Genomic DNA, 72,089 nt, shown 5'->3' on the forward strand with positions numbered 1-72,089 from the left:
AAGAAAAAATTTATTTAATAATTTTGTTTATTTAAAAATGAATGTATAAATTTTATTGTTATTTAATTATTTTATAAATTAATTTTTAATAGTTTTATATATTAAAATAGTTATCTATAAAATAGTTAAATAAAAAATTCCAAATTTTTATAATGTATATATTTTAAATTTTATTAAACAAAAATAGGTAATATTGTATAATAAATTTTTTTATTAATATATTTGTATAAATATTATTACATTAAAACTATTAAATGTTTATATAAATAGTGATTTGAAGTATAAAAAATTTAAAAAAATGAATTTCTACATTCATTTATAAATATATAAAAGTATTAAAATAGTTATTTATAAAATAATGAAATAGTCATTTATTAAAAATTAAAAATAAAATTATACTTTGATTTTGATAATATATATTAGTTAGCTAGAAATAGTGATTTGAAGTACAAAAATTTAAAAAATGAATTTTTAAATTAATTTATGAATACATAAAAGTATTAAAATAGTTATTTATAAAATAAATAAATAATTACTTATGAATTATTAAATAGTAATTTATAAAATATTTAAAATAAAATTGTAGTTTGATTTTGATGATATGTTTTAGTTTCTAGATTAATAATTTAATGTCAATTTAAATTTTATTTATTACATTTGTTAAAATATACTATATTTAATAATATAGTAGAGTTTTCGATGATTTATTAGTTACTTTGTTAGTTAGTTTTTGAGTAATAGAATGAAAATATTTTTGTTATGAAATATAAAACTCAACTATTATTTGAACGATGACATTAATTGATATTAATGTGCAAATTTGTAGACTATTGGTTAGAACTAGAGGATTGTGTCGAGCTTTAGGTCGAGTTTTATGAAGAGCCTTAGGCAAATAGGTTATTGGTGATGAGGAAGAAGCCCCTCAACATTGAAGGCCAACAGCATCGACACATAAACAACCGACAATTGTAGCTGTTGCCGAGGATATTGAGCATGTGGATCATGTTGCAGACAAGGTTCATGAGGAGCCTCACGAGCCAGTTACGGATCATGTAGTTGTTGATATAGAGGGTTTTCTAGACGGACCCCAAGATACATAAGTGTTAACGTCATATGCTGATCATGTGGCAACCAAAGTTTGGACATGAGAGGCAATTATTTTGTTTAATTAAAACATATTTAAATAACTATTTGTCATTTTAATTTACCTAATTAATTTTAATTATTTGCAGGAACGTATTGAGTTGAAGTTGGCCTCTCATGGGAGGAAGGTGGAGAAATTTGGAAGGCCTACACATGAGATTGAAGGCATAGTGGCTGCTACATGATTAAGTTCTCTAATTACATGTTTATTGGAGACAGGTGACAAGGAACTTTTATTTGCCTTTATGGAGAGGTGGCATAAGGAAACTAGCAGTTTCCATCTATAGATAGAAGAGTTGACTATAACCCTTGATGATGTGAAATCCTTATTACATCTGCCCATTATAGGTTCCTTCCATACCTTTGAGGCTATTGATGTACAGGAAGTTGTTGACTTGTTAGTTGAGTTGCTTGAAGTCAGTAGATAAGATGCAAAAAATGAGACTGAGCAATGTAGGGGGGCATATGTTTTTCTAGCTTGGCTGCAAGACGTTTATCGAAGCAAATGTGACACAAGACAATGGACCCTAGCAACTCGAGCATATTTATTGCATCTAGTAAGTTGTACACTATTTGCTAACAAGAGTGCCACACATATTAGTGTGGTATTCTTGGATGCATTTCATGACCTCAGCTTACCTGGAGGTTATTCATAGGAAATGACTGCAGTAGTCCATATGTATGACAATCTGAATGTTGCATCCAAGCATACCACAAAGCATCTTACAAGATATATCACTTTGTTGCAGGTAATTATAATGATTTTTATCATTGTTATATGTTTTAAACTTTATATGTACTATTGATTAGAATTGTTATTTGTATTTTTTAATATGTGCAGTCTTGGATCTACGAGCATTTCCTTATAATTGCGTCCATTATTGCTGATGAGGATTATCATGAGAGGAAATCATGTGTTTGTCGCTAGAAGTGTGGGAAGGCATTACCAGTGATGACCTATTGTAAGCACTTAGATAGGTTGATGTCAGATGTTGTGTGCTGGATACCTTATGGTGATCATCGTGCTTTTAGAGAATTCGAGCTCATTTCACTATTTTCTGGACTTATCAGGTGAGGTTCATCAATTGATAGACACCAACCAGAGAGGGTAATACGACAGTTTGGTTATATTCAGACCATTCTTCTACTCCCTATTGCTCCATCTCTATACACATAGGAGATTGACGATAGATGACTTCAGTTTTCTCAACACCTTGCACAGTTTTGTAGTTCTCATAGTTAGTGTGAAACAAACTACATGGAGTGATTTTATAGGATACCTCACCCATTCATGAGTCTGCCACAACTTGGGGAGCCTCCTATACATCCGCCCATGGTGCATGATGATACATATATTATACTAGATCCACCTATGTTGCCCATTCACTCAATAGCTATGCCACAACCAATTGCACCTGCAGTTGCTGATGCAGACATACCTCGACATGCAGTGGTATAATATATTCTCAATTCACTATTATTGATTTTTTTCTTACATGCTTCCAATATTTATTATTGGTGTTGTTTTCAACATCATAGGCCGCTTGTCAAAAGATAGTGCAAAATTTGGAACACATGATCAACATGAGGATGATCACTACTAGAACTGATGCATACACTCTGATTGAGCACTATCTAAGATTAGCTAGGTGTCATTGAGCAAAGAAATGTTTATGTTCACTACAGATGAAGGAGGCATACATATGACAAAGATGGTGGTGGAGCTAGATGATGATAGTTGGGATTGACTGAGTATTACAAGATATTTGTATACAATATGACTTGAACTATTTAATATTTTTATTATTTGATTGACGACAATGGTTCACATTTGCACTTGTATAGTATTTGACTATTATGCTCTTAAACCCTAAACCGTAAACCCTAAACCATAAATCTTGAACACTAAACCCTAAATCCTACACCCAAAACATAGATTTTATAACTTTATAAAATTAACCTAATATCATCATTATTTTTTTTATATAAATTTTGTTGTTTACCATTAATATGATAGGAGATATAAGTAAAATAAGTAGTTAAAATGTTAAATGTAACACATAAAATGAAAATTATTTTTAAATAATCTTTTTTCCTCTTACACGATTTGTATACAATGGGACGAAAAAAGTAATATCATCATTCAAATGATAATAAAACTTATTTATGTCCTCTATCTATGAGTCTTTAGTCAGGTAGGTATATAGATGGAAACCTCATTAACCTCGTCTAATTAGTATGCTGGTGCATTCGGTTAACATAAGGAGTAGGTCATTGTCTTGCTTAATAATGACAATATGTTGACCATAACAAAGTTGTTGGCGGCAAGAGACAACCATCTCTTAGAAATACTTGTTACAAAGAAAAATACACATTCAAATGTTCATAACACATGTTATAATAAAAAAAATTAAAAAAGGATGGTCATTGCTATACTTAAACAAAATGATTGTCACTTTGTCACATACATCGAGCTCTTCAAACTACTTGGATATGGCTTTCATCTCTTCTATTATGCAGACTTCGAGCTCAGATAAACCTTGATTTTGGTGTTAAGTTGTAACTTAACCATTGACTTGAAATTTTGAAAACAGAAATGGTTTCAGCCTCAGACTTTATGGAAAATATCCATGTGTACCTAGAGAAAGCATCAATGAAGGAAACAAAATACGTATAACCAGCATATGAGGTAACATGGGAGGGTCCCCACAAGTCAGTGAAAATTAGTTCCAAAGGTGAATAAATAGAAGTAGAGTTGTGAGTAGGTATTAGGTAACCTATGAGCTTTATCCATGCAACAAGAAGAACAAAACTTTGTGATGTTTTTATTCAATAGAGAAATATTACACCGTTTGAGAACAATTTTCATTACATGATCATTAGGGTCCCCTAACCTAGCATGCCAAAGATTAGCACTATTGGAATGGTTAACAACAAAATTTGAAACAACATTAGAGGTATTATTGACAATAGCAGTTGAAATAGAAAATTCAGCATTTGGAACAAAGGCAGAAGTTGACATCAACCGAGAAGGATTGCCTTGAAGCTGGAGGTTGTGAAAAGAATAGAGTTCATCAGAACCAACCAGTCCTTGTAGGAGGACCTTATTGGTCTCCTGAGATTTCACAAGACATAAACGAGGATGAAACTCAAAGAAAACAAAATTATCTTTGGCAAATTGACTCACACTTAACAGTTTTTTCGAAATTAAATGAACATGTAACAATTTATGAAGTTTAAAAAGGTTATGCTAGTATCATTAGGAGAAAGGAAAGTTGAGGAACCAGTGTTGCAGAAACTTAAACCTTCACCATTGCCTATGAAAATTTGCTCAAGTCCATCAAAATTAGTAAACTGTTTAATGTTTTGAGAATCACCAGTAACATGAAAATTGGCTCCAGAATCTGGTATCCATGTGGAGCCAGGTGCACCATTACCATGAGAGGATGAGTTTGTGAGAATGGTAATGGGTTGACTAAGTCCAGGAACAATGGACTTAGCATTGGGATTAACCCATGTGTTGGAGTTTCTAGTTGAACCAGTAGAACAAGGGATAGGTTATAGCATGGTAGGATAAAAAAAATTTAAGGACTCATGTGGCTAAAAATTGATTAGTGCTAAAATGACAAACATTAGCCGTGCACCCATAATTAAGACATATTTGGCACTAAAAATTAGCAAACCTTCCACCTCCATGACGTCTGCCGGAACCATTGCCACCATGTCCTAGATATCAATTAGAAAAGGCACTGTGACCACCTCCATGGCCATATGAGCCTTGAGAACCGCCAGAGTGACTATTTTTGTAAGTGTTTGGTTGCACATAACCTTGAGCGTAGTTTAATGATGCAAAACTGATTATTTGAGCATCTCGATTATATCGTGTGAGCCTAGTCTCATGACCTTAGAGTAGAGCTTCAATTTTTCCAATTGATGGAGTGCACTTCTTACTCTCGATGGCAGAGATCACCGACGCATAATCAAATGGTAATCCTTTGAGGAATGCATCAACATGCTCCTCATGACGAACAAGAACACCCATGCTAGCCATCTCATCAATGTATCCTTTGATCTTGTGCAAGTATTCATCAATCGACTTTCCATTAAGGGTGATTGCGCACATCATAATGCGAAGTTGTTGTGCACGAGATTTAGTATGAAGACTAAAGTATTCATGGATTTTGTCCCAAACCTAATACGAATGATTGGAACCTAGCACTCTTGACAACACGGACTTCAAAAGTGTAAACTGCAACCAAACAAGAAGTGTTTGGTCTTGAACTTCTCAGGTTTCATACTCTAGGTTGACACGATCAGCAATGCAATCATCCTCGGTTAGAAAACAAGGTGGAACAATCAAATTAACAACAAATTGTTGCAACTTGTGTGATTTGATCACTGGTTTGACATGTTGTTGTTAGTGAAGATAATTTGAATCATCAAGCTTCTCTACAATAGAGAGGAAATGACTGAGAAATGAGGTTTAAAGGATTGGAAACCATGAAAGCACTCAACATGACCTTGCAAAAACACAATGATTACGGAAAAATGGCTCTAGATACCATTTTCGATAAACTGAGAGAGAATAGAAGAGAAAAAGAAGAAGAAAAAAAATCTAATATTATTGATATGAAAAGTTAGTTGGAGTTAGTTATAATTGAGGTATTTATAGACCTCTACATAGTTGAACTAACCATAACTGATTCTAACTAATCCTAACTGACTTCTAACTAACTAATCCTATTGAGATGCAAATAGAAAAGTCCTTACACTCCTTAAATTACTAACTAACACTAGATGGGTATTGTTAGCAAAAGCTAACAACCCTTACAATAGTTATTTATCACTTAATGGGTGATGTTAGCAAAAGCTAACAAGCCTTACAATTAATATACAAAATTGTTTTCACAGTTATACATTTACATACACTAATAAAAGTCGAATCCATATTCTAAGAACATTTAAAAAGTCAACGATGAATAAGGAGGTGGTATTTAATTTTGATTGCACCTAAGTTTTGTCCATTGAGTAATAACCATGCTCTATTCCTTTCAATTATTTTTTTTATCCATTTTTATGTGTTCTGATTTTGATTTGTTTGTTGTGAATGGGCATTCACAACAATAAAAATATTTATTTCCGATGGACTTTTTCTCACAGAAAAAGTTCCATTGGAAATTTTGAATTTTCTTACAAAATTTATTGAAGGAAAAATTTATGTCCAAAATTTTCAAAAGAATGATGGATCTTACATATGGTCAATTATTCCATCAGAAAGTTCACAATTCTGATGGATTATACCAATGGAATGAGGATCTGTTGGAAACCAAAATTTCCCAAAACATAAAACGACAACAGTCGCTGTTTGAATCACTTGATTTTTTCGCGTTCTTCTCCCCGGTTAATTGACGCTAGGGGTTTCATTTACAAACTTATTTTCTAAATTGGTCTGTTCTGAAATTTATTCTCGAGGGATCTCTCTCTACAAGCATTCCACCATTGCTAGGAGTGAAATATCTGCATGGATGACATGTGTACGTATTTCGCGATGTGTACTGGCAAAACAGAAGTGGTTTCGCCAATGGTACAAGTGAAATAGTTTATCTAAGGACTCGCCATTCCTATCAGCGAAATAGGTGCAGCTATGACATAGGGGTCTTTCGCTGAAGGTGGGGTTACGTCCTAAAACATGTGACAGCTGGCATATAGAGAGAGAACGATGAAAAGCCCTCTCTATAGTTTTTCACGAGTTTTGAAATCTCCTTCTTTGCCTTTCGCCTTCTCCAACCTCTTTTCTTTCTCCCTTACTACCTTTCTCCTCACTTTTTGTTTTCCTCCTTCTCGTTTTTTTCTTACTATTATATTTTTAATTTCGCCAGTGAATAAATCTTTCTTTAATATAGTTAATTAGATGATAATCACTTGCTAGGTTGGCAGACAAAAAATCATCATTGGTTAATTAGAATGATTTTATTTGAGATATTACACTATTCATTCACGCTGTAGCAAACCTGGCCCCTTTCTGATAATGTGTACTATTCCCGGTTCATATATTCTTACACCAATCAAATTCGACACTACAAATGTAAACTTATACTATTTTAAATAATATAATTAGGTATATATTTTTTATTTTATAACACACTTTTTACAAAAATTAATTATCCATTTAATTCCTATAATTTTTAAATTTATCTTAATTTTTTAGTTAAATGATTTTAAAGATAGACATTTTTTATAATTAAGATGTAAAGTTCACAGATAAAAAATTTATTTATTAAATTTCAGGAATTAAAATAATTACTTAACTATAGAAATTATAAGGGATAAAATTAGAAATTACAGGAAAAAAATTAAACTTAAAAAAATGCATTAGATACAAATAATACTTTCAAATTCTTTTTGAATAATTATCAAATAAACTCAATTTTTACTTTCTTTGGTTATTTAATTAAAATTTATCTTTTTACTAATATTAAATATGATAAACAAATACATGTTAGTATTAAAATGAAATTTTTATTATTTTTAATTAATTCCTAAATTGTATAATCAACATTCAGTATAAAATATTTATAAATTATTATTACATTGATATTTTATTAATTAAGCAACTTTGTAAGATTTTCTAAAATCAGAGTTTTGAATCTATTTTATTTTTATATTTTTAATTCTCAATATAAAATTTTCGTGAATGTTTTAAATTTATATTTCACAAATTTACAAACTCATGCATACTTCAAAAAATGTGCATGACACGAGATTTTTACCAGTCCGATTTTCTCATAAATTATAAATAAGTTTAATTAATCATCTTAGTTCTATATTTTAATTAATTTTTGGTTTAGACCCGTCTGTTCCACTCGTGCAGTACCGCTCCCTATTTGCTTATCACTTCTACTCTCAGTATCTAGGACGTAACCCCACATTCAACTAAAGACCCCTATGTCATAGTTGCACCTATTTCGCCAGTACTAATGACAGTCCTTAGGTTGTTTCGCTTGTACCATTGGCAAAATCACTTTTATTTTGCTTGTATCATTTGCAAAATCACTGCAAAATACTAAATCTGTTGTAAATAAGGCTTTTATGTTTAGGAAAAGTGTTTAGGAATATTGGAGACTTTGAATAGAAACTTGATAGGAAGGAGAATTCTTTATGGAGGAGAGAACTTTGTATTTTTGCTTGATACAAATGTGTAAGATTACATCTCTATTTATACTACTCTAAGGAGAACTCTAGACACACTAATTCTAGAGAGTTCTCAACTCTAGAGATCCAACGAGTATTCTAGAGAATATTAAAACCATAAGAAATATCTAGACACTCCAAACACTACAAGAATTCTCTAGAAACATGACCCATAATTACTTAAGCCCAAAATAATTAAGTCCAAAGAATCAAATAATTAATTTAAGCCAAAATCAAGTTTATATTTCAACAAATCCCTTAGGTTGTTTCGCTTGTACCATTGGCGAAACTACTTCTTGGTTGTTTGGCTTGGACCATTGGCGAAACCACTTCTTGCTTGAACCATTGGCGAAACCATTGCAAAATACGTACATGTAACCACTGCAAAATACGTACATGTGTCATCCATGCAGGTATTTTGCTCCTGAAATGCTTGTAGGAAGAGACTCCCTCCAGAATAATTTCAAAACAGATCCAGTTAGGGAATAAGTTTGTAAATGAAACCCCCTGGGGCCAATTAGCCTCTTCTCCCCCTCTTCCCCTATTTGTGCCATTGACGGATACCACACCACAAGACCTTCACAGATACCCAACTGGTGAAGTCAAAGTCGCCGTCATGGCCTCTTCCATTGTCGTTCATGATGACAAAGTCACTGTGTGGCATCCATTTCGGCTGCACAAAGTCGCTTCCTTTCCATTCCAACGTTCGTTCGTTCACAGCCTTCTCCTTATGCTTACGTTGGTTGTCGTCCAGAAAGGTTTTTCTTTCTTTCTTTCTCTCTCTTTGTTTGTATATATCCTTTTCCCTCTTTCTATCTGTTTCTTTCCAAAACAATCAAATGCACTACTACTGAATTCACTTTTGGGTTTCTGAACAACTGATGGTTTCGTGCGTGAAGAGTTTGTGTATTGTTTCCCCTTTTCTTCTGTTTTATTCTTATAAGAAAAGATCTTAACGCCCACTGTAACCATTCCACTCCCATTGAATAATGGTGAGGCTGAGAGCATGGGGAAGGGCTTTTTTCACCCTTCAATCTTGTATGGTTTATCAAGATTATTTGGTTTTGCTAAAATCATTCTTGACCCTCCATTAACGATGCATCTTCTTTCTTTCACACATTCACTAAAAAATTTGTGTACTCCACTTGTTTGTGGTAAAGAGTTAGTGGTATTTTAACATATTTTGTTCTATAGTTGTAACTTTTTAAAATAGTTCTTTTAGAAAACAAATTGGTGTATATCAGCAGTTTCTATGTACAAAAATGATTGTGGACACCCTCGAACTATTTCAAACCTAGTGAGAAAGAGACAGAGAAGTTTGTGGTTAAGTTTTATCTATTTGTAGTATAAAAATATTAAATTGAATACTATGATATATTTAAAGTTATTTTTTATTGTCTCAATACAAATTATGATTCACAGTTTAAAAATTAGATTGGTGATTTACGACTTGATAACCATGTGTGTGATTGATTGATAACTATGCTCAACACCACAAGTCTTTTGTTTTGTAACATTTTAAATTTAAGCCTTATATATATATATATATATATATGATTAAGAAAATATTCCACTAAAAAATAATTAATTAATTTCGGTCAAAAATTAGTAATTAGTAATATGAACAAATATATTTGTCTATGTACCTAAATATAAGACTATTTATTCAATAAATGTGCAAAGAAAAAAATACATATATCTACTATTAGGAGATAACTAATATAATAATCTAAAATATAAAATAAAATTATTATAATCATTTTAAATATTATTTTCAAATTTTATTTAGTATATGAATATTATAATTTAAAATAAAAATTCCGTTATATTAAAATTTAGAGAAAAAAGTTAGTTTGTAGAATTTTTATTTTCAAAAATACAATTGTCATATTTAGGAAAAAATTGGCAGAGAACTAAGTATATTTCATAAATGACAAAAATATTTAAGGTAATTTTTTATACATTTAAAGCATTATTATATATTTAAAATTATTTATTAAATAGTAGAATTTGTGTTAATTTTTTTCATACAAAATTTTCTTTCAGTAGAATTTGTACTCACCGACATGGAGGGCTTGGATCATGCCTTGCCTCGTTGACTCAATGCTTTGATGGGGGATAGTGGTATGCGACACTGTGTCCGGGTTCCCTTGTGACTCCTCGTGTCACATCAATATTCTTCTCTTTGGAAACACATCAATCATATTTTCTTTTCTCTTTGTATTCATTTTTTTTCACCCTCACAATTTTAATTTTTTTTATCCAAACATAAAATTTTGAAAATAAAAGAATTTCAATTGAATAATTTGAAATTCTTAGAATTTAAAATTTTTCAGAATTTAAAATTTCCTTATCTAAACACACTCTAAGAGAAATTTGGGATAGTTTCTTGAATTTCCCAGCATCTTTTTAAGAATTGGATGCATTTTAGTTTTCTAGGGTTGTTGGTGGAATTTACTTATTGAATTGAGTTTGCAACCTGTGAAAATGAAATGTTTATGTAATAAATGTTTGTAAAGTTTTATGATTGTAAGTACAAATCTATGAGGCATGCAATTCTCTTTACTGATTGGAAATTGCAATCAGCTAACTCCAAGGATCAAGCTGTTAGATTTTAAAGTTGATATGGGATTTTTCTGATTGAAACATGTTGATACTTGATAGCTTGCCTGAACAATTTTCTTTGTTGAATTACTGTAGTGTGCAGAACTTTTAATGTCTAACTATTATTATGCATTATAAATGTTACTTGATTTTAATGGTCATTGGTTTATACGTTTTGGAGGATGAAGGGGGTGTCGGTACAATTGAAGTTCCACCAAATGTTGGCCCTACTATTAAGGCAATAATGTTGTCTCGCAGATGGAGGCTGCAATGGCTGCATTGGCAATTCCATCTGAGCAAGCAGCTACGTACAGGAAGGGCATCCCCAGGTATATTCATGCGTGTCACAATTGTTTATAGATCATCTGTGTCTCTTGATAGTTATTGATCGAGCGCAATAATGATGAGCATGTCTCTACAGGAATGCTCGATCATATCATTGTTGAAACAAGTGGTTTGAAGATGCCTTTGAATTGGCTTGTTGTTGTTTCAGTCTTAGATCAAAAAACCTTGCAGAGGTACTTTGCCTTAGGAGTTGCAGTTTGTTATTACTTACTTGTAGATTGCTTAGTACTAAACTAGTATTACTTTTGCATTTGATATGCCTAACTTCTGCAGACACTTAAACAATTAGAGAATGCCATTGTTTCATCTCCATTGGGCTAAATCCTAAATCAGATGGTGAAAGATTGATTGCTGTTATTCAGCCGTAAGCACACATGCTATTGACATTCAGTTACATGCCTGTCTGAGTGAATTTGGCCTGATATAGTAGCTATATAAGAACTTGACTTTCAAGCTCAATATTAATCAACTAATTTACTGCTTCTTCACCATGAAAATGACCAGATTGACCAAAGAGCATATTCAGGTAAACTCATTACACTCCATTTAATCATTGTTTATCCTTTAAACACCTCTTTTCATATATCATGCCGGTATATCCTTTTTTTGACATTTATTTCAGGCTATGACTAAGTTGGTTGCTAAATCATGTGAAGATGCTAGTCAAAGTATTAGAAGAGCCCAGCAAAAGGTTTGGTGTGGCCTAGGTTTTCCCTAACTTTTTTTGTAAGGTTTGCCATTTAGCAATGTAAGTAAAGGGAATAAGAATAGTGGAGTTGTGGAAAGAATGAAATTCTCCCACGCTCTGATTATTATCACCAACTTGAATTATTTTTGGTCAGGCATTGATTAACACTATTTTTTATGCTTAAGCATTCTTATGAGTTTTCAAATATGGAATTGGTGTTTTTCCTTTCACTCCATTCACCCTTGAAGAAGTAGCTGCTTATGTCCTGTTCTAAAATGCATTTTTTAATCATTAGAGCATATAAAATATTTCGAAATTTCAAAAAATGCAATACAGGAGAGCCTGGTCAATGGTTCGGGTTATCTTTATATTTTCAAATTAAAAAGGGTGGTCCTGTAGTCATTATTATTTTTTCCCAGCATACCATAATTTTCTGCAGACTCTGATTAAAGTTGTTAATTTTACAGGCAATGGATGCAATAAAGAAGTTGTATTCAAGTCTCCCCAAAGATGACATAAAAAGACTGGAGAAAGAAGTAACTTATATATGCTTATTGCAACTGAATAGATTACCGTGTTCCATAGCTTTGGTAGTTTGATTTCTTATATTTCCTTCTTACAGGTTGATGATTTGACAAAAAAAAAAAATATCAAGACTGCAGAAGATGTATGCAAGGTGAAATAGAAGGAAATTAGTCAAGGTTGAGATAAGGCATTGTTGTCATTTTTTCTTGGAGGATTAACTGCTTCGTTTCTCCTTTGAATTTGCTAGGACCTGAAATTTGTCTGGTCTTAGCTGAGTGTCAGTCAAATCAGTCATATTATATCTATCAGTAGTACTATTCTAGTGTTCTGGTAATTTTTTTATTACATTGGTGCAGGCTGATGTGCATTGTGGTTGATCAACATCTTATGCTTATCGTAACTCCCTTGGTCCAAATTTGTGAATGTTCTGTTCTCATCATGGAGGGTGTGTATAAATTCAAGGAGGGGATATATAAACTAGTCGAAGCTGGCATTCAATTAACAAGAGTTAATGATAGGGTTTGTTGGCATCAAGTTCATTGTATCACATGTTTTGTAGACTTGATATTATCATTGCTTGATGCTGTTCATACTTTCTGGAATGTTACTTTTTTCATTAGTTTATAATGTTTGTTACTAATTCATGTAGTTCTTTTTACCCCCGATTTTATTAACAATTAATATATTCATTCAATTTTTATGTGGTAATTGCTGTCTTTCGATAACATCAAGAATCAATTTTATCCCACAAAATCATGGTGATCCCATAAAAAAATGAAATGATTATTGCTTTATCTTAAATAAAAAGTATTTGATTATTTCTCAATCGTGAAGCTAATCCAAATGCATTATTAATTTGCTTGGCTAATTAAGCTTAAAAGATTTTTTAAAAGCTTAATATAATATTTGATTACTATTATTATTATTTTGTGTAAATAAGTCTTAAATACTGGTAGAACAAAATCTTGGAAAAGTTAGCGGTGAGAAATTTTAATTGTGATTAAGTTTCAAATTAAGGGTTAGTCTTTTAGTAGTCTAAAGAACCAAAACTTCTAGAGATATCTAGAGTTTTATGTTAAAGTCAAAAGTCTTGATTACTGTAGTTTAAAAAAGAAAAGAAGTAGAACAAATAGGAACAATTAAAACTATAGAAAATTAAAATGTGTTTTTTACTTTATTATGAGTGTGCATTGCATGGATCAATTTAATATATTTCAACTTGTTAATATATATAATTAAGTTATTTATAATTAAGTTATTTTGGAATATATGTAAAAATCAATATGATCCGTGCAATGGCTTGGATCGATACTAATGAAGATTAAGAAAGTACAAGAAGTATGAATTGAGAGAAATGCTCTATTTTTTTAAAAAAGAAAAATGTATTTCCTCCTAACGAAAGAAGCCAAATTTTCTTCTGCCACTCATTTACTTTAAAATATTAATTTATCTTTAATTTTTTTTACTCACCCCTCATAGAGCATAAACCAAAAAGACATTCCTATCTTTTATTTTCTCGTAAAAAAAATTTAGTGAGAACAAACTTATCAACAAGTTTGAGTAACTTTGACGTTAGATAAAATAGTTATATTCGATTTTACTTCTAAATTAATTATATAATTACAATATTAAAACATAAATTATATCATTTCAAAATTAATTTCACAAAATCATGCTTATTCAAACACGCACTTGATGGCTAGAGGAATAATACAGGGTTGTGGAAAAGAATTGGGTTTGGATCCCTAACAGTGAATTTTTCACTACAGAGACTGCAGTGTTAAATTTAACCAAACTTTATTTTGTTTTATATTAATAAATAATAAAATAAAAAAGTTTTAGTTAAATTAAACCCTGCACTCCCCGCAGGAAAATGAATCCGAATCCGAACTTGAGCAGTGCAATATGCAGATAAACCTACACCTAATAAACCTTGTTGCATTTGCAATTTGCTGTATTCTCTTTCATTTTGCACTACTAATAAACCTTTTTGCATTTGCAATCTGCTATAATTTGCGAATGTATGAACTTCTATGGGTTGATCAAGGAAAAACTCAAGCTGCACAATATGTAATTAGTTAAAGAACTTACTACCTGCACATTTGAGTATTTCTTATATTTCTTTCTTATAGGACCCAAATTTAAAATAATATTTATTATTTTTTATAAAATTTAATTCATAATATTTTTTTATTAATTATTTTTAATCTAAAAATTTTCCTAATTAAAAGAAGAGAAAAAATATATTTGACAAATAATTAAAAAAATATTAATAACAAAAATAATTTTAAAAAACTTATAAATTTAAAACATATTTAATCATAAAATATAAATTAAATTAATTATTTCTGTTAATCGCGTGATGAATTAAAATTCAGTCTTATAAGTATATTTTGTAAATACTTCATTCTTTTGATTGCAATAGGAATAAATAGTTTTTGACAATCACATGCCAATCTACTTAAACTATAAACAAAGATCACATATCATCAATCCAAGCAAAAGACCACAATATTGTGTGCAATGAATCAAGATGATGTCTTCATAACTCAAGCAAATATTAATGTGCACAAAAAAGCTGGTGAGAGAGTCCTTACTCCTTACTCCTTACTCGCACCACAGAGTGGTGGGGTTGTGTGGGACAAGGGGCAATTTGGATTAAGAAGAAATTTAAAAGATTAAGGTGAATAAATATTTTACAAACAAATCAGTATACAGTTGTCAACTTTTAATAGTTTGATGCTCATTTTGGCTTCTTTCGTTCGGTGGAAAGAGATTTACTCATGAATTAAACTTTACTGAACAATTTAATAAACTTCATGACAGTAACATCTTGCAGCTTTCTACCCATCAAAGAAGACTGTTGTAAACAAAGGAACACAACTTCTTCACTGTACCTATCTGTGTAAACGAACAGACTAATAAAAATTGATGATAGATTAACAAAATAAAGGTGACACACACCACACAATACAATTGTTGAAGTTTGTGTTATCGGAAAGACTCAACAGTTATTGGTTGACTGAGCATCAAAGAAAAAGATCACCATTCATAAAATAGCTTATTACTACTCATTTCATCAGAATATTAACCCTGCACTTCAAATTAATCATTTTCATTCATCCACTCTACTAATTTTCCTACCATGGCACTAGAATTGCCGAATTGGTAGGTGGTGCTCTTCTTTCTGCTTTCCTTCGGGTTGCATTTGAGAAACTTGCTTCTCCTCAAATCCTGGACTTCTTTCGTGGAAGAAAGCTTGATCAAAAGCTGCTCAACAACTTGGAAATCATGCTGAACTCCATCCAGGTTTTGGCTGATGATGCAGAACTAAAGCAGTTCAGAGATCCACATCTCAGAAACTGGCTTCTTAAGGTCAAAGATGCTGTACTTGACACAGAGGATCTCTTGGATGAAATACAATATGAAATCTCCAAATGCCAAGTTGAAGCTGAATCTCAAACCTGCACTGGCTGCACTTGCAAGGTACCAAATTTCTTCAAATCTTCTCTTGTTAGTTCCTTTAACAAGGAAATTAAATCAAGTATGGAACAAGTGCTTGAGGACCTTGAAAATCTTGATGATTCAACAATAGAAAGGGATGGAATTTTAACTGAGAATCTACATCCTTCCAAACACTTTCCAAGGTGATTATTCAATAATTCATTATTGAATGTGGTGTCCTTAACCATGGAGAACTGTCAATCATGGCAACGTTTGCCTCCCCTTGGACTTTTGTCATGTCTCAAGTACCTGAGGATTGATGGACTTAATGGGATATTGCTTATTGATGCTGAATTTTATGGGAATAACTCTTCTTCATTTACATCCTTAGAAACACTGGAGTTCTGCCAAATGGAAGAATGGGAAAAATGGGAATGCCAGGCTGTGACAGGTTTTTTTCATGTCTTCAACATCTTTGTATAAAGGAATGCCCCAAGCTGAAAGGGCACCTGCCAGAGCAACTTCTTTGTCCTCAATTTGAATCAGAGAGTGCCCTAAATTTGAATCATTGCCTGAACACATGCATATCCTCCTTCAATCTTTTTGTTACTTATTTATAGATGATTGTCCAAATTCCAAAAGTTGAATCATTAGAAGGAGGTTTGCCATCAAATTTAAAACATATGTCTCTTTGTAATTGCTTGAAACTCATCGCCTCACTGAAAAGGGCCTGGGGAGCCAATCCCTCTCTAGAATTCTTATTTATTGGAAGACTGGATGTGGAGTATCATCCTGAGGAAGATTTACTGCCACAAGCTCTTATTTCTCTGGAAATCAGTGATTGTCCAAATGTTAAAAGACTGGACTAGAAGGGTCTTTGCCACCTCTCCTCTTTCAAGAATTTGTTTCTTGATGACTGCCCCAGCCTCCAATGCTTACCAGAGGAGGTTCTGCCCAAATCCATTTCATCTTTGGAAATTTGGAGCTGTCCATTCCTCACACAGTGCTGCCAGAAACCTTATTAATCAAATGTGCAATTTATTTTTTGCTAAGCAAATGAAAGTTGTATTATTAAAAGGCAAATTTGGCACAAGATGTGACAAATTCGGACACCACAAATAAATGGAAACATGGGCAGAGATGTACAATTACTTCCCCCCTCCGACATAGCCATGCGGTCACATATAAATCAAATGTGCAATGCATATAAAACAATGGCCAGTGATTACAAAAGCAAATTGCTTCTCTGCTCAATATGTCTTTATGCCAGTGAAACAAGTCCTTAGAGTCATATGCCACCATTTTGGAAAAAGGGAAACAAATTTTAGACAATATCATGAAGGATCTTGAGAAGAGGAGGAAGAACAGTTTTATTATGACAATTGATATTCAAATTCCATAGGATTATAAATCATTCTTCCATCATTTGAGGCTGCAGGTTGTATTTCTTGCATGCCACACTCCTATTCCATTGTATACAAACTAACTAACTTAAGTAAATAAAAATCACTTTTACAGACTTACAACATTACAGGAAATATATCAAGATGAATGATGAAAAAGCAATTCATCCATATAGTTCCTACAGTATTTTGTTCCAATTAATTCCACCAAATTGCAAATCATGCTTCAATCATTTGAGGCAGGCTGGATTTCTTGTATGCCATACTCCTGTTAAATTGTATACAAAGTCAAAAAAAAAAAAAAACAAGGTCAATTACTTCATTTGTTATAGAAGATATATCTAGGTGATAAATGAAAACCAAACCATTCATATCAATCTTACCGTACTTTCTCCCAATTCCATCTGTTGAAATGCTTCCATCATTCGAGGCAGGTTGGATTTCTTGCTTCAATTGCTTGACATGCTCCTATTTCATTTTTTACAAAGTAACATCAATAAACGATGAAACTCCATTGATAAAGGAGATGTATCAAAGTAAAAGATTACAAAAACAACCATCTATATCAGTCTTACAGTTTTTTCTCCAAACAATTGTGACAGATAGACCTTGTTTGAAATGATATTATGGTTTAGGCATTATCTCCAACCATGTTCTGTGTCAAGTTGTAATGTCACCATTATCTTTAACCATGTTTTGTGTCAAGTTGTAATGTCACCATTATCTTTAACCATGTTTTGTGTCAAGTCATGCATTATCACCCGACCATGCTCATTAATCTTTATAAGAGATTTATCAAGCAACACTTTAATACCATCTTTTGGACTGACACGAAACTGCCTATAAAGTTTTTCTTCAACCACTTGCAAATCTTGTCTATTGAGGTAAAAGGCAATGCAAGACAACATTTTCTGATGACATTTCTCCAAAGCATCAAAGCTTATTTGAACTATCCTTTGTTTCTCTTTATTTGGAATTTTTTCATATTGATCTAATGCAGATACACATTCCTCTACGCTTTTTCCGCGCAAGTAGGAACCCATCACTTCTAGAATGAATGGATTCCCTGAAGCATAAGTTTCTGCTCGTTCTAAAATGCTCAAATACATAGATTTCAAATTCTTAGAATTAAAAGCTTTCAAACTAAGCAATTGAAAAGCTTCTTTTGTTTTGAACCTCTCTACCTCGTACAATCTAATCTCATGACGGTGTAGCAAAGAGTTGTCCTTAGTTGTAATGACGACTTTGCTGTTAGAACTAAAGCAGTTAGTTAGCCTAACAATGTCTTGCAATTGCTTTTCATCATAAATGTCTTCAAGAACTAAAAAAAGTTTCTTTTCTTCTTTCAAGAATTTTCGCTTTAATATTGACATTCCTTTGTTTGTATTTCCAAATTTCATGATATCACTGTTGTTGTTGCTGTCACCAATCATTCCAGAGAGAAGCATACCTATGAGACCTATAAATCCGTGATTCCTTAAACATTCTCCCACCTTATCAAGAAAGCAAAAATAGTCAAACCTGTTTCCAGCAGCATTGGAGTAATAAACTCCACAAGCTACTGTTGTTTTACCTGTTCCATCTTCTCCACATATCCCAACCATCTTGACTCCACCATCATCAGATTCAGAATACAGAAGTTCATTAACTTTCTGCACTCGAGAATGCAGTTCAACAGAGCAAGCAACATGTTCAGAGACCTTCCTACCAATCTCCTCGATATACTGGTATTCATATGTCTTCCCAGTCCTGCACAATCAAAGGAACATAGGTGAAGTCCTACTAAATGCACTCTGTCCATGTCTTGATATTTATAACAGGTTCACTTAAATTGTGTTTGATATTAAACGATTTAACTAGTTCAGGGTCAATACACAACAAACATTTCTTTCATATTTTTTTTCCCACCATGACATTAATGAAGAGTATCTATCAATTATGATTAATTTCCATCCAGGAACACCACCTTACCTGATTAACTACCTTTAGTGTATCTTTCTTCCTAAACATGTTTTAGAAAAATATTGAAGGCTTTTTTTTTCTTCTTATATTCAAGAGACCATACAAGAGGGTATCAGACAGATTAAAAAAAGGAACACATTAAAGCAAGAGCAAGAATAAGAAATTGGTGAAAAGAATCGGATACCGTTGGAGGGGCCAGCCGCCAAAGCCAGCAACTTTTTCCAAAGTGTTCTTCCATTTCTCCAACCTCTCACGTTCAACATAGTACTCATGAACACCCAATGCTACTTCATAGCTACCAGTCTGATACCGCACATCAGACGTGGGCACATAGTAGAACACCGGGAGAACCCGCTGCCGGGCACCTAACCCATCCACGATCTCGGCCAGCTTATCCAACCGAAACGGACAAATTGCATAGTGTTCGGACAACACAACGATGAACACCCTCACTGTCTCAATCTCCGCTTTCTTCAGGTCGCGGTGGTCCACGAGCACTCTCGCCGGGAATCCCTGGTCTTCCAGGGACTTGGCGAGAGTGCTCGTGAAACCAGCGACAGTATCGTCGGCGGAGCTTATCAACACGTAGTGTGTGATGGTTTTTGGCTTGTCCATGCGACTAAGGTTTTGCATGATGATGATTTTGTTGGACACTGTAAATATTCTGGATGTGGTCGGATACTGGACACCAAAATAGATGTAGGTATACGACTTCGTCTACTACAAGTCAACTTCCAGCTAAATCACAACCTTTCATTAGTTGTTGTTACCTACTATAATACTGTCTTATTGTTTAGATCCATTTTTAGTATTATTAAAATTGAACTGATCATCAACTTCGTCACTGTGGATAAATTAATTAGCCACTGATTGAGATTAATGAACTAGTATATATTAAAAATAATTCTGTAACACATGCTCAATATGTTAAAAATAATTCTGTAACACAGGTTCAATCAGTAAATATTTGTTTTATAATTTATAATTTATAAAAATATATTACTTATATTAATTTTATTTTTATAAAATAAAATATTTGTTTTATAATTCTCTAACACATGTTGAATATGTTATGTTTGCTCTTTTTCTGTATGTTGGATTTCAATGTTTATTAGGTGTGGTAGTTTTATTTTGAATTTTGTGTGTTGTATAAGAGGATCTATGTCTATATATATTCTTCGTCTTCTATAATCAATTGACATGAGTAGAAAAACATTTTTTCTAGGCACTACAAACAACAATTTTTTCTCTAAATTTCTTCTTTTCTTGTTCTTATAAAAAATTACTTTTTGAGATGCTACACATGATTTGAAATCAACGGGTTGTCGTATCTTTGGAGAGAAGCGCAATCAGATCCTCCTACTAGTGTAGTGAGGATGTTTTCTATGTAAAGATAGTATTTGTGAGCTTCAACCGGGTTATTTAAAACTTCTTTAAAATTATTTTCCTTTATACTTAGTGTATGTTATATTGCATTGTCAATCCATGTTTTGTCATATATGAAGTTGTATTGTTACTATTGTTCTTTTATTTAGTTTGAGGCTTTGCATCTTCAATTCTTCTCATTTATTATGTTATTTTATTTTCTTGTAGTCGTAGAGAGAAAAATCTACTTTCTTCTTGCATAGTCTTTTTTGCAATAGCATTTTATTTTATCAAGATGTCTGACATAGATATGATTAGGTCCCTTTCTAGTAAGCCTGAAAAATTTACGGGTGAAAACTTTTTCTGTTGGCAACAACAAATGAAATTCTGGATTACTAAATTTGATTTATACTCTGTGGTTTCTAAAAGAGAAATAAAAACTTCAATTTCCTCTATTGATATAGTTCAAACTACTGTTACCAAATCTTCCACCACTAAGCATGATGTTTCTGATAAAAATATTTTATCATGAACACATTTTAAGTGATTTGGCTGATAACACTTATAAGATTTTTTTGCCATACTAAAACTTTTGTTGAGTTATGGGAAGCACTTGAATTGAAATATGGATCTACTGAAAAAGGTTTAAGTCTATACTCTTGTAAAAAAATGATTGAGTTTTAAATGGTTGATGGTAAATCTATTTCAGATCAGATCCATGAAATTGAAAACATTGTTTATGACATGAAATTGAAAGGAATTGTTTTGCCTGACATTATGTTTGTGGTTTCATGATTTCAAAATTGTCTCCTTCGTGGACTGCTTTTGCTCAAAGTCTAAACTAAAACATGAAGGTTTCACCTTTGATGATTTGCTTGTTTGTCTCCGCATTGAGGATAAACATCATTTTTCTAAAAAATATTTGCAAAAATATGATTCTCATTCTAAGACCTATCTTTTTGAGAGCTCTAGTAAGCCTTTCTCTAAGTCCTTCAAGAAGCATGGGTTTAACAAAAATAAGTTTGGTAGAAAGCCTTCTTATTCTAAAAATAAGAACAATGCTTTTAATAACAAAAATAAGCCTAAGGATAAAAATTTGGGGAATGAAGTTTTTTGCTTTGTTTGTGGGCAAGCTAATCATTTGACGAAGAACTGTTTTCAATGCCATCGCCAACCTATACCTCTTTCCCTTAACCTTAGGTACCATGTCACTAGCCCTAAGTTAAATTATATTTTTAACTCAAATGATTGGTTTATAGACTCTGGGGCTAATGTTCATATGTGTGCTGATAAAAAATTATTTTCTTTATATCAGGAATCAAGCACACGTACTATGAGAATGAGGAATGAGAGTATGGCATATGTGTTAGGAGAAGGTCAAGTGAAGCTAGAGCTATCTTCAGGGAATTTTCTTGTTTTAGATGAAGTCTATCATATTTTTTATATTAGAAAAAATTTAATAAGTACTTCTTTGTTAGTCCAACAAGGGTACAAGGTTGTTTTTCAGTCCAATAGAGTTGTTATTACTAGACATGGTGTTTTTATTGGTAAAGACTACATTTGTGATTATATGTTTAAGTTAAGTCTTATGCCTCTTTCTATTAATAAAATATCTAGTGTTTCTTCTTTTATGCAAATGTTGAATGTTCTGATATGTGGCATGCTAGGCTTGCACATGTGAATTTGAATTCTATCAAAAGAGTGATGTCTCTTAATCTTATTCCTAATGCTTCTATTGATTTCAAACAAAAATGTGAAACATGTATTCAAGCAAAGCAACCTAGAAAGGGTTTTACTACATGTATTGAAAGAGAAACTAATTTGCTTGAATTGGTTCATGGTGATTTATGTTATAGTAATGATGTTTTAACACGTGGTGGTAAGAGATACTTTATTACTTTCATTGATGATTTCTCCAAAAATTGCTATGTGTATTTAGTTAATCACAAAAGTGAATTTTTTGATAAGTTCAAAGTATATAAAATAGAAGTAGAAAATAAATTTGAAAGGAAAATTAAAATTCTACGTTCTGATAGAAGTGAAAAATAAACATCTTTAGATATGAGTAACTTTTTTGAAATACATGGTATTATTCATGAAGTGACACCTCTGTATGCTCTTCAATCTAATGGTATTGCGGAAAGAAAGAATCATACCTTGCTTGATATGGTAAATGTTATGCTTGTAAGTTCTGGTTTGCTTAAAAATATGTGGGTGAAGCTTTATATTCTACATGTCATATTCTTAATAGGGTTCCTTATAAATTTTTTGAAAAAACCCCTTATGAGTTATGGAGAAAAAGAGAATCAAATCTAAAATATCTTAAAGTGTGGGTGTGTCTAGCAAAGATTAACATCCCTATTAATAAGACAAGAAAAAATGGACCAAAAATTTTGGATTGGGTTTTTGTTGGATATTCTTTGCATAGTACTACTTATAGATTCTTGGTTGTTAATTTTGAAGTATCTGAAATTTCTAATAATACTATTATGGAATCTAGAGATACCACTTTCTTTGAAAATGTTTTTCGTTTGAAAAATAAATTGTCTAAATCTGTTTGTGATACTTCTTGTTCTAATTACCATGTTGTAGTAATGCTAATAAGGCCGTTGTTTTTTAACCTAGGAGGAGTAAAAGATCTAAAAAAAGTTAAGGATTTTGGTTCTCAATTTTGTTCTTTTCAGCTTGAAGATGATCCTAAAACTTGTGGTGAAGCCATAAAGTTTATTGATGCACCTTTTTGGAAATAAGCTACTAATGACGAAATGAGTTCTCTTAAAACCAATAAAAAATGGTTTCTAACTTATCTCCCCCCTGGTTGTAAAAGTATAGGTTGTAAGTGGGTTTTCACAAAGAAACTAAGAACTGATGGATCTATAGAAAAATTCAAGGCAAGACTTGTTGTGATTGGTTATAAACAAGTAAAAGGTGTAGATTTCTTTAATACATATTCTTCAATTTCTAAAGTTGCTACTATTAGAGTTTTAATTGCACTTGCTTGTATTTTTAATTTGGAAATTCATCAAATGGATGTAAAAAATACTTTTTTTAAATGGTGATTTAGAAGAAGAAATTCATATGAGCCAACCTGAAGGCTTTGTAGAACCAGGTAAAGAAAAAAAAGTTTACAAACTTGTTAAATCTTTATATGGTTTGAAACAAACTCCAAAGCAATGACATGAAAAGTTTGATCAAATTGTTCTTTCGTATGGTTTCAAATCAATAATAATGATAAATTTGTGTATGTGAAACAATTTGATGATACTGGATGTGTCATTTTATGTTTGTATGTGGATGATATATTGGTATTTGGTAGTAATATACATTTCATAAATGATGTGAAGTCTTTCTTGTCTAGTAATTTTGATATGAAGGACCTTGGCCTTGTAGATGTGATTTTGAGTATTAAGCTTATAAAGAAAGATGATGGCATGGTTTTAACCCAATCACATTATGTTGAAAAGCTATTGAAGAAGTTTAATTATTTTGATGTGAAACATGCTTCTACGCCTTATGACTCATCCATTAAGTTAAAGAAAAATTTTAGTAAAGGAATTTCTGCTCATAAATATTCTCAAATTATTGGTTCTTTGTTGTATTTGACAAACTTCTTTAGGCCTGACATTGCATATGCAGTTGGTAGATTATGATGGTATACTATTAATCCAGATCATTCTCATTGGATTACACTAGAAAGGGTTTTTAGATACTTAAAGGAGTTATTAATTATGGCATTCATTACATGTTTTCATGGTATAATTGAGGGGTTTAGTGATGCAAATTGAATTTTTGATACTAATGAAACAAAATTGACAAGTGGTTATGTCTTTACTTTAACTAGTGTTACAGTATCATGGAAATATACTAAATAAACTATTATTTCACATTTTACCATGGAAGCGGAAATTATTGCTTTACATACGGCTTCTAGTGAGGCTAAGTTTCTTAAAAATTTGCTATGTACTTTGCCATTGTTGAATAAGCATATACCTCCAATTTCAATGCATTGTGATAGTCAAGTTGTTATATCTAAAGTTACTAGCAAAAATTTTAATGAAAAAAGAAGACACTTAAGAGTGAGACATAAGTCTATCAAAAATTTAATTTTTTATGGTGTTATTTCTCTTGACTTTGTCAGGTCAAAAAATAATATTGTGGATCTGCTTACAAAAAAGTTGACGCGCCAACAAGTACTTGAGTTGTTGAGGGGAATGAGATTAAAGCTCATTATTTAGTCACAACAATGGACATATCTCTCCGTATGATTGGTGATCCCATGAATGGATTTCAACATGTAACAAAAAAATTGTTTGTTCACTAAAGTACACCAAAATATTTATTTTGCGGAGTTGTTCCATTTTTCATTCCTATGACGAGATGTATTATAAATTGTGGCAATATTAAGATTGAGGTATTTACATATATGTATTTTTTTGTTGTCTAAAAGTTTGTCTCTTAATGGATCCAATGGCAGTTATTGTAGGGGTGGGATCACAAACCACTCTTTGATGATTCATCTAGTGAGTGTGGTGGTGGAACTGTCATTGTGAAATATGGGTTCATCTTTAAGTGACACTCAAGAAACAAGATGCATGCGCAAGGTCATGTAACACACAACCACTAATTAGAACCTAAATGAACACCAATATTATAGGAGTTGTATACTAAAGTCTGGTTAAATAAGGTGTAGTTTAAGACAATTAAGTCTTTATATTTTTCTCGATCGGAAGGTCATAAACACTAGGTATAAGGTTCAAGCTCGAAAGGTTTCTTATACTAAAATACAATATCACATGCTCTTTATTTTATCTTGTTATACAAATTGTGTTTTTTAAAATTATAAATTATGTGGGGAAATGTTAGTAAATATTTGTTTTATAATTTAAAATTTATAAAAATATATAACTTATATTAATTTTATTTTTATAAAATAAAATATTTGTTTTAGAGTTTGTTACATAAAACTAGAATTTCTATCTTTTAGGATTTTGCTTTTAGTGGGTCAAATTTTTTTTACTTGCAAATCAAGGATAGTTTATTATTATTTTTTGGTAACATTAAGTAACTTTGCCTTGGGATAACTTGGGAAGCATAACAGTAGCAAATTGAATATCATATCGCTCTGTTATTTCTCCTTAAAAAAAGAAGCTGCTATCGTTTTCTATGTATAACACTTATTAAAGGAAAGGGTGCATGTGATTACTGTCCTACCTACAATGTTTTTTTAAATTGTGACAATACTCTTCTGTTAATTTGATTAATATGGAATTCACTAGTGCGTTGACTGTGTGATGCATGTAGAGATTTTTTTTAGTCGTAGAGTAATTTTTTACTCTCACCAAAAGGGTCATGTATATAATTAGATGTTTTCTGGTTTTTCATGTAATTTTTATCGTATTTGTGTCCTATTTTGGTTCGAACATTAATTAAATTTTATAATTTTCAAATAATTAATTTAATGAGAAAAATTTCACATATTTAATTAATATAAAAAGGAATTCAAAGTCATGTTCCAAGATCGAAGATGATAAATGTTACTTATGAATCGTTTTACGACTTTTAATAAATAAGAAATCAAATTACAACTTAAAATAAAATAAAAAGATCAATAGAGTAATTTAGCCTATTTATTATTATTATTATAAAAATTTTAAAATTCTATCAAATAAATAAAGATATTGTGCAAAAGACTTTTATACATGGATAAAACTTTATATAAAAATCTATTAGTTTAGTTTTGGTTCTTTTGCTTTTTAAACTTGAGTTGTTTGGTTTTTAACTTTTAAATTTGAGTCATTTTGATATATAGGATTAAAATGACTCAAATTTAAAAGTTAAACAACTAATAAGCTGGATTTTTTAAAGGATAAAAGACTAAAAGTATATCTTAAAAATAAGATAAAGAATTAAAATATAATTTAACTTTTTTCTTCTTTAGCAATGATAAATCTACAACTGCAGTAGATTTATAAAGCTATTTCACATGGATTTCGCATAAGTTCAAAGTAAATTTAATTGAAAAATGATCCAATGATAAATAATTTCATGCAATCGGTTATTGATGATATTTGTAAAAAAAAAAAGCATGTTTTTATGTAATTATTTGAGTCGTGAAGGTAGGAAAATGAGCAGGAGAAGGTTCATGACCTGCAAGAAAGAAGAAGTGAAGCTTCCCAACTACAAAGATATTGAAATACAAATTACCAAGGCGACAGGGAAGCATGGATACATCATACAGGGAATAACAAGAGGATGAAGTCGCAAAAGGAGCACAATTGGATCACTCACACTCAGTGTGAGTGTGCATCACACTAGATGCGAAAGATAAACACCCACGCTCAACGTGAGCAGTTCAAACTCGTGTGGAGGGGCAGTAATGTAAGAATATTTATACCAAGAATAACACATACTTTATATGAATTAAAAATATTTAATTCCTTTGCTTAATTACACAAGGGTTTTTAATGAGACAAACTCTAGTGAGCAATGAACAATGTGACAACAAATGAAATTAATCTTATTATTTATTAATCCTAGACACCTTCCATTATGGACTTAGTGGTTTGACCCACACCATTTTTCACACTAATTAGAATTAGGTTTTCGAAGCCAGGCAAGAATTAATTGCATTATTAGTGGATTCAAGTTTCATCAAATAGATCATAATATTAGTCTATTTTTTGTAAAACAAAATATTATAATTAATTGTAGCCCACAAAAATTTATGGGAAAATTCTAATAAGTAATGCATTCATGTTGAGCGTGAATATGCCACACTCGGTGTGAACGAACAGTCTAAGACAACTTCATAAGCCTGTTATGCGAAAAACATAATAACAAAAGAAAAAGGAGTTTGATCCATAAACAATTTAAAAGGAGGAAAAAAAAACTTTTTATGAGTCATTCTTGGATTCCTCTGTGGACTAAAAGCAAAGAAGAATCTCAGAATCATTCTCTGCCATTGAAAATGAAAGGCTAAATGTTACTTTTGGTCCTTTATGTTTTACTATTTTTAGTTTTGCTACACTATTTTAAAAGTCTTATTTTAGTCATTTATGTTTTTGAATGATTCCAATTCTTACCAAATTTAGTAGAATTTCCTAACGGTGATGTTCCTCCATAAGCTCCTTCCAATGCGGTGGTGTGGTGCACCTATGAAGACACATTGATGTGACACCCTCTACTCTGATATACATATTTATATAATAAGATACAATGAAATGAGAAATTACATAAAATGATTTTATTCCATAAACATAAAGGAGTTCACGTGGGTAAAAGGTTCACATTCGCATTAATTACCAAATTAAAAATTTATCAATTAAGGGTATGAAAATATTTCCGACTCAAAACAAAGTCATCCAAAACTCTAGAGAATAAACCAAAGACTTAGCATGTGAAACATAAATGATAAAAACTACATGTCTAGAACTTCATGCAATTAATACAGAAACCCGTGCCCCAATATCACATCCTATCAGAGCATTGTGTCACAGTGTCCTCTAACATGAAGTTCTTTAAAATCATCCACCTAGCCATCTGCTCTCATGAACATAAGATTCGAGATCATCACAAGATCCAAATACAAACAACATATAAGGAGTGAGTTATCATATTCCTAAACAGGTAGAGATAAATGAAAGCATACACACACACACACATAATATAAGTATAACAAACTCAAGTTAGCATAATTCGCATCATTTTACCACTAATTGTATAACATCACATGTCCCAAGGATTCAATAACAAAATCACATTCCACACCTTCACATTAATCACATGTTCAAAACACATCTTAAGTACAACACGACATCTCACACTCACACAATTCATTACCCACCATTACATAATAAGTCACAATGATCATTATACAAGTGTTATGCAATAGATACACTAAGACTCAATCCTATATGCAATATGGTACCATGTCAATGAAAAACCTCGTTGGACGCCTAGGAGTACATAACAAGACAGATCACACATTGGTAAGTGAGGTCACTCTCACTAAGTAAAATCATAGGGAGACCAGTCAAAGTCATGCTATTTTGCGAGAATGCTCCAACCACGTGAGATCGGCATAGGCTTAAAGAAGCACTCAAACCAGGTGTATTTACCCCCAAGGCTTAGATTCTGAAGAGTTCATTAGGGCCTCTCCCTCTTGATTCAGGTCCAACCCAGAAAATATTTTAACACACATACTCTATCTATGAATTATACAAAACACACGACTCCTCAATTATTCTCAAAATAATTTTGACTCATTGGGCCTCAAAGTGATTAAACTCATCAAGATCCCATAGTGGATCTCATCACAATACTCGTCGGACATTAACTCGTCACCCTTAAAGGGTCTTACAGTCATGTGATTGTACGATTCATAGCTCACAACTCAATGCGTACAATATCTCAATACACATGTATTTTACAATTCAACAGATACTCAATTTATCACATACACTCAATCTCAATCACAATCACAATATTATAATCCAAAAGCAACATGTTATCACACCTCAAGAATCATACACACATCACATAGTATTAATATATACCTGGCACAAACACAGACTTTACCTACGAACTATGCAATACACACAACTACTCAATTTTTTTCAAAATCATTTTAACTCGTCACGCCTAAAAGTGATTTCACTCGTTGAGTTCCCACAGTGGATCCCATCACAATACTCGGTATGTATTAACTTGTTGCTCTTAAAGAGTCTTATAGTTGTGTGATTGTATAGTTCATGGCTCATAACTTAATGCATACAAAATCTCAATACACATGTATCTTATAATTCAACACATACTCAATTTATCACTTACACACAATCTCAATCACAATTTCATAATCTCAATATAACAATTTATCACGCCTCATGAATCATATACGCATCACACAATAGTAATATTTGCATGACACAAAACATATATATATATATATATATATATATATATATATATATTAAATTTAATTATATTATTTTCAATTAAAAAGAGTTTATTTTAATATAACATTACAATATCTTTTTCAATCTACCGCAATATGCAAAACAAACACAAAGGAATTTTTTCTTTTTACCATTTATTCTTAATCAAAGTATGCTAGATTCAAATATAAACTCAAAATGCAAATTAACTAGTAAAGACATCATACTAATCATTCAGTTTTCACGCTAATTAGAAGAAGAAGAAACCTTATTTCTAGGGTTCACACTCAACACAAGAACACATCAATTTCATAGTAATTTTACGTCGATACATCAATTGACTCATCAAACATATATAATTCATAGTTATAATTGTAAAGATAGAATCAAAATTGCAGAAACATTCCAAAACGCATCTCAATTAATCCTCTAAGGATCTATACACATGTTCTCACTACTCCCCAACTGTGAACAACTTATCCCTTACCTCTAAGAGGGCTCATGCGTGTAGTCTAACAACGATAGCGGCATCTCTAACAATTGCCTAAGATTATTTTGAGAATAATTGAGGAGCCGTGTGTTTTCTATAGTTCATAGATATAGTCTGTGTTAAAATATTTTCTGGGTTGGACTATGATTTAAACCTAGATTCAGATTGAAGTCATTTTCCACATCTTTCAAAGATTCAAAGATTGCTATGATAACCAGGTCTTTAAAAGATTCCTAAGATTGAAGTCAGTTTTCACGTCTCTAACAATTTCCTAAGATTCCTAAAGTTTTTCCTCTAGTTGCTTTGCTATGATTTCCAAGCGTTAAAGAGAAGGAAAAGGGATTAGAGCCTCAATTTCACTGTCTATATGCAAGAGACATTTCTCTTTCTATAGACATTATTTTGCAAATCCCAACACTGGGAATGTGAGAAAATGAGTTTCGTAGGTAGTATCCAAATTTCAGGCTGATCCAACGATTATCGAGTCCGAGATTATAGTTTTACTAGGACATGTTTGGATGTATACGAAACAAAAAGAGGGTTTTATGAGAGGAAGAAGGAGGAACGGATTTGGGAGGAAGGAAGAGTGTAGAGATGTATCGTAATTGTAAAAACTGATATAATATGTTTCTATTTATAGCTAGGATATTCTAAGGCTATTACTTACTCTATTTTTCTTTATTTTATTATTTTATAAAAAAGAACTCTATTTTACTCTTTCATTAAATAAATAACCAATTAAAACATCCCTTTATTTTCTAAAGCATCATTTTACTCTATTTATTTTTAAATAAAACCCTTTTCAATTTATTTTACGAAAAACGAGGTGTTATAACTAATGGTCAAGTTAGAAGCAAAGGAATAAAGAATAGGTATCTAGAGTAGGGTTAGAATAGAAGTTGGTTACCTGGAACCTTATGACTCCTCTTATAGTGGTGAAATTAAGTTCATAGGCTTAATGCCCTAATTAGATATTATAAGTAATATCTTATCTTATCTCCATAGGCTTAATTCCCTATTTAGATATTATAAGTAAGATAAGATTATATTTTATCTTATCTCATTGATAATATGTATTGGATCTTACCTTAATCTTTCATTGTATAATTAGTAGAGATAGACTTTTTCTCTTTCTTGATTTAGATGAGGGACTTTAATGAACTAAAATAAGATATCTACTCGATTAGCCATTGAATATGGAGGCTTATTGAATCCGAGTAGTACAATTCCATTTTTGTCCTTTTATCAACTTATTTCTTAGAATCACTACATTCTTAGTTCCAGGCCTTACAAATTTTTTCATTCTCGAGATCAAAGATTGTCCCAAAAAAGTTCGTTTCCATTATATTGGGAGGAGGACCTTGAGCACAACTTTTTCCTCTCACCAAACATGTTGTCACACCTGCAGTAAGTGAATCTTGTCCTATATTAAGGCTTTGTTTGGAAAAATTAGCTGATAAGCTTGTAAGGCATAAGGTAGAAGTTGAAAAGCTGAAAGCTTATAAGCTAGCATATTTAATTGAAAGTATTTGGAAAGTCTAACTAATAAATGTCAAATGATAGAAAATGACATATTTATTATTCTTTATATTTGAATTTATTTCTAATAACTTATATTCTTAAAGAATTGGATAATTTCTAAATTTTGTATTTTAAGAAAATGATAAAGATTTGATGATTTTACTCTGTTTAAACTCAATTTTTTTAAAAAAAGTAAAATTAAATGAAATAAACTTTATTAGAATTATATTATTTAAAATCTTTTTTTACATTAAAATAATTTATTAATCATATCATTTTAAAACAAAAAAAGTGTTTTCTTTATATTTTTTAACATTTTTTTTCTATTTATACAAGAATAGCTTTAATTATATGTCTCTCACTTGTATGACTATGAAATATAATACAAATCAAAGTTTCTATTTAAAACTAATCATATATATTTGAAATTATGTTCAAATTAGGTTATATAATAAAAAAACATAAAAATAATTCAACAAATAATTATAAAGTTAATATGATTCAAATGATTTTTAACCTTAAGGAATTGCGTGACGATAACAATTGATGAGTTGACTGTCGCGTACTTATAAGAATGATAGATTAGATAATAGGAATTTTCTAAACAGTAGAACAAGTAGGATTTTTTTCAATAGAATAAAAGGGTAAAATAGAATTTCAATAAAATGATAAAGGATAAAATTAGAACAAAAAAATTAATAACTTAAGCTAACTTATTTTCCATATATTACTTTAAGTAACTTATCAAAAGAAACTACTAAAATAATTTCGTGTATTAAACATATTTATTTTGATCAAAATAGCTTATAAACTTGTCAAATGGGTTTATAACCTACTCAAAAATCTTATTAAGCATAGACTAAAATAAATATTACTATTAAATTGTGGTTGGTTAATAGTTTGTGGGATTTGACATCCCCACTTCATGCTTTCTCAAGTGGACTTTTGATAATTGGTTTAACCCCAAATCCTTCATGGTAAACCCTTTATTCCTAATTATGAACCCTAATCTTTAAGCGAGAAAATTAGTCATGAGGTGTATGGTTATTGAATTGGAACTGTCTAAATCCCTATTCCCCAATTGCAAGATTTGGATTACAAAACAATTTCTTAATGAGTGTTAATCGTGATAAAACATTAAGCGCAAATTCAATAACTAATTCAAAATAAAAGAAATAGGACTCAAAAGGAAAATCAATTACAAAAATTCCAACCAATATAATTACAATAAATTCAAACCAAGTTTGAAACTTTCTTTCTGAATTTGATCTGGTCTGATTAAATTGAATTTCTAAAGAATTAGAATAGTTTTGAGTTTTATCGAGATGAGTTTGTAAATTTTATGAATTAATAGGTAGAAGAGATATGGAAAATTGTAATTTATTTACTCAGTTTTGTATGATCTTCTACTGATAAAGAGAATATGAGATAAAACCTTTAATTTTATATGAGTTTCTGATTTGAAGTTAACAGTTTCTCTAAATGACTAATGTATGGGATGGTGGTATTTGAGAGCGTGAATTAACTGAGATACCTCATCCTTGGATTAACTATGTATTTAGGTCCTTAACTTTTTAAACCTTTTATTTTTTAGTCCCTAAAAAAAAACTAACCAGTTTTAAATCTTGTTTTCTTTTTTGTTCCCGCGGTTAAAAAATTCCATTATGTGCTGAGGTGGCGGTTAGTTTTTAAATATTTTGTGACAATTCGATATTGGAGGATAAACCGCCAGAAATTGCTTCTTTGATAGGCACAAGCTTAGATCCTCTTTGAAATCGACTCAAACAAACAGTATCGTTCCAAAAGAAATTCAATTGAGTCAACATACATCGCCATGAAAAAAGTTCACCATTTCAGAACACACAAAAAATCAAGCAATCACTTACAGGATGTTGGGGTTTTTAGTTCGCGACGCTGGTGGAGGTGCTCAATGGTGCAAGATCTCAAAATGAGGCCGTTCTACAAAACTAGAAAACGTTGAGTTTAGATATCTTGTGTGACCTAGAAATTTCAGATTTCAAACAAGGGATTCACCGTTATGCAAATTCCCCAAATTTCAGATTATTTTGAAATCAAAGGAGAAGGGTGCGATACTCCTAAATGAACACAAGCAGAAGAAGTCACCTTCCAATGGCAACGCAACAGAAATTCAGCAACACGCCATCCAGTGCGGTGCGTTGCAGAGCCCCGTGGTGCATCTCCACCATCGGAAAACCACCCTGAGGCTGCTCAGCCGCCATCGAGAATCGACGCTCCGGCCAGAGTATCTGTCGGGGAAGAAAACAAGCGAGGATCAGGTGCGGCGACACTCACAAATCTGTTTAATGTTATAAATCATTTTAAATAGCATTAATGGAAAATCCTTCGTAATGTTAAATATGACCAAATCCAATCAATGATTATTGTTAGGTGTAACTTTCTATCAATGATTGATGTTAGTCCAACTGAACATAACATAATTAATACTAACAAATTTTGATTCGAATAATAATGATAGGTAGGAAGCCATGAATGATGAATGACTAGGCCAATTATACAAATTAAAGTTTATCCAATAAATATATAAAATATTAAATTTTACATGAAATATTCATTTTGTGTGTTTTTTAATATGATTAAAAAATATATAATAAGTATACATTTACATAGAAGGTAAACTACATATTTTCTTTCTAAAAGAATTAAGATTATAAATGTTAATTATTAGTTTCACATGCCCCCAAAAATCTTTTTCGATTTATAATAAAAATTGACATTAACTTTATTTTTACGAAATTTGTTATGTTCTAAAATTTACTAATTAAATTAAAATAAATTATAGTACTTAACAAATTATCTTTCACAACAATAATAGTGAATAACTATTGAAGGAGAAAGTTTGCTTTTCAAAGGGTTACAGAACGACCATGGTTAAATCTGTGCACTCAGTGGAACCTCACAAACTGTGGTAAGAAAAACAAAGAGAAAATAAATAAAAGATACAAAGAGAGTATTATGAGGAAAACAATGATAGAAAATTCATGTGTATCAATATTTAAGTTATCAATCATTTATATAATGTTTATAAATTTGTTTCACAAAAGTTAATAAATAACCTTTAATTATCAAATTTGATATAATCAAATGGATATAAAGAGAAGAGTATTAAGTCATTGATTACAAATACAATTATACATCACTTTTAAAATAACAACAATTTCCCTTTTAAATAAAAATACTATTAAAAATAAATAACGCTCAAATATTTTCTCTAAAAAGAATAAAGTATTATTATCTTTGTAATAAAAACTATACAATATAAAATATTTTATCAAAAATAGAAAAAAAAAATTAACACTAAATATCTTTATTTCTACATAAAAATATCAAATAAAAATAATTATTTGATCCCACTACAACACCATTAATCTGCCCTGCATACTAGACTTGGCCCATTAAAAAGATGGAGTTCAAGTCTTAGTGATAAAAAAAAATATATAATTAAAAGAGAAGAATCTTACACAAAGTAATCAATTAGGTTGTTTGATAAAAACTAATTATTTATAAAATTGATTAATGTTTCATTCTAATAATATGATTAAAAAAATATAATCAACAACTATTATTAATTGTAACTTTTGATATATGATTTATATTAGTTAAAGTAAAGTATATATATATATAATTTTTTTAAAAAAATTGTTTTTAAACTTAAATTTTTTTTTATTGATCAACATCCCTTAAAAATAAGAGTGTTAATGACTTGGTTTGGTTCGATTTTTTTTATATATAAAAGTCATTTAAACAAAATTTAAAAAAAATATGCAGTTCCATTTCTCTTTAAAATAAAATTCAAACCAAACCAAATCAATATTTTAGAATTTAGTTTGGTTCAATTTTGGCAATTTTTACAAAAATATTATTTTATTAAAATTTATTTACTTTCTTTTCATATTTTAAATAAAAAATATATTAACAAATATTGTTAACAATTTAGGAAAGTTATTAGTATGCTAAATCTTTTACAATAAAATTTTGCAAAATTTTATTTATTTTAAACCAGATATTCTTAAAAAAGAGAATAATATTTATTATAAAAATTTTATATGCATAACACTATAAAAATATTGTGAATATAGAATGATACAGACATAAAACATATGATGCTAACGTAATATAAGTGTTAGTATAAATATTACGGATTAGATCAATTTTAATTGATTTCAACAACACAAAACTGAACTAATAAATTTGAAAAAAATATCATCCAAATAAATTTTAAAAAAAATCAATTTATTTTAATTTTCGATTTTATTTTGGATCACTTTGAATTTGATCCCCCAAACTTAAAAATACAAAAAGGTTAAAGATTAAAAATACAGTGAAGCCGGAATAAAAAGCCATTTTATTATGACCTGAAAATTGAAATAGCCCAACAAGGGCACAATGAGTTAGACCAAAATCACGGTGTCCAAGTAGATTCAGCCGCTCTTCCTTCCTCCCCCGAACACTATAATCATATAATGCAAAGCTTTAGACGCTGGGTTGAGCCAAAAGCCTTCAGATACGACGTGTTCCTGAGCTTCAGGGGCTGGGATACCCGCTTCAGCTTCACCGGCTTCCTCTACAAGGGCCTCTTCGACCACGGATTCCGCACCTTCATGGACGACCGTGAGATCGACAAAGGCTCCCAAATCCCCCAAACCCTCCGCGAGGCGATCGAGGACTCTAGGGTTTTCATCGTCGTCCTCTCTGCCAACTTCGCCTCTTCCTCCTTCTGCCTGGACGAAGTTGTCCTCATCCTCCAAGAGTTCGCCAAGGGTAAGGGTCGCTGGATTTTGCCGGTTTTCTACTACGTGGATCCGTCTCATCTCGCTGATAGTGATTCCTATAAACGGGCATTGGAGGATCAGACCGAGTGGTTTGACTCCCAGAGGATACAAATATGGAAGACTGCTTTGAGTAAATTGGCTACCTTTTCAGGCTTACGACTCATTCGGTATCCCATCTTACCATTTTTTTTTTGTTTAATTAATCATTCCCTATCATTTTCCACCTTATCTTTTTTATTTCTTATAATTATTAATAATTGAATTTTTTAATTCCAAAAGTTTATATTTTTATTCCGATCAAATTCTTTAACTAAGAGAGTTAAATAAATTTAACGAATAGAACTTATTATGAATTAAAATGTAAATTTCATTGTAGGAACTAAAAATATAAGGTTGAAACTACATGAACTATAATTAAACTTTTTTTTTATGATTCTTTATTTTTCAATTGTGTCAACGTTTCAAGTTTAAAGAAATAAATGCCTTTTGGCGTTGAATTAAGAAGGTATTGGATTGAGATTTTTAAAAACTATTTTGGCATAAAAAAATTATGTAAATTTTAAATTATTATAAAGAATATAATGATTTATAAGATTTTTTTTCAAAAAAATTTATAATCATGATTTTATTGTTTACATTTTAATGATGTTGTAAGATTTGAAAGAATCTCATGGAATTTAAAGTTACAAGTCAATGAAAAAAATAACAACAAAATATATTTTTAAATCTTAATCCAATTTGGTTGGTAAATCATTGTATATCTATCCATTCAGGTAAACCTATAAATGTCATCCATGAGTTATTTAGTGTAATGACTTCACCTTAACTCCCAGCAGGAACGGGAGTATACTTGAGTACCAGTATATTGAGCTTATCCTTAAAGAGGTTTCTAGACATGTTACTTGTCCAGTTGGACTAAGTCATCGGATGTCAAAAGTTAACAAGCTTTTGTTCTCTGGATCCGATGTTGGAGTCCACATGGTAGGGATATGTGGAGAGGCTAGAATAGGTAAAACAACAGTAGCTCGGGGAGTTTACAACTTCAACTCTGACACTGGATTTGATCACTATTGCTATTTTTATAACGTGGGGGATATTTTAAGTCAGTCTAGATTTGTCAATGAAGGAATGGCAATACTCAACCAGAAAAAGGTTTTTGCAATTTTTGAAGATATTAACGATTCCAAGCAGTTGAAAAACATTATTGAACTAGCTTATCAGTTTGGTTCTGGCAGCAAAGTCATCATTACAGCTCGGAATAAAGGTTTGCTTCAAAGTCATGGGATTGAAAGCATATATGAAGTAGAAAGGTTCAGTAAGACAGAAGCTTTTCAATTGCTTATTTTGAAATCTTTTAATTCTACAAGTGTTAGTGCTGATTATGTGACCATCTTTAACCGTGTCGAGACTTATGCTCTTGGTCATCCATGGACTTTGGAAGTAATCGGTTCCAACTTGAGTGGAAAATCAGTAGAAAATTGTGAATCTGCATTACTTAAGTACGAATCAATAACAAATAGAGACATCCAAAAGATACTAGAAGAAAGCTTTAATGCTTTGGAGAAATGCCAGCAGGAGATGTTAATTCACATTGCATTGAAACTCAAAGAACTTGAATTGGGAGTGGTTGAAGACGAACTTTGTAATTATTATAAAGTCTGTCCCAAAAAAGATATTAGAGTTTTGCTTGATAAATCTCTTATAAAGATTAATGAGCACGGTCAGGTGACATTGCATCCCTCTACACAGGACATGATTAGAGATAAAATTGCACGTTTTGAGGTAAGAATGTTTTGGATGTTTTGGTTATGTCTTTGACCTTGATATATGTCCTTTAATAGTGAAGAAACATTGTTTGGCCATGTAACTTTGTATACGATGGAATAGGAATATGGCAAGCAAGAAATCCAACCTGTCTCAAAGAATGGAAGCATGATTGGGATTTGATGGAATTGGAATATAAATTACCATATCATCATTGTCGTTCCTCCTCTTCTTAGGATGCTTTATGATGCCATTTTAGATCCACTCCCTTCTTTTTTGAGGTAAACATAAACATTCCATATGGTGGCAAAGTATATTAAGGTTTTGAAAAATGATATGATTATTTTTTTATGTTTAGTTGTATAATTTATTTTTTAGGCTATGTAACATGGACACGGGCAGAGTAAGTCAAATGAAATAAAGATGAGCAACATCACATGCTACACAAAGTTGTATTGGTATTGGAACCATTCCTGTAAGTTGTCTTTAAACATCAAAAGCCAAGTGAATTTTCAAAAAAATTATTATTATGATGATCATTTTGTATTTTAAGTTGTTTTCATAAATTAAATTTTAAAAAATCAATTTTTTTTAATGAGTTGTGTCCTATTAAGTGTCAAGCCAAATTATGGTGTTGGCTAAGTGCCCAAGTTGATATTACAGGTCTCAGTGAGCAGTGTCCGACACGACTTTTATGGGTGTTGGAGTGCGCATTTTAAATGTTTCCAACACTGCAATCAGAAGTGTCACAGCGGCAGAGAAAAATGTTTTTATACTAGAATTAAGGCTGCACAACCAGAAAAAATCAACAATTATATGGACAAAATTCCACCGTACTCAACTGTACTTTCCGACTGCTGTACCAGTCGAGTTAATAATCTGTTGTTCCTGTTAGTCACTGGTTAATATTTTTTTCCTTCTCTCTGTTTATTGTGCTTTATCTTGAAGTTTACATTTCAGTGTGTTGACCTAAGGAGTAATTTGATTTTAAAATGCTAGCATGCAAGTGTTTTGCTTCATTAGGTGAGAATATATTTTATGCTATTGTTAATTATAGGCCCGGAATGATATGCCAATACAATTCAATTCATGATTCATAAAATAGCCCTTCCAATTATGATTTGGATCCCTATTAAATAATCATGCTTTTGACATCCGTGATAAAACTGGTTTCCTTCTTATTTCTCAAATTCTTCAAATGTTTAATAATTCGAAATTACAAATAGATTAAGTTTTCTCCTTTAGTATTTACATTATTTCCTGTATATCTTCTGTGCATCAAATGGGTGTTACTCTAATTTTCCTTGAGGGGAAATCAATGGTGATATGTTAGAACTATGAGGAAGGGGGAGTTAATTACTACAGTTAGGATATTGATTAGTTAGTCAAGGGGTTAGTTAGTTAGAAGAATTTTCTTTCCTATTTTCTGTTCTTTTACAATGAAGAAATTCCATCTTTCTTATCCTTTCTTCTATTTTCTAATTTCGGTTCTTAACAGGTCCCCATGGAGAGCCACTGTTAGAGATGAAGGAAGCGCAAACTTGGGCTAAGAAGGTGGAGCTACCAGTGTTCATGGAGGAGAAACCCAATTGGTTTGATTGCTAGGGTTTAAAAATTCTGAGGTACAAGAAATTCCTTCATTCTATAAGCTGCAATATGCATTCATGAGCTTGGAAGGTGCTGTGACACATTGGTTCTACATTTGGAACCAAAAGAACCCAGATTCAGATTGAAGTCATTTTCCATGGCTTTGATCAAAAGATTTAAAGATTGCTATGATAACCACGTCTTTAAAAGAAGTAAGAAGAGTAAACTGAGATGAAAACCTGCACTGAAGAAATGGAGACTTCCACAATGTTCTTGAAAGGGAGGACAAACAATGAATCTCAGCTTAAGCAAATGTTGCAGCAGTTGGTGAAGAATCAATTAGTCAAACAAGAACTTGATGGGTCATTGGAGGACAAACTATGAATCTCAGTTTAAGCGTAGTTATGAGAGGCAGTCAATTCGCATAGGTTGCGACATCATACATGAAAAAAATAATCTCTACTAATGAATTGGTGTTTGATTGATAATCAATTAATGCATTGAATATATGAATTTATTGTACTTTTTTATGGTCATTAATCATCACTTTATCAATTCAAATTTAATTCAATCAAATAAAATTATTTTATCATTATATTTATTTTACATGTGATTTATCTCTCCCTCTCTTCTATTTTTTAGTTTTATTTACATTACAACAAAAATTGTCTATAAAATGATAAGAATATATAATCGATATTTATTCTAATTAAATATGTATTTTAAATTCTAAATTGGAATAACTTTTAAAAGTTCTTATTATAATAAAATAAAATATCGATTGAGTAATATAATTATTAATTTAATATATAATATTTGTTAATATTTTTATTTATGAACAATCATTTAATTACAAAATTTAGAAAATATATTTTATCCTTTAATTAAAATATTATGAAAAAATAAATATATATAGTAAATTGTTTCTTAGTTAAAAATAGAATGCATAATTAAGAATGACAAAAAAAAATTCATGCTTAGATATTTGCTGATAAATTTTGGAGTAGATACTAAATGAGTATCACGTGGATAGGTAATAAATAATGCCATATTTCCACTACTGATTTGTTAATGGACAAAGGTCATATATCATGTTATCCGTACTTGCATATACGTGTTACCATTATAATATTAAAATAGTTAAATATTCTTTTTTTTTATTAAGCTTAAATATGTAAATATTTTTTATTTGGAATCATATTTTAATGTATTTTTATTTGAGTTCATATTTTATAAAGTAATTTTCAGATAATTTTATTTGGAATTCATAAAATTTATTTATTTAGAATTATTTATGGACATTTTCAACTATGTAGATGATAGAATATTTGAATAATTTTAGTTGTAACAATTAATTTTTTTTCAAAAAAATATTAAGATAGATAAAAATTTAATAAAATATTTTAAAACTATTTTTTTTTGCAAAAATATCAATGGATACTCAGAGATATCTTGGGATATTAAAAAAAATTCACATGTATATTACCTACACTTGCCCGCCCGCCCATTGGTCCTTCACAAAGACTAGTCCCGATTTTGGGAGCTACTTTGTATGAATACGTGTCAACAAAAAAAGTATTTTCCTTAAAATAAAGAACTATAATATTAATAACACTAGTTAAAAAAAACGAATTATAAAATTGTGGCTTTTGTACCAAAATGGTGCAATTTTTTCTATAAATTACCAAAATGGATACATTAAAAAAAACTACGGAAATGAGTAAATTGTCTTTTGACGATTTCAACATGATAAAAATGCTTCCAAAGATGATTTCACCTTTTCAAATTTTATTTTTTATAAAATAATTTTCAAGGTTTTTTAACAACACAAATTAATTATAAAACCACCACAAATTACATAAGAAACCAACCTATGTTCATTTTATGGCGGTTAAATAAGTAATTTTTTTTAAATAAAATAAAAAATGAAAAAGTGAAACCGTCATTAAAATGCATAGTTTCTTCCTGTTATAATTGTTTTTTAGACATAATTTATCCATCTCCGTAATTTTTTTTAAAATTTACCTATTTTGATAATTTATGAAAAAATTACAAATAATTTTAATATGAGAGATTTATTTAATATTTATCTTAATTTCAAGGCTATCGTCCCCTCACAGGTCCACTTTTTCATTTCATCTAGTAAAAATGGTAATAATTTAGAGCATCATTTAATTCCAGTCCAAGTCACTGTTCATGAATTTCGAGATCAAAAGGAAGGGTGGAAATGTCTTTGCAAAGTCCATTTATCTGTTGACATGCGTTCAGGCAGAGAAAAAGCATTCAAAATTGCAAGAGTGAGAATCTAGGGTTTTGGTATTGTTGGGTTGGAGCTGAATCCGTGAAAGCTTGTTGGATGGCAGGTTCAGAACGCAGTAGTAGTAGGGTTTGGCACTACGAATTCGACGTTTTCATCAGCTTTAGAGGAGAAGACACCAGGCTCGGTTTCGTTGGAAATCTCTACAAAGCTCTGACGGAAAAGGGATTCCATACCTTCTTTCGCGAGAAGCTTGTGAGAGGAGAAGAAATCGCAGCATCACCATCTGTGGTGGAAAAAGCAATTCAACATTCAAGAGTTTTTGTTGTAGTGTTCTCTCAGAACTACGCTTCTTCTACACGGTGCTTGGAGGAGCTTCTCAGTATCCTTCGGTTCTCCCAGGATAACCGTCGACCGGTTCTGCCGGTTTTCTATTACGTTGATCCCTCCGATGTGGGACTTCAGACGGGGATCTATGGAGAAGCGCTCGCTATGCATGAGAAAAGATTCAACTCTGAGTCAGACAAAGTCATGAAATGGAGGAAAGCACTCTGTGAAGCTGCTGCCTTGTCTGGTTGGTCTTTCAAACATGGGTAATCTTTTTTTTTTTTTTTATATCATTTTTCTCTCTCTTATTTGTTGTAACTGTTTGTTTCATTTACAAATGTAAAGAGAGGAATATAGGGTTTGTTTGGATAAGTTTTTTCAGAAGCACCTCTAGGAAAAGAAAATAAGAAAAAAATGAAATGAGCTTCTTCGTAAGTAATAATTAGCTTATGCATAAGTTAATCTGTAGAAGTTCTCTTGTATAGCTTTTCTCTAAAAGATGGTTTTTAAGTATAAGCTATGGAGAAGCCAATTTCATTTTTTCTTCTTGTTTTCTTATCCTAGAAAATAGAGGCTCTATTTATTTATATTCCTTCTTGTTAATCTTGAATGAGTTTAATTCATCAAATGGAGCAGGGATGGATATGAATACGAGTTGATTGAGAAGATCGTTGAGGGTGCCTCCAAGAAGATTAACCGCCCGGTTGGCCTCCAGTATCGAATGCTTGAACTGAACGGGCTTCTGGATGCTGCATCTCTCAGTGGAGTCCATTTGATAGGGATATATGGTGTGGGAGGCATTGGTAAAACAACACTTGCTCATGCACTCTATGATTCTGTTGCTGTTCAATTTGATGCTTTATGTTTCCTTGATGAAGTGAGAGAAAATGCAATGAAACATGGCTTGGTGCATCTCCAACAGACCATTCTTGCTGAAACAGTCGGAGAGAAGGATATTCGACTGCCAAGTGTCAAGCAAGGAATTACACTACTAAAGCAGAGGCTCCAAGAGAAGAGGGTTCTTTTGGTTCTTGATGATATCAATGAGTCAGAGCAGTTGAAGGCACTTGTTGGAAGCCCAGGTTGGTTTGGTCCTGGAAGCAGAGTCATCATTACAACCCGAGACAGACAGTTGCTTGAGAGTCACGGGGTTGAGAAAATATATGAGGTAGAAAATTTAGCCGATGGTGAAGCTCTCGAATTGCTATGTTGGAAGGCTTTCAAAACTGACAAAGTATATCCAGATTTCATTAATAAAATATACCGTGCACTAACTTATGCTTCTGGCCTTCCATTGGCTCTTGAAGTTATAGGTTCAAACTTGTTTGGAAGAGAAATAGTAGAATGGGAATATACCCTAGATCTGTACGAAAAAATACATGATAAAGATATACAAAAGATACTTAAGATATCCTTTGATGCTTTGGATGAACATGAGAAGGATCTTTTTCTTGACATTGCATGCTTCTTCAAGGGATGTAAATTAGCACAAGTTGAATCAATAGTTAGTGGTCGTTACGGTGACAGCTTGAAAGCTACCATTGACGTGTTGCTTGAAAAAACACTTATAAAGATTGATGAGCATGGTCGTGTGAAGATGCATGATTTGATACAACAAATGGGAAGAGAAATTGTTCGACAGGAATCACCAAAACACCCAGGTAATTGCAGTAGGTTATGGTCTCCTGAAGATGTAGCTGATGTTTTGTAAGGAAATACGGTGAGTAATACTGATGTCTTTAACCTTACTTTTACGTATTGATTTTTTACCATTACAATTATGCACGTTAGATGACATCGCATTACTTTACAGTTACATTACATTGAGTTTCTACCATTTTATTGACTGTATTATTCACTATTGATTTTTTCCCCTTTATAATTTGTAAACTTCTTGAAATATGCATGTCAATTTCCCTACATACATACATACATGTATTGTGGTTGACTCGTGTTTTTTGTGTTAAAAGGGAACACGTAATATTCAAAGTATAGTTCTGGATTTCTCCAAACCTGAAGAAGTGGTACAATGGGACGGAATGGCCTTCATGAAGATGAAAAACCTCACAACACTTATTATTAGAAAGGAGTGTTTTTCTGAAGATCCGAAAAAACTTCCAAATAGCTTAAGAGTGCTGGAATGGCGGGGTTATCCTTCAAAGTCTTTACCATCTGATTTTCAGCCAGAGAAACTAGCTATATTGAAATTACCTTCTAGCTGCTTTATGTCACTTGAGTTGCCAAAGTTTTCTCACATGAGTGTTTTGAGTTTTGATAAGTTTAAATTTTTAACACAGATACCTGATTTATCTGGCACCCCCAATTTAAAAGAATTATCTTTTGTTTTATGTGAGAATTTAGTTGAAATTCATGAATCGGTTGGATTCCTAGATAAACTTAAATGCATGAACTTTGAGGGCTGCAGCAAGCTTGAGACTTTTCCACCAATCAAGTTAACCTCTCTTGAAAGCATCAATCTTTCATATTGTTCTAGTTGTGAGTTTTCCGGAAATATTAGGAAAAATGGAATACACTGCCATAAGTATATTGCCATAACTTTTCCGACTTCGAAGTTTACAACTACACAGATGTGGAATGGTTCAGTTGCCAAGTAGCATTGTCATGTTGTCAGAACTTGAGGTGTTGAGTATTTCGCAATGTGAAGGACTGCAAAAATCAAAACAGGACAAAGATTTAAAAAATGAGAGATTAATTGTGTCGTCTTCAAATGTGGAACATATTGATTTCCAACAAACATAGAGTTGTTGTCTGCAACAAACTGTAGATCCTTGACTGCCTCGTGTAGGAGAATGTTGCAAAAACAGGTTCATCTTTATTTTTCTTAATTGATTATTTGGTTTGATATTTGATATTCACGTTTTTACTAAACTCTACATGTGTTGCTAAACATATGAACTGTGACTAACAGGAGTTGCACAAGGCTGGAAACAAGAGATTTTGTTTTCCAGGAACTAGGATTCCAGAATGGTCTGAGCATTCTAGTGATATTTATCTGCCTTGCTGGACTCGTGCATAAGCACCCTTTTGGATTTAAATCTATTGTGTCCATTAATGGTGATAAAATGAAGACAGAGTTGCAAGCTAAATGGTTTTATTTTGAGTTCCCAGTATTAACTGATCATATACTTTTGGTGGAAGACAGATAGAATTTCAAATAATGTGGATGAGGTACTTTCGGAAAATGAATGGAAGCATGTGGTGGTCTCTATTGATATTTGATTTCAAATGGAACCCAATAGAACCATTTGTTGTGCAAATTGGACTCCATGTAATCAAGCCAAAAAGTAGCATGGATGATATTCGATTCACTGATCCTTATAAACCAACCATTTTTTAAAGAAAAACATATTGTTGGACATGGGAGTTTCGCAGAGACCATTGTGCAGATGCAGAAAGATTTGGTGTCACTTGATTCATTGCAACCACTTTTAAAAGGGTGGAGAGTGGTATTCATTGCTTCAACCTCTAGACTAAAAGATAATGTCAATTGGGATTCAAATTTGATAGTATCATCCCGGATGAGTAGCACTGCTGGTGTCTAAGGCAGGTTTGCTTGATTTTTTTTTCCCTGTGTGCTATCACTACTAGTAATGACAAGAAAATGTCAGAAATTATTCTTTGTGAAATATATATGTTTTGACAAATATGTTTGAAACATAATGTGTTGAAGAGGAATGCTAACTACATTCTCTTTGACACTCTTTTTAATACTTTTTCAATGATTAGCTTAAATTTATTAGAAATCACCTATTTTGATGGGTTCCACTTTTAAATCAGGAGATAGAAGTGGGACCCACCAAAATTGGTGGTTTCCAATAAATTTCAATCCACCATTGAGAGGGTGTTTGAGAGTGTTGTTCACAGTCCCCTCTTTTGAGATATCTTATTCAAATCAATATTTGCACCAAGCTAAAACACATGCATGAAAAGAGTAAAATAGGTACACTAATGTTGAACAGTTAAACCATTGAGCCGTTTTCTCATGCACCTTCAAAAGTGGTTTTGGATTCTGTTGTGTTTTTGTTGTAATATTGCCAGTGATGGAGACAAGCGATATGTTGGCATTTATTTCCCCTTCTGTTATGAATAACTTCGTAAACTAAATTACATAAATGAAGATTATGAGTTTACGTATTGTTACGCACCAAAGGATTAATCCCCGATTACAATATGAAGCATACATGTGTAAAGGAATCAAAATGATAGTTATGCTATATTTTATCTGCTATAGCAATTTCAGGGTCATTTGCTCCATGTCACTATCATGGAGTGATAACTATGCTTCTAGCAATATTTGAATCCATCTTCTCATAAATATTACGTGTTATTTCCCTTGGATTCTAGCAATATTCGAATCCATTTTCTCATAAATATTACGTGTTATTTCCCTTGGTCCAACACTCCAGCTTGTATCCATGTGTGAAAGGCTCATCTTACCTCTTGGCTAGGTTTTATTTACCTATCGGTCGAACTTTGGATCAGTCAAGATCTCTTTTTCTTGATTAATCGAAGGGTTAAGACAAAAAAAAAAAGACTCATGCTTGTTAATTGTATAAATCTTTTAAAATATTATAAAGAATGATAAATGTATTGGGTCTTGTGATATACAACGGTCATACCTATTATAAATTATAGGACTGGAAAGTTATTACTTGTACACTAGGCATTAGCTAAAGCTCACATACCTGTATGTGTAAAACTAAGACTCCATTTGGAGTGGTTTTTAGGTTTGAGTTTCGAAAATTTTAATAACTTTTAGTTTTAGTTTAAAAAACTTTAAAATTAGGTTTTAAAATATGATTAATTTCAAAATAAACTTATATTGTATGTTGGTTTATTAACAACCATTAGTTAATTTTCTTAGACTTTACCAACTTAGTATTTTTTCTGTTTTCTGTCATAACATGTAACAGTTAATTAGTTTTAAGTTGGTTAGGTTAGTTAGGCTTGAAATAGTGCTTCTATTTCTTCTTCTTATATAGCCTTAGAAAATTCTGCAGAGATTGAATAAAGTGGTTGCTGTGAGCACAGTGCAGTGTTGGTTCATTTTGTTTTTCTTTTCTGCATTTTGCTCATTCTTGTTCATACAAGAAACTCATTCTTTTGTGAATTAAAATTTGATCTTGGCACAACAACTTATTTTGTAAGTTTCATATTATATTAAAATTAGTTTAAGAGTATTTTTGTGTGGAGGTGATGAAAATGGTGATGGTGGTGGTGGTGGTGTTGGCATCGATTGTAGTAGAAATATCAATGTTGGTTGCAGTGAGTAGAGGTGATGGCAACAACAATGCAGATGGTGTCAATGACGATGGTGGTGGTGATAGTTGTGCTAGTGGAGCCAGCCAATGGTGTTGGTGGCTGTGGCGATGATTGATATGGTATTGGTGGTAATAGCGATGACATAGGTGGTATTGGTGGTGGTGATGGTAGTGGTGATAGTAGTAGTAATGTTGATGGTGCCAATGATGATAGCGGTGACGATGGTGGTACGATGTTAGTGGCGGTGGTGGTTGTGATGACATTGGTGGTGGTTGTGGCGGTGATGGAGGTGATATTGGTGACAATGGCAATGGCAATGACAGTGTGGTGGTGGCATTAACAATGATGATAATGATAACAATATTGGCGGTAACAAAGATGGTAGTGGTGGTAGCAAAAAGTGTGATGGCCAAATGTGAGAAATGTGTTTTTTTAAAACTAAACAATTTACAAAATCTTTTTTTCTTGATTTTGAAAATGAATGTAAAAGTGTTTCGAAAATGATTAAAAATCATTTTAACTCCATTTTTACCAAATGTATTTTGTTTTAAAAATTGTATTTAAAAACCAAAAACTCACTATCACCCCCAAACGGGTCCTAATGAAATGGGAAAAATATTGAAATGGATAGATTTGACATAAATTAGCCCAGTTGATAACATGTGACTTTAGATAAGTATTTGATTGGGTATTAATTACTATTAAATATGGGCAAATATTCATAGCTTATGTGTAGAGTATCAATGTTTTGTCATGTAACTTCATGAATAGAAGAATCATTGTTTCGACATGTAACTTACTGGAATGGGAGAATGAGCCGAGAAGGGAGATATGCCTACCTGCCTCAAGTGACTTGGAAATTGGCAATGGATTCGGGTCCAGTGAAATTAGAATATCTACTTTCATATCCAGAAAGCCAATTTGTTTCAAGTGATGAAAAGGCAGTAAGGCACCATGAGTTACAAGGGCAAGTCACGATTCTGCTTCTTGCCTATGTCAGTTGTATCCCCCATCTGCTCTTCCTCTTCACTGGCTGCTTTATGTGTCCCCCCAACCACGCGATGTTCAAGCTTTATTTTTATTTTTTTTCGTTTGTTGAAGTAAATAACTAGTAGTTGCTTAGATTATGTAAATAAGAGTTGTTAGTAACTTGATTGTGTTGTCTTTTGTTTTTGCATTCTAATTTGTAGCTACTTTGATTTTATTTACTCTATTTGGTTTTTGTTTTGCTTTGGGTGATTCCTATATGGGGACCTTATTTTGCTATGTATCCAAAGTGAGCTTTTAAATGACTTAGGATTGGTTTGGTAGTGGAAAGAAAGAGAAATACAGAAAATATAGAATAAATATTTAAAATAAAGTAGTATGATAGAAGTGTGGGACCTTCATTATATTTTGAAATTTTCTCATCCTTTCCACTCCATTTCTTTTCTACCAAGGTAGTGTTTGTTTCTCCAGCTTAAAAGCTGGTTCAACGCCATCCATGCTCTAACCTCAGTTATGATGAGGTGCATTGAAAGTGTGAAAATGGAGAAACACGCTATCAGAGTACCATGTTTGAAAGGTACCTATGACATTTATAAAAATTTAATGTCAGCAAAAGCCACCATTACTGGTCTAGTTAACCAAGGGTTGAAGCTCTGGAATTGTTAAGTTGTATTGCTGTAAAAGAGTACAGTCTCTCCTGATTTCGTTCATAAACTAAACCTTGTAAGAACTTATGCTTCTTGCATTCGGCTTTGATAGTTATAGGTTCAAATTTGTGGTGAAAAGGAAATGAAGTATTGAATCTAATTAGATCAGTATGAAAAAAAATCCCTAATATAGATAATTAGTAGATAAGCAAGGGAAATGAAGCAACATCTAATGTTCTTGATATTTTTTATATTTTGAAGTCAAATTATTAGATGGAAAGAATTTATTATATTATTTGTAATTAACTTGTTAGTAAGAATACATATGTAAAAGGCGTTGTAAGATACTTACACTTGCATTTCTTATATTTTGCTCCAATTTTACCTAATACTCCTCCAATTTTATTTTATTTTTGCATTACTTTGACTCCCTTTAATGAAATGGTGTTAATTAATGGTTATAATTTTATTTTGAATGATGAAATTATCATTTTCATTTTTCTACTTTAACACAACCTCACAATATTCTTGTGCTTAATCCTCCCTCACGTCTCAACTTCAACATCAAATTCATCATCTTTGTCAACTAACACTTTCATCTACATTTGTAGGTGGTTTACACATTACTTTACCTACACCAGCTCACTATTGCTATGCACCACCCTGTACACCTTCCTAGATGCTCCACTTCCTATCACATTATGCTCCACTTCCTAGATGCTCCACTTCCTATCACATTATACTCATCCTGTTCTTTCATTGATCTCTTTGCACATACATGAATATATACATTAGTGATATACCTAAAAATGTCCTAAGAAATTTGTCCTAAAAATCTGTCTAATATACAAATTAATTATGTACACCTATACTAGATATCTTACATAAAGATAGGTAAATTATTAGGAACATACATGATGTACAAATAATCTCATTACTCCCTGCAAGTTGGAGTATGCAAATCGCAAATGTCCATATTGTGCAATAAATAAACTGAGTACATAGTTGGACCAAGTGCTTTGGTGAGTATATAAATCAAGTCTCGGGTGGTAGAGACATAAAAAGGGTAGAAGTAAGTTAGACGGTCTATTGGGGCCCTATGACGATGTGATCCAATTCATTTAGAAAAAAAAAAAATCAAATTTGGACTTTTTTAAAAAGTTTGTTTAGTTAAAAAAGGTCAGACCATGAATCTTAAGAAAAACTTATAAGATTTGATGGGTTAATCCATTTAGTAATAATATATTTTTAAATAAAAATATTATTATTAATATGATATATAATATTATAACTATTTTATTTAAATTCTCTTGCCTGACTATCAAAAGTTTAAAATAAAATTAGAAACCCTATTTCCTTAAGTTTTCTCTACTTCAAGTATGAAGTAATGCAACTATTGTTCTTATAAAAAAAAAAAAAAACTAAAAACATGTGATTAGAATGAAATGGAAGAGTGAGTAACATGGTGGCAAGAGTCAAATTTGATTTGGCAAGAGATGATTATGCACAAAGTATACCTTGAAATTAAATAAGCCTTAAAATAGGTTTACAGGCTAGCAGACTTATATAAAGATCAGGCCAAACATAAAAAATAAGACTGTCACATATAATGGGCCTGTGCTTGGGATGTAGAGTTATAAAGCAAGTTAGGCCATGCTTAGGTAAGACCTGACTCTGCCTAAACCATCTTCACACTTAGACATAAATAGGTCTAATGTTGTCATTTAGAATGTCATCCTGAATAAAATGACAATCAATTTTAATATGTTTGGTAAGTTCATGGAAAAATGACTTTTTGGTGGCTATCACGATGAAGATGAATAGGTTGAGAACGTGAGATACTAAGGCAGAAAAGAATTTCCTTTAACCATTTCTACTCGCAGATAGTGGTTAGCATGGAATGATATTCAACTTAAGCGGATGAGCACGAAATCATGGGTTGCTTTTTTGTTTTCCACGAAATGGAAAAGTTACCCAAATGAATAAAACATCATGCAATATGTAACGTCCTTCGCTATAATAATAACCCTTAGTAAAAATATACTTTAAAATATTTATAAGATAAGGATTTAGAAATTTCAATGATTCAAAATACTTCAAATATTATAATAAAGATTTAAATATGTTTTTGGTCTCTGATAAATATTTTTTTTTTTTTGCGTTTGGTCCCACATAAATTTTTGCTTCGTGATGGGTCCTAATATTTAAAAAAATTTGTCTGAGATCCCTACTGTTAGTCGGAATTCGTTATATGCTAATGTGACCATTAACTAACCAAACATGCATGTCACATGTGGTGTCACTTATAATTTTTGTCTGATTGGGATTACATGTAAGATATTTTTTTAAAAAAAGTAAAAAAATGACGTCATTTTTTTGCGTGGTTTCAATCTTTTTGTTTCTTTGTTTTCCTTGGTCCCTTTGGCATCACAAAATCATTCTTTAGCACCCCTTTACATTTTCACACAATCCACTATAGTTTCTTCTATACCTTCCTTGTGGATTTGTCACTATGATTTCCTCACTCGTGAAGATCCAGGTTGATCGCATTCATAGCATTTTTGGACTAAGGAGGAATCTTCTTCTTTCTTCTTTCATCATCATCTTCTTCTTCTCTAATTTTTTTATAGTTGCATTTCTCTCTACCATTGTAGGAATAAAGGGATCAAATTCAATGGCTTCCCATATCTTTAAATCTATGGCCTCTATAAAGATTGGCATTAGGGTTTTCTAATAATGATAACCCTCACCATTGAAAACAAAAGAGGCCTATTAATAGAATTTTCCTTAGGAAATGAAAAGTTAGATGAGGCCATATCTACTCTTGAAGTTTTTTAACTTTATACAAGAACTCTGCTCTGATACCACTTGTTGGACATGTGGCCTCAGTTATCTTAAGAAGAGGTGAATTAATTTCCCACTAACAAACTTTTAACCCCCTTTTAAATGAGATAGGCTCAGAATGCAGAAGAAGCAACAATTAGTTTAATAATGTTCTTTAAACATGAGACAAAATTGATTGCAATAAAATAAATGAGATAAGGAAAGAGAGAATGCAAACTCAGTTTTATACTGGTTCGGCAAAGTCCGTTGCCTACGTCCAGTACTCAAGCAACCCACTTGAGATTATCCACTATCTTTGTAAAAACCCTTTACAAAGTCTGAACCACACAGGGACAACCCTTCTCTTGTGTTCAGCATTTCTTACAACTTAAGAGACCCTCGGTCTCTTAATCAATCTCAATGAATAAGAAGAAAGAAGAAGAATTCTCTCTTTAAGAGAAGAATATTACAATTGAAGATCATGTAAGAATCCTTATAAATTTTGCAAGTGTTTGGCCAAGGATTTCTTTTGAGAGAGCATTTAGAAATTAATTCACCACTTCTTAAGATAACTGAGGCCACATGTCCAACAGTAACTTTCGCCTACCATTGACAAATTTAGAAGTGAAACAAGCTCCCATGGGTCGTTCTTCTTGATTGCCTTTATTTCTTCATCTATAGCATTTTTCCAATTCTTGTTCTCAATGGTTTCATGGAAGCTCATGGGTTCGCAATCAACAAATAGACAAAAAAGAGTAAGATTATCTTGATTTTCGGTTACCTCATAAATTTCTTGTAAGCTCTTGAAGCATGGAACTATTTAACTAGATCTTTCATCTTCTTGAGTATTTGCAATTGGTGAAGTTGATGGGATACTAGGACCCTTTATTACTTCTTTGAAACACAAAAAAAGTTGTAGTTTCCATCATGTGGTCCCTAACCCATTCTCCTTCTTCGTTGAAATTGACATCTTGAGTGATGATTGTATTCCCCGAATTAGGATTGCAGAGCCTCTAGCCTTTGGAATTTGAGTCATAACTAATGAAGATGTACTTCTTACTTTTGTCATCCAACTTGCTTATTTTCTCATCTAGTACGTGCTCATGGGAAATGCGTCCAAAGACTCTTAGATGTGAAATGTCGGGCTTCTTTCCACTCCATGCTTCTTGTGGTGTTTTTCCCCATAAACCTATTGTTGGAGATTGGTTGGAAAGATAAACTACAGAAGTCACTCCTTCTACCCAAAATTCCTTTGGAAGTATTTTACTCTCGAGCATGCTCATCGTCATGTTTAATATTGTTCTATTCTTCCTTTCTACGAATCCATTTTGCTTGGGAGATCTTGGTTCTATTAAGGGTCATTGAATTTCATGATCTTTAGAATACTTTTGAAATTCATTCAATGTAAATTCTCCACCATGATCGGATCTCATGGCTTTGATCTCAAGGCCATTTTCCTTCTCAACAAGGGCTTTGAACTTCTTGAAATTCTCAAACACCTCTTATTTATGCTTCAGAAAAAGCATTATAATTTTCTTGAAAAATAATCAATAATGAAAAGGAAATAATTGCTCCTTCCAAGTGAGCTTGGCTTGATAGGACTGCACACATCTATATGCATAAGTTTCAATAATTTTTTAGCTCTTGAGTTAGACTCCTTTGAAATGTTTTTCTTGAATTGCTTACCAAGTGGACATCCTTCGCACACTTGATCAGGGTGACTATTGCAAGACAATCCTCTCACTATTTCTTTCTTGGAGAGCAACTCTAATGCTCCAAAATTGAGATGCCCAAATTGAATATGCGAAAGCCAAGATGCATCCTTGTAGCACATCTCAAGATATTTTGCGACATCATTTTGAATGTTGAGCAAAATCATTTTATTTCTTGACATTGGCACCTTAGCAATCAAATTACTTGCATTGTCTCTTATAGAAAGGTTATTGTCTTTTGAGCGAATATCATAACCTTTCTCTAAGAATTGCCCCAAGCTTTAGATATTACTTTTCATATTCGGCACATAATAAACATTTGAGATGAATTGATGCTCACCATTCTTCAAACGGATAAGAATATTACCTTCCTTTCACTTCTAGCTTGGATTCATCTCCAAAGGCCACATTTTCGTTCATCGATTCACCAAGCTCCACTAACATGATCTTTTTACTACACATATGATTTCTTGCACCAGTGTCTAGGTACCATTTATTGTCTTTTCTTCTTTCATCAGTCATGCAAGTCATCAATAAAAGGTCACCTTCTTTACATTATTCTTCAACGTAGTTTTCCTTTTCTTCAACTCTATCATTGCTAAGAGATCTACATTTAGAAGCATAAGGACCAAACTTGCCACAATTGTAAAATTTCACATTTGACTTGTCATACCTTGATCTTGAGTTGCCTTGGCCATGACCTCTTGTTGAGATTTCTCCTCTTTGAAATTTATTGAGCTTTGCCCATGGCCTTGTCCTTGTCCATGACCTTGTCCTCTTCCTTGATCTTCACTACAACCTCATCCTTGTTGACTTCTATTATTTTGACTACTTTCTTCGTTGGTTGAATAAACTTGTGTCTGAAGTAGTTGTTCCATGATCCCTTCCTTTATTTTATAAGCTTGTAATGAGCCCAAAATTTGCTCAATGGTTATAGCCTACAAATCTTTTGTTTCGTCGATGATGGCAACAATATGTTCAAACTTTGGATCTAACGGTCTAAGAATTTTATCCATAATTTTTAGATAATCAATATTTTCACCATTTCTCTTAAGTTGATTGGTGATTGTTAAAATTATAGAGAAATAGTCGGAGATGACTTCATTTTATTTCATATGAAATGTTTCAAACTTGGCTCTTAATGTTTGAAGACCTACCTTCTTGACTGGATTCACTTCCTTGTATATGGTTTGAAGCGTCTCTTATGCTTCTTTTGCCGACTTTCCTTTTGAAACCTTCTCAAAAGCATTGTCATCTAATCCTTGATAGATTAGATAGAAAGCCTTCTTGTCTCTCTTTCTTGAGTCTCTCAAACCATCCCTTTGAGTTTGAGAGAGACTAGCCTTATTCCCTGGCTCGATGTGGCCTTTCTCTATTATCTCCCAAACATCTTGTGTGCCAAGGAGAGCCTTCATCTTCATGCTCCTATTGTCATAGTTTCTCTTGTTGAGCATTAGAACTTGGAATGGAACCATGCCGCTACTCGCCATCTCCTTATAAAGGACCTTCTAGCTTTGATTCCTATTTGTTGAAATGAAATTTTAGTAGTGTTGGAAATATTTGAGAATGGGAGAGATTATAAATTTTGGAAGAAAAGACTATTTGTATAAATGATTCTTGATTTTTGGCTTGATTTAATTTGATACAAACTCTAATGCATCATCCCTATTTATATTAGAGGCTCCTCCTAAACCAATGGTTAGGATTTTGTTAACACACACTTAATCTAATGACTGCAAATGATTCTATATATCTTTCTTCGTAGATACAATCTTAATCACAAATTATAGATCATTCTATATGCTACTTTAGAATTATCTTTTAAAATAGATTTCTCTAGAACATTCTTGTAGAATTTGGCCTAAGGATGTTTCTAGAAATTGGGCTTTTAGACTAATAAGGCTCAAAATCAAGTTTATATTTCAACATCTCATGGGTGAATATTCATATACTAAATATTATCCATCGGCGGTTTGTCTTTGCTGGAAACTTAAGAAGAAGCATCGGTGAGTTGGTTTGATAACAAAGGGATTTGCATTATATTTGAGATCATAGATTGGGTTATGGAAGAGTGTCTATAAATGGCATCGTAGAATATGGCAGGGAAGTCATTTCTCTCGGTGACGTAAACGAGTTGGATGGGAGATGAGTGTTTGGGGAGTTAAATAGTGGTGGTGTTGGAAAGGAAAAGAGGTTGTTGAAATTAACGGAGTGGCCATCGATGAGTTGAAGTTCTTGATTAGGGGTGGGTAGTTGTTGAATTGGGACCAGAGGGAATAAATGTCGAAGGCGGCTATGCCAAGTGTGGTGAAGATTCATACAAAGCTTTATTCTTCATTGTTCAAACTTAAGATCTAATTTGTCCCAATTTTTTCTTTTATGTTTTTCTTTAATTCTTGTATTTTTTTTCCTACATTTGTGGTGGAGGGGGGGTTATTGTGTTGATTCATGTACTTTTTTTTGGAATTTATGACAATTTTTAACCCCCATAAATTGTATTTTAAAATTTAAATTAAAAAATTTCTCGTAGGTTCAGATTTATTCAAACTTAATTCCAAGTCAAAAAGTAGTACATTAAAGTTTTAGAGGGATGAAAAAAAATTCCAAGGACTAAATCCGAACTACGGTAACTTTTTAGGGACGAAAAATATATTTTAACCTTATATTTTCCTATCAAGTAGTGCTCGTGTAACGTCATCATATTTTACTTTCTTCTTTATATAAAATCACACCTTGTGCGTAACATACGAAAATCATAAAATTATTGTGGGAAGATAAAATTGGAGTCATAAGAGAGTTGGATGTTAATTATTTCATATGCATATTACATGATGATGATGTTTGGTGGATAAATCATGATGATGATGATTGATTTACTCATAATGATGATGGTGTTTAATGATTTAATCTTGATATGATATTGATGAGGTGGTGATTGTTATGATTTTCTTTGTTATGTGAATTATGAGACTTATGCTTTGTGTATGATTTTAACATATTATGTTATATGTGTGGTGAGGGTAGATTATGCATGCTTTAATTGTGAAGTTTTATCTTATTTTAATATACTGATTTAGCCTTTAAACACAAGAGCTATGACATGTATTTAAAGTTTAACAATTAAATTAAACAAATAATATAAAATAATTATATTAAATATTAATTACATGAACCAAATAAAAATCATTTGTACTCTCTTGAAGTATGTCAACAAACGATACAAAATCAAAGCAAATCTTCTATATATATGAGCCTTGAACAACGAGTTTTTGTGTCCATGATACAAGTTAATCTTTATTTATACTTTTTCGACTTAAATATTTGGTCTAGGAAAGTTAATATGAAATTTTCCATCAAATCAACATTGTCTTTTTCAATATGTACTTTCAAAAATCATAAAAAAGGCTAGGCTTGGTAGCAGCTTAAATATGACAATTCTTATTTAAAAACATGTAAAGTGAAAAAAGGGGGATAGATACACTAGAGTGAAAGACTTATTTTTTTTAATTCTTAAATTAAATTGCTTATTTATTTTAAGTAAGATTTAAAAAAATAATTATTAATACATTAGTGATCTATTATTTTTACCCCAATTTTCTTTTTCGGGGTCAGGGTGGGGGTTGGGAAACTTCGCTTTTCTTTAAAGAAAACTTTAATTAAATACATATTCGAAAACACTCTTAAGAAATTGAGCAAATTATTAGTTTTTTATACAAGATCCAAAGGGAAAAAATAAGTTTTTAAACAAAGTTAGTAAATAAACTTTTAGAAAAAATTAATGGATCACTGATAAATTACACGTCAATTGTTTAAACATGATTCAAAACATCAATATAACATTGATTAATATTAAAAATGAATTAAATTTCATTTGTCTATAAAATTAAATTTTTTGTTGTTGTTACATATGAAAAATTTATTTAAAGACAAATATTTTATTTTATAAATTTTTTAATTGACAGGGTATTGATTTCAAAATTTTAATGTAAAGAGACTCTTAGATATTTATAATTAAATTAATGAATAATTTTTTTTATAAGAATGATGTTTTTATTTCTTTTTATATCAAAACATCCTTCATACTTTTAATGATTCTATAAAAAATTATACTTTTTAATCAATAATATATTCTTTTTATGTTACATTAATTCATCTTTATATTCATTTATGTCACCCGGGTAATTATATTAGGACAAATTTATTTGGATGATTAATTTTTTTAATAGTGATTGGAGTTTTTTTTTTATGTTTAGAGACTCTTAAAATACTTATACTTAAATTTAATTCATACAAATCTTATATGAATGATATCTAAATTTCTTTTTGTAACAAAATATCATTCTTTTTTTAATTTAAAATTATAAAAATTATATTTTATAAACTATTATATATTATATTTATATTACCCTAGTCCATATCTATATTTATCATGGGTATCCATTCAAAAATCAAATTTATTTGGACGATTATATATATATATATATATATATATATATATATATATATATATATATAATATATATAATCATTTGGATTTTTTATTGCAAGAGTCTTACATATTTCATATTTTAATTTATGTTTCTTTTTATATTAAAATACCTTTCATTTTTTTTCAATTTAAAGTATAAAAAATTATATATTTTTAATTATTATATAATCTATTTATGTTACATTGATCCATATTTATATCCATCTATTTAGATAGCCATATACTAAGACAAATCCCTTGGGTCTCTTTTGTATTTTTTAATTTGATGATATAAAAAATTATATTTAAAAACTATTATATATTTTATTTATGCCACATTAATCCATGTTTATATTTTGTATTACATGGGTGATCATATTAGAATTTATCGATTTGAGTAAATATTTGTTTTATAATCAAAGATCCCTGGAAGTTAATACAATATTCCATTATATCCATGGATGAAAAAAAAAAGTATCTTAAAGATGTTATTAGTTCAAATTCACAAGCCAAATAAGTAATTTTTTTAATTACAAAAGTAGTAGTTGTAATAGTAATTATAAGATAAGTATATTTAAATATACTTATTTTATTGACCCAAAATTTTGGATGGCTCATTGGTGAATATTTCAAAACTAATAAAGATTGAAACTATTTACAACTAAACACATGTATAGATGCTTTTTTTGATTTCAATATTAAGCTAAATGGCATCATTGGTGAAAAAAAATATTTCTTGAGTATAGAATTCCATGTTGTATCAAATAAATTCCATATTACCCAAGTAAAACTTAAGAGATAACATACTTTTAAATATAGCAAACTTTTATGATATAAGAAAAATAATTATCTCGTTAGAAGTAAACTTTTGGATCATTAAATAATATATTTTTGTTGGGGTGGTTGGGAAGTTTATTTTTTCTTTAAAGCAAACTTTAATTAGATACATTTTTCGAAAAGCTCTTAAAAAATAAAGCAAATTGTTAATTTTTTAATAGAACATTGAAAGGGAAAAAAATTTAAGTTTTTAAAGAAAGTTAGTAATTAAACTTTTAGGAAAAACTATTGGATGACTTAGAAATTACACGTCAATTGTTAAAACATGATTCAAAAATTTGATATACCATTGGTTGTTGTTATAAATGAATTAAATTCCATTTGTCTATAAATTTAAAGTTTTTTATTTCTATTGTTAAATATGAAAAATTTATTAAAAGACAAATATTTATTTATAATTTTTTGTTATAATTTTTTTAATTAACAAGATATTGATCTCGATAATTCATATTTTTATCCATCGGTTGTCTAGGTAATCATATTAGGACAAATTCATTTGAGTGATTTTTTTTATAATTATTGAGTTTTTTAATGTCAAGAGACTCTTAGATATTTATACTTAAATTAATGTATAAACTGTTTATAAAAATAATGTTTATATTTCTTTTTATATTAAAACATCCTTCATATTTTTAATATGAATCTATAAAAAAAGTTATACTTTTTAAATAATTATATATTCTTCTTTTATTGCATTAATTCATCTTTATATTCTTTATGCACTCGGGTAACCATATTAGAATAAACTCATTTTGATGATTAATTATTTTTAATAATCATTGTGCTTTTTTTTATTTTAAGAAACTATAAAATATTTATATTTAAATTAATTCATACAACTTTTATATGAATGGTGTCTAATTTTTTTTTATATCAAAGCATCATTCTTTTTTTTCTTAATTTGAAATTATAAAAGTTATATTTTATAAATTATTATATTTATGTTACCCTAATTCATATTTATATTTATCTATCAACACGAATCATACAAAATTATTTGGGCTTTTTATTATAAGAGTCTTAGATATTTATCATATTTTAGTTTATATTTATTTTTATATTAAAACACCTTTCATTTTCTTTTCAAATTGAAAGTATAAATTATATTTTTAAAATTATTATATAATTTATTTATGTTTTGTTAATTCATATTTATATTTATCTATCACTGGGTAATCATATACTAAGACAAATTAGTTGGGATATTTAAACTTTTTTGTATCAAAATATTTTCTTAATTTGGTTATATAAGAAATTATATTTTAAATTATTATTTATTTTATTTTTATCATGTTAGTCTATATTTGTATTCGTGTTATCGTGTATTACATAGGTAACCATATTAAAATTTATTGATTTGAGTAAAAAAAAAATTATAATCAAAGATCTATGAAAGTCAATACAATTTCATTATATCGATGGATAAAAAAATATATATTTTAAAAAACTTATTAGTTAAAACTCAGAAGCCTAAAAAGTAATATTTTTAATTATAAAAGTAGTAGTTATAAAAGTAATTATAAGTTAAATTATTTAAAAGTAAACTCTTCATGTTATTAAACATTATGTCAAAAATTTGTTATCTGTAACATGATAAATTCTAGTAAGAAATTATAAATAAATTTAAATGGGAAATATTTTATTCCGTAATAAAAAAATCTCGTCTCTCGCACACAATGCATATATAACTATGTAAGTATAAGTGTAAGAAAACAATTATTTAATAATTTCCTTGAAGCACAAATGGTGTAGAAGGTTCATGATAATTCAGATCAACTAAAAAAGAAAAAGTTCCATGATAATTCTTAAAAATCATCAGCACCACTATTCACTAATATCCAGGGTTGGAATGTGAGCAATCTTTGGCCAGTCTTCGCCTCCTGGGTTCTGGCAACGCTGCTTGAGCTTGGGGCAGCCTCTAATCTTAAGATGTGTAATGGATTTGGGAAGACCCTCCTCTGGTAGCTGTTGGAGGTTGGGGCAGTCTATAATTTTAAGATATGAAATGGATTTGGGAAGACCCTCCTCTGGTAGCTGTTGGAGGTTGGGGCACTCATCAAGCCACAAAACCTCGAGAGAGGAGAGGTGACAGAGCCCCTTGTAGTCCAGTTTTTTTAGATTTGGAAAATCACATATCCATAGATAAGTAAGAGAGAGTGGCAGCAAACCTTCATCAGGAAAAGATTCCGCATCATGCTTTATTATCCCCAAGCTTTCCAGAGAGGGATTGTCTCCCAAAGCCCCTTTCAGTGAGGCCATGAGTCCCGACGAGCATTTATTGAGATGCATCTCTTTTAGATTTGATGGCAAACCTCCTTCAGGGAACGACTCAACTCTTGGACAATCACATATCGTTAACCCCTTGAGAGATGTGCTTCCAGGCAATGATTCTAATTGAGGGCACTCTCTGATTTTCAGAAATTCAAGATTCTTTAAAGGAAGAAGTTGCTCTGGGAGGTCACCTTTCAGCTTGGGACATTTGCTTATATCAAGATCTTGAAGACATGGAAAAGCACCTATCACAGCTTCAAATTCCCATTTTTCCCATGCTTTCATAGAGGAGAACTCCAATCTTTCCAACGATGGAAATGAAGGAGTGCTATTCCCAAGAAAATCAGCACCAATGCTCACTATCCCATCAAGACGTGAAATCTCAAGGTTCTTGAGAAATGGAAAAAGTCCAAGGGAAGGCAAATGTTGGCAAGATTGACAGTTGTCCAACCATAAGGACACCACATTTGATAAAGAATTATGGGATAACCAATTAGGGAATTGTTTACCACCATAGTTCCTGATTGTCAACTTCTTCAAGTGTTTGGAAGGTTGTAGATTCTCAATTACAATTACATCCCTTTCTTTGGCAGAATCATCAGTGTTCCGGTGTGAATTCCATACAAAGTCTAGTCCCACAAGGCGTGTTTGATTTTTCAAATCTGCAGCTAATGCATCTGAGGGGTTCTCAATATTCTGCAGCTCCCTAATTGAGAATCTTCCATGAAGATTGAGCTCTCCTAATTGCTGAATAGTGAACTCACTACTTTTACCAACATCAAACGGACTCATGGATACTTGAAGATTCTTCAACTTTCCCAGATGCGGTGGCACCTTTATAATGTCAGTATGTACAAATTCAAGGCGATGCAAATTGGTGAGTTCATGCAAATTCGAGGGCAGCTCCTTCAAAGATCTACAATGATTCAGCTTCAGTATTTGCAACTTGTAGAGTGAACATGTGGATTCAGGTAGTTTTTTAATGCGAGTATGGGAAAGGTCTAACGAACGAAGATGTTTAAAATTGCAAACAGAGTCAGGCAGCTCTTCAATGTCTAAACAGTGAGACAGAGATAAGACGTGTAAGAACTTTAACTTGGAGAACAATTCATGTATCGACATCTTGCAATTCCAACTCGTGTGATATTCATCCAGGCTCCAGCCTGTTTCATTCATTCTCCTGCTTGTTGGCATAAATGTACGCAATTTTTTAGTATCACATGAAGTTCCAAACTCATCAAAATATGGTTCGGTAATGATTGAAACTGAAAAATGACGGGTTGTTTTCTGTGTACATTTTGCTTGATCAACTCTCAACCTGAAATAGATGTCCCCACAAACATATTTTGCCAAATCATTTAGAAGGTCATGCATGACAAATCCTTCTTTAAATATGCTTGATTGTTGAAAGAAGGACCTTGATAGTAGATCATTGAAGTACTGTTGGCCAACTTCCTCTGGACTCGTACTGCATTGATGGCAGTTTAGGAAATTTTCAGCCATCCACAACTGAATTAAACACTCCCTGTCAAACTCATAATCCTTGGGGAATAAAGCACAGTAAGCAAAGCATGTCTTGAGATGGGGAGGAAGGTGGTGATAGCTCAATGCTAAAGCAGGAACAATATCACTGTCCTTTAATTCCCATATTTCACTTTTCAACACGCTATCCCATTCCCAGGAAGATGCTTTGTTGTGTAATAGACTTCCCATTGACTTCAAGGCCAGAGGAAGTCCTCTACATTTTTCAACAATCTTCTTACCAATATCTGTGCATACTGGATCTCGTGGAAGATTATCATATCTGAATGCATGTTTTGCGAACAATTCCCAGCAATAACCTTCTTGTAATTGCCCCAGCCTGTGTTTTTCTGACCCCATGGTAGAAGCAACTTCCTCACTGCGTGTTGTGACAAGGATCCTACTTCCCTGAGCTCCATAAACAAGAGCATTCAGCACAGCTTCCCATTTAGGCCCGCTTTCGTTCCAAACGTCATCCAAAACGAGGAGAAATTTTTTATCTGCCAATTTTTCTTTTAGTCTTCTCTGAACTATTTCTAGCTCTCTACCATGATCAGTCGAATCAGTAATCGTGTCAAGAATTGCTCTTGATACGTTGAAAACATCAAATTCCTCTGAAACACAGATCCAAGCTTTGACATCAAACTTACTCACTATTCTTGGGTCATTGTATACAAGTTGGGCAAGCGTGGTCTTACCCAACCCGCCCATGCCCACGATAGAAAGTATTGACGGCTTGTTATCAGTGTTAGAAGTGAGCCAGTTAATGATAATTTCTTTATCACCATCTCTGCCACAAATATCACTTTCTACCACCAAAGATGTTGATTGTGGCACTTTACCACCAGATCCTGATCCAACTACAAGATCACTAGGCTTTTTCAAGCCTAGATTATCCATCCGGCTTGCAAGATCATCTAGGTCATCAAGGACATTTTTCATGCTGGAATTAATTTCCTTGTTAAAGGAAGTAACAGGGGAAGATTTGAAGAAATTGGGTACCTTGCAAGTACAGGTTTGAGATTCAGATTGAGGTTGCACTTGGAGTCTGGAGTGTTGTATTTCATCCAAGACATCTTCAACGTCAAGCATGGCAACTTTGAGCTTAATAAGCCAGTCTCTCACTTGCATATTTCCAAACTGTTTTTGTTCAGCATCATCAAGCACAGCTTGGATGGAGAGGAGCTTGTTTTCTAAGTCCTTCTGCAGCTGCTGATCGATCTTTGTTTCACGAAAGAAATCCAGAACTTGAGGAGAAGCCAGCTTCTGAAATACAGCCCCGAGGAAAGAAGAAAGAACAGCACCACCAACGCATTCTAATGCCATTGTATGTTAGGAGAGGGAGCAGTGGAATCGATGAATGGAAATCTGTGTTTTCAAGTGCAGCTTATGCCAATCACTCAGTGGAATGAAGTGGTCATCAAATCAAAGTAAAGATCTTTTTGTTTCAAGGTCAGTCAACCAACAACTATTGAGTCTTGCCGACAGCACAAACCTTAACAGCTGTATTCTATCAATGAGTGAGTGGCTATGATTCTGATGAGGGCAGCTCTTATTCTCATAACAACTTATTCATTAATTGCCTTTTGTATATTTACTAGTGTAAGATCTAAAGAAATGTTTATATACATAAACTGTGTAATTTTTAATTTATAATCTAATGAAAATCATATGGCCTAATCATAAAAGTATACATTTTAAAGGATAATTAGTATAAATAGAATTTAATTTTCTTATATATATATATAATTAGAATTTACTTTTCTTACATATATACTTATTATTATAAAGAATATCTTTTTCCTATATATGATTCTCTAATAAAAATCTGTGAGAACATTACAAATTGATAAAATAATTTATAAATCTTTATTTTTAATTTATTATTCCATCCAACAATATGATTTATCATAATAAAAAAAATTAATCAACGTTTCACATTGTATATTAATTTAATTCTTATATAAAAATTACCTCTTTCTCTAATAAGAATATTCCAGAACATCACAAATTATTAAAATATTTTATAATTTTTTATTTTTAATTCATACTTCAATCCAATAATATGATTTATCTTAATAAAAAAAATTAATATGACGTTTCACAGTCTACACTAATTCAATTCTTAAATTAAATTTTGTAATTATTAGATAAATTAAGGTTATCTTTAAATACCAATTAAATTAGTAAATGAAACAATTGTCTTAAATATGATTTAATGATACGTTAATAAGCATTAAATATCAATCAAATGATACAATTTAAATTACATGAATAAAATTTATTGTTACATTAAATTCTATTAAAAACACTATTATTAATATCATGATTTCAATTTTTAAAATATTTATTATTGAAAATATAAAATTGATCCTAATTCAAAATTTTAATTAATTTATACTAATTGTATTTACGTCAAACTTAATTTATGATAATAAAAACCAATTACAAAGTTTTTAATATTATATTGAATTTGAATAAATCAATTTTGAAGAGTAATATTTTGTTGTTTCTAATGCTGAAAACTTTTAAATTTTATATCCTACAAATTAAAAATAAATATTTTTTCCGTTTAACCCATTAAATTGAATTTGTAAAATATATTTTTTATAACTATTTTATTATACTTTTTTACAAAAATTAGAAATCATGGTTATTTTTTAATAAAATTGTGTATTTAGTTAGGATTTAATAATTTTTTACATGAACAAATGAGACATATCATAAATAATACTAAATTTAAGTGCATTAGTGACACAAAATTAGACTAAAATTTTGCAATCAATTAAATATTAGAAATGCTTATAACTTATGTACCTACCTAGAATTTTTTTTAAAATTGGATTTTTATCAAATATTTATTCTATTCCCAATTATTATTATTATAAAATTGAATTTTTTATTTTGATTTGGATTTAGTTATAATTTCTTATTAAATGTATAAATATCTTCTATATTAAACATTATCAAAACTGTAACAAATAATCAATAATTCAAATATTTTTATTGTTCAAGATGCATTTTTTTGTATTTTTAATTAAAATTTAAATTTTAATCAGAATAATAAGTATAAAACAAATTATTGAAGATTTTGACCCTTATATAAACTTATATAAAATAATTTTATAATAACTTTAAAAGTGCAATTATCTAATTCAAAATTTAAACATGGTAAACAATATAAAGTTAAATTTTAAAATATTTATTCATATAAGTATAAAATTGATCTTAATTCAAACTTTCTAATGAAGTCAAAATTAATTTATCATTTAAATAATAAGAAACATATATAGATGTTTAATGATTTAAATGAAAATTTTAAAAATATTTATTAATTCGATCAATTTAAATTGTTGTTACATACGCATCTACCTGGGTATCCTCTTAGATCCATGCCTAAAAGTTGTTATATATTCCAATTATAAAGCAAATTATATGTGGGAAATGAAAAAGATAAAATAATTGAAAATAAAATGACGATATGTCTTATATAAAAATAAAAAATGGAACGATGACATAGTATGATATATGTCTTTATATATTAAAAATTTGACGAATAGATGTATGCATGTTAACCTTAAATGAATCTATTTTGGTAAAAAAAATAAAAATCTTTCTCTTCAAATACCATTATTAGGTATTAAACTTTAAGACAACAATAGAAAAACATTTTTCTTCAAATATTTTGGATGAAAAATAATGTTTTGATTGAAGTTTTGTACAGGGTCTCATTTGGATGAAAAAATAGTGTAATATAACATAAAATCAAAAGTTTTCATATGTTTACACAATTAATCGAAAAAATGATTATTGATTGAAATGATATTTTTATGTCCACTAATTACTATTAATGTTAATGTTTTTGATATTTTGGTTTTATTCAATTTTTTTAATAAATTATTTTTCTGTTGACCTTTTCATTTCACCGTGACATCCATGAACATATATCATAGGTTATTTTTCATATTCTAATTAAGGAAACAACATAGAGAAAGAGAGGAGGTCTTATTTCTTAAGTGTATTTCCTAAATTTTCAACTTCTTAGATATTCTCTCACTTGATAGGATTTCTTAACCCGATATAATATATTGCATGCAAATATGTTTGATACCCTTACTTTATTCACTTAATGAAATATTTAATTAAGCAAGTTTAGCACATTTAGTCCGATAGTATGTTTAAATTTGATGATTTAATTATTATGTCCAAAGAATGGTATTAATTTGTTGGTAGTTGGTAGCTCTTAAGTTATGTCCGATCTTGGTTAATTAATGAAAAGTTTAGTCTGTCTAGTCAATTTCAGTGGTTAAAATATTTAAGTCATAATAGCGTGCCATTATGACTTATATAAATCATGTACGGCAACTCAACAGAGGATAGAAACTCTGATCGAATTGATTAAATAACTCAATAAAAAAAACTAATTGAATAAATCATTTATTTTTTTTCATTTTCGGACCATTTTTCGTTTGGAACATTTTGTTATTTTTATCACATTTTTTCCATTTTTTTCATTTTCTTAATTTTTTTCGTTCACTCTTATTAAGTTTATAGATTAGGGCTGGCCGGACTCAGTGGAGGGTTAATGTACTGATGAAACGTGTAAAAACTAACAAAGCTATTTTATGAATGGACCTTACTAAAAACAGTAGCAAATAGCATGTTAGGATTGTCGGTTTGAATAGTATTCCATGAATGAATGAGTGGCTATTATTATGAGAGGATAGCTTTTGGGATATTTTCCATGGCTTGATTAGAAAGGATTTTGTTTGTACGCACTGTGTCACACGTTTCTGTACGATGGCCTGGGATTTTTTTATTTGTGGCTGTCAACCATAGTCTTCCCTAGAGTTTGGGTAAAAATTAATCCTGCATTTGCAAGTTCTAAGAATTGTGGCAGGGTGAGACTGAGCAGAATAAGGACCTTTAACACTGATTTGCACTCCCCTGAAGACCAAGCTCATTCAGCCAGGCAATGAAAAAGGGCCAAAGCTTCAGCCTCTAATGGAAGAATATTTCCATCAGACCAAAACTTTTTGGCCCTGAAAAACACACCTCTATTGCATGCGGGTGTGTAAAAATTCCTATTCTCATTATAACCCAACATAAATTGAATAGATTTTTTTTTGAAATAATTCAAGAAAAAAGAAATGCTTTGATTTATAAAACAAATTCAATTAACAAAATTATTTGTACAAAACGAAATTGGTTAACTAAACTAGTTTTCATTTGAATATTTTATTTGAAAAAAGAAAATTTGAAAATCAGTTTAAAATTAATCTGATCCTTATAATTAGTTTAAAATTAATTAAAAATCAGTTTAGAATCAATTTTTTTATAACTAATTCGATTCTGAACTAATTTTTAAATTAATTTAATTATTTAAATATAAAATTAAACTAAAATAATTTAAAATTAATTCAATTTGAGTTTTTTTTATCAAACTAGTTATTGCATACGGGTGAAGTCTCATCCCTTATGCAGATTTCCACTCCAAACTCACCTTTGGGACCAAAAACAGCACTCTGTTAGGCGGTTGCAACTGCTTATTAGAATCTAATTAAGAATAATTAGTAGAATAAGAACATGAAGAACGAGGGTTTTCCACTCTCCAAAGCCATTTTTAGCTCTCTGCACAACTGCAAAAGGGGTCTGAACCTTGCCTTCCCAAATCATAACAACCTCAATTATTTTCTTTTCATATTCTAATTAAGTTCAATTAAAACTTTTTTTCACATTTACTTACCACAAATATATTTCTGATATTGCTCCACCTACTTCCTTTGTATATATATATAGAGAGAGAAAGTTACATCAGATAATCATATCATATATCATGTTAATGTTTTCTAATTTGTATAAATAATATTATTTTTGAAATATTTATTTTATAGTATAATTTCAAGAAATATTTTTACACTTTTATTCAAATAATTTAATAAAATATTTATTTTGTTTCAATACTTTTAACAATTTCAAATTATATCACATACAAACATTAATTTAAAAATAATTTATACAATGAATATATGTTATTTTAAACATGTTTTTATATGTAATTCCAACAAACATTTTACATTGAATTACTTTCATAATTTAATGTAATATTTTTAAAAATATTTAGATATATATCTCAAAACTATATCATTTAAATTATTTATAGACTTAAATATGTTTTTATTCCTAATAAATACTTCATATGTATGTTTGTTTCCCAGTAAAACAACAATTTTATTTTTTTTCCTTTCATATCTTATTTGTCCTAGTTGAATTAATAAATTTTGTGTTTATTGTTTGAAAATAAAAAAATTTATTCCCAACTATTAACAAATGAAATTTTTTATTAAGAAAAAAAAATAAAAATTTAACTAATTGATAATAGACTAACAAAAAGTATCAAGGATAAAAAATAAAATTATTTTATTAAGAATCCAATATAAAGAAAAATTTATCTAAAAACAAACATAAATTTTTTATATTTATTAAGAATCAAAATATATTCTAAGTCTTATTTATAAACCCACACAACAGACCAATAGTTAATTTTTAATAATTCTGACAAAAAAATGAAAAAATGGCAGCAACTGATATTCACATAAAGCTAGCACATCAACATGAAAATTTTGCCGGTCCCTTTTGTTATACACATTCCAAGCTCTAAGCAGAAGAACTGAGTATTTTGTACTGTTTCGCATAATATTCTTAATAGAGTTTTGGAATCAGTTTCTAGTTTGCTTTTGCCACCTTGCATTTCCATGTCACTAGCAAATTTTAAGTGTTCGATCAACTCTCGGGTCTGCAAAATAATACTGATTATTTTACATGCTTTCTGAGACATGATTATTGCAAGAAGATAAAGAAGATATTTTCTATCATTAATAAATTATAGGTGGTCCCACCAAGTTCGGATAAAGAAGAAAGATTGTATTAAGTCATCAGCAGTAAAAAAAATTAAAATATTAAGAAAAAAATAATTTTTTTTATTACAAAACAAATATAAATCTCAGATATACATGAAGAAACACCAACATAGTTAGTCTAATTAAATTCAAAATATCTAACATCTTACACATATTTAATTTAATGAAGACTTTAGTGTGTTTAGTCAATTTTGGTGACTGACTTATCATTAAAGAAATTTAAGAAGCCTAACATCATATATATATATATAGAGAGAGTTTAATGATAGTACGCCAATACATAATAATAATAATTTAAAATGTATGTGTAAAAAGAACAACTTAAATAGCTCAGCAGAGCATAATAAACTCTGATCAAACTAATTAATAACTCAAATGTACACCATTAAGTTTATATAGAGGCCGGCCAGATTCAGTGCAGGGTTAATGAAGTGATGAAATAAGTAATAAGCTATTTTTATGAACGATCTTTGCTAGCAAATACAGTAGCACATGTTAGGAATATCAGTGTGAGCTTTATTCCATGAATGAATCAGTGGCTATAATTCTACTAAGGGTAGCTTTTGGAATATTTTCCATGACTTTTTTTAATCACTGTGTGTCACGCGTTTGAGTACGATTGCTTTAATTTGGGTTGGTGAACATCTTTTTCTTTGCTGGCCAGTCAACCGTTACCATAGTCTTCCCTACAATACTGATATTAACAACAGCTGTATTTTGCTCACTGTCTTGGCACTTGGGATATTTTCGGAAAATAATGAACCTACTATATTTTAGAATTTATTTAGGAGAAAGGTTCCTCCAAAACAAACATGAGTTCTTTATCTAATCATTGTTTGGATTTTATTTCAATAATAATTAATATGAGCTAATATTATAAGATAATTATATTAGTTATTTATTGTTATTGGATTTTATATTATGTGATCAAATTAAGTAATTTCGTTAAACAACTAAATCAGATGATACGAATTTAAATGAGCAGCAAATGTCAGTATTGACCCACTAGAAAATAATGAGAACCTTATTAGATTAACACATTACAAGAAGGCTATCGTCCCCCAAATATATTGAATCACCGACACATAGATAGTTTCTCTTCTTGAGGAAATTGAATAATACTTTGCCAAAAACGAAAAGGCGGAAATGAGTAACCTTTTGGCTAAACTCATCTAACTCATCTCCATGAAGTATAAGGGCAAAAGTTATATAAAAAAGTTTTTGCTCATATAATTTTTGTTTTTGTTTATTATTATTATTATTGTTGTTGTTGTTGTTGTTGTTGTTGTTGTTGTTGTTGTTGTTGTTGTTGTTGTTGTTGTTGTTGTCGTTGTTGTTGTTGTTGTTGTTGTTTTTTTGTTAAAAAAGGGGAAAACAAAAGGTGCCCTTAGCAAAAGAAACAAAACAAATATGCAATATTTACTTGGGGTATTTTAAGTATAAATCAATGATAGCATTAAATATAATTTAAGGATATGATATTTACTTGTCGTAATTAATGTTTTATATTTTTTTTGGTATCATGATGGAAGTTAATTTAACATATCCTTTCCATTTATTTGCATATCTAGTGATTTTTTTAATTAAATTGATTGTTACGATATATTGTCAAGGTAATCCCTATTGTGAAAATTAATTTGATTAAAATTACAAATTTTTGTATAAAATTATTTATGTGAATTATGTTCAGACCAAAGGAATACACAATTTGACCAAATAATATTTTATATTTGTGATGATAAATGTGTGACAATTATAAGGTATTTTCATGTGAATAATAGTCGGTCCAAAGAAAGACTATTATTTGACAGATTTATTGTTAATATTTGATCATTGCATTAAGAGTACCAATTACAAATTAATTTATCTAGAAATTAATGTTGTGTTAGGTATCTTGTAATGGGTGTGTTCCGTAAAATATTTACATGTTTTATTATATATTTTTTATATAACTAAATTATATGTGAAAGTTGTGTAATTTTAATACCTCTCATTTATTATATTAAATTGTCTTGTATTTTTTGGTTTAATTGATTGAAACAACATGTTGTCAAAGTAACCTTTGTTGCATAAGTTGATTTGATTGAATTTACATGAATGTTGCATGAAATTATTCATGCGAATTGTGCTCGGCCCAAAGAAAAACACAATTTGGTAGAATAATTATTGCTTGCGATGGTAAACATGTGGTGATTATAAATAGTGTGATTTTCCATGTGAATAATGAAATGTTCAAAGGCAATCATTATTTGACCGGGGT

At 30.7% G+C, this 72,089-nt stretch overlaps 5 protein-coding genes and 1 long non-coding RNA gene across 19 annotated transcripts; 3 read left to right on the forward strand and 3 right to left on the reverse strand.

Annotated features, from left to right (window-relative positions):
* Positions 1-10,635: 10,635 nt before the first annotated feature.
* On the forward strand, positions 10,636-13,136 carry LOC114387772 (ribosome-recycling factor-like). Of its 2 annotated transcripts, XM_028347972.1 has the most exons (7): positions 10,636-11,267; positions 11,360-11,456; positions 11,557-11,809; positions 11,906-11,974; positions 12,439-12,507; positions 12,594-12,672; positions 12,853-13,136. In XM_028347972.1, the coding sequence occupies exons 3-6, from the start codon at positions 11,774-11,776 to the stop codon at positions 12,654-12,656; spliced, it is 237 nt and encodes a 78-aa protein (XP_028203773.1). In that variant the 5' UTR covers positions 10,636-11,267; positions 11,360-11,456; positions 11,557-11,773; the 3' UTR covers positions 12,657-12,672; positions 12,853-13,136. The 2 variants fall into 2 exon arrangements, with proteins under 2 accessions (XP_028203773.1, XP_028203772.1); XM_028347971.1 differs by having other exon boundaries at positions 12,594-13,136.
* Positions 13,137-15,514: 2,378 nt separating this feature from the next.
* Positions 15,515-20,050, reverse strand: LOC114386881 (disease resistance protein RML1A-like). 2 transcript variants are annotated; one of them, XR_003661193.1, is made up of 5 exons: positions 19,490-20,050; positions 18,078-19,092; positions 17,919-18,036; positions 17,727-17,811; positions 17,561-17,611 (listed from the first exon to the last, which is right to left on the reverse strand). XR_003661193.1 is itself a non-coding variant. In XM_028346944.1 (4 exons), exons 1-4 carry the CDS (start codon positions 19,936-19,938, stop codon positions 17,574-17,576), a joined length of 1,137 nt encoding a protein of 378 aa, XP_028202745.1. In that variant the 5' UTR covers positions 19,939-20,046; the 3' UTR covers positions 15,515-17,573. The 2 variants fall into 2 exon arrangements, 1 of the variants encoding a protein (XP_028202745.1); XM_028346944.1 differs by lacking the exon at positions 17,919-18,036 and having other exon boundaries at positions 15,515-17,611; positions 18,528-19,092; positions 19,490-20,046.
* Positions 20,051-27,352: 7,302 nt separating this feature from the next.
* Positions 27,353-33,966, reverse strand: LOC114387668. Of its 5 annotated transcripts, none has more exons than XR_003661375.1 (4): positions 33,739-33,965; positions 33,501-33,581; positions 27,753-27,822; positions 27,353-27,625 (listed from the first exon to the last, which is right to left on the reverse strand). It is a non-coding gene; the product is annotated as an uncharacterized LOC114387668 (long non-coding RNA). The 5 variants fall into 5 exon arrangements; XR_003661372.1 differs by having other exon boundaries at positions 27,355-27,625; positions 27,753-27,855; positions 33,739-33,966; XR_003661374.1 differs by lacking the exons at positions 27,353-27,625; positions 27,753-27,822 and adding an exon at positions 27,925-28,209 and having other exon boundaries at positions 33,739-33,964.
* Positions 33,967-35,930: 1,964 nt separating this feature from the next.
* Positions 35,931-40,312, forward strand: LOC114388681 (TMV resistance protein N-like). Of its 8 annotated transcripts, none has more exons than XM_028349299.1 (6): positions 35,931-36,592; positions 37,259-38,207; positions 38,313-38,470; positions 38,548-38,664; positions 38,853-39,090; positions 39,688-40,312. In XM_028349299.1, exons 1-3 carry the CDS (start codon positions 36,117-36,119, stop codon positions 38,370-38,372), a joined length of 1,485 nt encoding a protein of 494 aa, XP_028205100.1. In that variant the 5' UTR covers positions 35,931-36,116; the 3' UTR covers positions 38,373-38,470; positions 38,548-38,664; positions 38,853-39,090; positions 39,688-40,312. The 8 variants fall into 8 exon arrangements, with proteins under 8 accessions (XP_028205100.1, XP_028205099.1, XP_028205101.1 ...); XM_028349298.1 differs by having other exon boundaries at positions 38,568-38,664; XM_028349300.1 differs by having other exon boundaries at positions 38,568-38,664; positions 38,853-39,079.
* Positions 40,313-41,982: 1,670 nt separating this feature from the next.
* Positions 41,983-48,870, forward strand: LOC114387814 (putative disease resistance protein At4g11170). The gene is made up of 4 exons (XM_028348016.1): positions 41,983-42,626; positions 42,997-44,080; positions 44,331-45,185; positions 45,290-48,870. Exons 1-2 carry the CDS (start codon positions 42,133-42,135, stop codon positions 44,069-44,071), a joined length of 1,569 nt encoding a protein of 522 aa, XP_028203817.1. The 5' UTR covers positions 41,983-42,132; the 3' UTR covers positions 44,072-44,080; positions 44,331-45,185; positions 45,290-48,870.
* Positions 48,871-60,735: 11,865 nt separating this feature from the next.
* On the reverse strand, positions 60,736-64,490 carry LOC114388237 (putative disease resistance RPP13-like protein 1). The gene has a single exon (XM_028348615.1). It carries the CDS (start codon positions 64,233-64,235, stop codon positions 60,942-60,944), a length of 3,294 nt encoding a protein of 1,097 aa, XP_028204416.1. The 5' UTR covers positions 64,236-64,490; the 3' UTR covers positions 60,736-60,941.
* Between the last annotated feature and the right edge of the window lie 7,599 nt (positions 64,491-72,089).

Source organism: Glycine soja, chromosome 15 (genome assembly GCF_004193775.1).
Source record: "Glycine soja cultivar W05 chromosome 15, ASM419377v2, whole genome shotgun sequence".
NCBI classification, from domain to species: Eukaryota; Viridiplantae; Streptophyta; class Magnoliopsida; order Fabales; family Fabaceae; genus Glycine; species Glycine soja.

What these genes read in the sequence shown, in the direction of transcription:
- LOC114387772 (XM_028347971.1), top strand. Translation starts at nt 11,774, where the DNA reads ATGAAAATGACCAGATTGACCAAAGAGCATATTCAG. An exon ending in TGACCAAAGAGCATATTCAG is followed by an intron (nt 11,810 to 11,905) that starts GTAAACTCATTA and finishes CATTTATTTCAG; the next exon opens with GCTATGACTAAGTTGGTTGC. An exon ending in TAAAAAGACTGGAGAAAGAA is followed by an intron (nt 12,508 to 12,593) that starts GTAACTTATATA and finishes TCCTTCTTACAG; the next exon opens with GTTGATGATTTGACAAAAAA.
- LOC114386881 (XM_028346944.1), bottom strand. Translation starts at nt 19,938, where the DNA reads ATGCAAAACCTTAGTCGCATGGACAAGCCAAAAACCATCACACACTAC. An exon ending in GGCGGCTGGCCCCTCCAACG is followed by an intron (nt 19,093 to 19,489) that starts GTATCCGATTCT and finishes TTGATTGTGCAG; the next exon opens with GACTGGGAAGACATATGAAT. An exon ending in TGGAATTGGGAGAAAGTACG is followed by an intron (nt 17,612 to 17,726) that starts GTAAGATTGATA and finishes ACAATTTAACAG; the next exon opens with GAGTATGGCATACAAGAAAT.
- LOC114388681 (XM_028349299.1), top strand. Translation starts at nt 36,117, where the DNA reads ATGCAAAGCTTTAGACGCTGGGTTGAGCCAAAAGCCTTCAGATACGAC. An exon ending in TCAGGCTTACGACTCATTCG is followed by an intron (nt 36,593 to 37,258) that starts GTATCCCATCTT and finishes CTTAACTCCCAG; the next exon opens with CAGGAACGGGAGTATACTTG. An exon ending in ATAAAATTGCACGTTTTGAG is followed by an intron (nt 38,208 to 38,312) that starts GTAAGAATGTTT and finishes ACGATGGAATAG; the next exon opens with GAATATGGCAAGCAAGAAAT.
- LOC114387814 (XM_028348016.1), top strand. Translation starts at nt 42,133, where the DNA reads ATGGCAGGTTCAGAACGCAGTAGTAGTAGGGTTTGGCACTACGAATTC. An exon ending in GGTTGGTCTTTCAAACATGG is followed by an intron (nt 42,627 to 42,996) that starts GTAATCTTTTTT and finishes CAAATGGAGCAG; the next exon opens with GGATGGATATGAATACGAGT.
- LOC114388237 (XM_028348615.1), bottom strand. Translation starts at nt 64,235, where the DNA reads ATGGCATTAGAATGCGTTGGTGGTGCTGTTCTTTCTTCTTTCCTCGGG.